Source organism: Arachis ipaensis, chromosome B9 (assembly GCF_059453495.1).
Source record: "Arachis ipaensis isolate K30076 ecotype BB chromosome B9, ASM5945349v1, whole genome shotgun sequence".
In the NCBI taxonomy this organism is placed as follows: domain Eukaryota; kingdom Viridiplantae; phylum Streptophyta; class Magnoliopsida; order Fabales; family Fabaceae; genus Arachis; species Arachis ipaensis.
Window position 1 is genome coordinate 38197860 of NC_142444.1, and position 72089 is coordinate 38269948.

General features: G+C 38.1%; 3 protein-coding genes, 1 long non-coding RNA gene and 1 other non-coding gene across 5 annotated transcripts; 3 read left to right on the forward strand and 2 right to left on the reverse strand.

Moving 5' to 3' along the window:
- The first annotated feature begins 3851 nt into the window (after positions 1-3851).
- On the forward strand, positions 3852-4307 carry LOC148544349 (protein MAINTENANCE OF MERISTEMS-like). Its single transcript, XM_088498370.1, has 3 exons — positions 3852-4039; positions 4122-4213; positions 4288-4307. Exons 1-3 carry the CDS (start codon positions 3855-3857, stop codon positions 4305-4307), a joined length of 297 nt encoding a protein of 98 aa, XP_088354496.1. The 5' UTR covers positions 3852-3854.
- Positions 4308-15861: 11554 nt separating this feature from the next.
- Positions 15862-15969, reverse strand: LOC148544350 (small nucleolar RNA R71). Its single transcript, XR_015901873.1, has one exon. It is a non-coding gene; the product is annotated as a small nucleolar RNA R71 (small nucleolar RNA).
- Positions 15970-30949: 14980 nt separating this feature from the next.
- On the reverse strand, positions 30950-33034 carry LOC107615389 (uncharacterized). Its single transcript, XM_021111849.2, has 3 exons — positions 32306-33034; positions 31840-32232; positions 30950-31693 (listed from the first exon to the last, which is right to left on the reverse strand). The coding sequence occupies exons 1-3, from the start codon at positions 33032-33034 to the stop codon at positions 30950-30952; spliced, it is 1866 nt and encodes a 621-aa protein (XP_020967508.2).
- A 671-nt stretch (positions 33035-33705) lies between these two features.
- Positions 33706-34818, forward strand: LOC148544351 (uncharacterized). The gene is made up of 2 exons (XR_015900081.1): positions 33706-34168; positions 34455-34818. It is a non-coding gene; the product is annotated as an uncharacterized LOC148544351 (long non-coding RNA).
- Positions 34819-66449: 31631 nt separating this feature from the next.
- Positions 66450-66911, forward strand: LOC148544352 (uncharacterized). The gene has a single exon (XM_088498919.1). The coding sequence runs from the start codon at positions 66450-66452 to the stop codon at positions 66909-66911; it is 462 nt and encodes a 153-aa protein (XP_088355045.1).
- Positions 66912-72089: the final 5178 nt, after the last annotated feature.

Genomic DNA, 72089 nt, shown 5'->3' on the forward strand with positions numbered 1-72089 from the left:
TTTTTTTTGTTCATTTAGGTCCTTGGTAATAATTTGATATAAATTATTCATTTTTCACAATTAATATCTCTTAATACATTAACATTAATTTTTCCTTTTATGAAATTAAGATGTTACAAATAAAAATGGACAAACATTTAATTTTTTATATGTTTTATTGTCTATGTTTTCAGTTTTATTCCCTTTTCAACTTTTTATGAACAGTGAAAAAATACAAATTAATTTACTATTTGGCTAAATGAATTTTTGTTAAAGAGGAACAACTCGCAAGAGTTTGAGTGTTCTCCTTTTTGTTGAGGCAGACAATTCAATAACATTCACCACAAATATTATTTTTAAAAAGTTAATAATGTTTATATAACTTCAATTAGTTAAAAATTTATGTATTTTTAAATTTAAAAATTAGAGATTTATTTGTTTTTTTTTAATTATTTCAGTTTATTATATTTTCGTGTCGTGCCTCTGAGCTGGTACAACATTATCCATCCATCTATCATACAAAGTCAAAAAGAGAGAAAGGGTAACAGGTTAAAAAGTAAATAACGAACGTTTCCCATCAATAATAATTCATAAGCTACATTAAGAACATGATTAGGGAATGCCAGAAAATTGGTGTCGCTTTCTTCATTAATTATATTTATTTGCCGTTTTTGTTTTTCTGAGATCTGTCTGCTTTCCCTTTCTCTTGTTTCCTTCTTGATCGCGCGTGTCTTTTTTTCTTCCATTATTGCTCTTTGAGAAATTGACGTTGGACTCATCGGACACAAGAGAGTGACATTCAAGAATCAATCACTACCTTAAGAGGGTAATAGGAATTGACAACCTCCTTCCATTTACTTTTCAACGCACGACTCCCATCATTTGTTAAAACTTAGCTTCTAAAGTAATCAATTAATTATCAAGAAAAGAAAAATAAAGAAATTTATGTCTAAGGGACGGGATTTTTATTTTTTGAAAAAAAAATTATAAATGTTTCACAAGACTTTTTATAAGTTAACTTTTAAATTTAGTTAGAAATAATATACCAATTTTGTAGGATAATAATAAGAAGACAGAGGAAAGTTTTACCATTAATAATAATGATTTATTTGGTAGTTTTGTAGGACTAATTTAATTTTTAATAAATATCAAATTAGTTTATATCTTTTATCGTAAATTTTTTTTATATTTTTTAGTTATAAATAGTATTAAATAAATAAACAAATTAAAACTCTCCTTTTATAACTTAGATTTCGTAATTGAGATAAACACTGCTGGATTGTTCTAAGATTATTGCATAGGACTAAATTAATATTTCAACGTTATATTATCGCTATAAATTATTTTCAATAATATATTTTGAATCCACATTTGATCCGATGTCCACGTGAATCTAATTAACAACATACAGATAGATAATCAAACTGCTGGCTAGATTCTAGCTGATACGGGAACACAAAGATAAAAGCTATAACAACGTCTCATCACATATTCTCATTCATGAAACTCACAAGAACATCACCGCATCCACGAATATAGGATTCTACAGATTAGGACCATAACTTCACCAAACATTTCAATCTCATCACGACTCATCACCATATGTAACCTCGTAAACATTCTTTATATATGCAGTTGTTGGAATATCTATCTGATATCTAGTCATCATATAGTACAATACAAGCTAGTAATTTCTGATAAATATTTCAACTATCATTATTAACGAAATATTTGATAATTAAAGAAAATTAACTAAAAATAGATATAATTTATTTTATTTAATATTTATTAATTGTTGAGATAATTAATAAATATTGAATAAGACAAATTTTAATTTTTTTTATCTCTCTATTATTATCGTATTATTAATTAGTTAGTTATATATAGACCAGTAAATTAATGTGATGATAAGTTGATTATGGTAAAACATCAATTATCAAATGATGAATAGCGCCCACCTTGGCCTTACAAAAATAATTTCTGTTTTCCACATCCAACTAGACAAAAGGTATACATCTTTAGGATAAACATGAACTCATCACCTTTGACATTTTTTTTCTTTAAAATTAGTATTATCCATACAAAAAGAAATAAAAAAAAAACTCTTGTCGTTAATGATGTAAGATTCAAGTATAATATAAATATAAAAGATTAATTAACAGTCATATTTATACAGAAATATAAAATGATCTTATATTGTAAGTAAGAAAATCAAGTTATATTCACATCTAATTTAAAATCAAAATATGAATAAAAGTACATAATTATAATAATGACTGACATTTTGATATCCATAAAAATGTGATTATATTTTGCTGAAGTTAATTGTTCTTTTATAAAACATATGATTATCTGGTTAAACCAAGTACATTTGAAAATGTTTTGATTGTTCCAAACAGAAATTTGTAACGTTAAAGTCCCAATGTTAATATCTATATAAATCGAATTCACTCAATTTGATTTATCCAAACACGAAGTAAATCAAATTTAAACGATTCGAATTACGTTAGAGAACAATTTGAATACAAATCGAATCAAATCAATTCGATTTAAGAAACCTTATAAATCGAAGTTACTGAATTCGATTTCAGAAACCGCATAAATCGAATTAACTGAATTCGATTTACCCAACAAAATCAAAACCAACGTAAATCGAAACCACTTGTTTCGATTTAGGACTTTTGTAAATCGAACTCACTTGCTTCGATTTACATGCAATTCGAACGAGTATAGTTCGAATCAAGTTGATTCGAATTACATGCTTCTTTGCTATATAAACAAATCGAAGTCACTTGATTCGAACTTAGAAACTCATACCCCACTCCCAACCCCACCGTGCAGTTCCTAGATTCTCTGGAAAACAACCCGATTTGGACCGACTCTGCATGGATGGAGGACGACCTGAATCGTCTGTATCGACTTGATGGAGTCGCGCATATCGCTGGAGTCGTCCACCTCAAGGTTAGTGTTTTTTTAATATTTAATTTTTTTGAATAAATTAGTCGTCAGTTAGAACTGTTAGTGTGGCATTTTTAAAATAAATCCGAAAACAGATATTTGAATTCAGTTCATGTCAGTATTAATGAGTTATTAACTATAGAATAGGGTTAGGTGTAGAGTAATGAACAGGGTTAACTGCTGCTTTTGATGATTGTTGATAAAAAGAACATGTTCTTATCTCATATTTGTAACTGTACGAAAAATTGGATCGTGAATAATGTAGTGGTTAGCGTGTCTATCTATAAAGGATTGGTTGGGATTCATTGAGAGCTTTTTGCTTTGACGAATGTGAGAAGTTATGTTCTATTGTTATGCAGCCCCATCGATGCATCAGCAGCATGAAACGGCAGCATGGTATGAGGTTGGATGATAGGATCGTTCTTTACTTGCAGATGGCTGGTCTGTACCATCTTGCAAGATTGAACGAGAGTTGGTTTAGGTTGGACAAACCGTTGGTCAGCGCCTTCATAGAGAGATGGCGCCCTGAGACACATACATTTCACATGCCGTTTGGGGAGTGCACCATAACCCTACAGGATGTAGCGTACCACCTTGGTCTCCCGATCGACGGTCAGTATGTTAGCGGCTGCCTGACAGACTTTTCGCGGTTTATAGAGGGCAGCCGACCACCATGGGTGTGGTTTGAGGAGCTGCTCGGGGTGTTGCCTCCTGCGAACTGCATCGACAAGTTCATAGTGAAGTGCACATGGTTTGAGGAGACGTTTAGTGATCTTTCACAAGGGGCAGATGACGAGACGGTTAGGAGGTATGCCCGTGCATACATCATGATGCTCCTATCGACACAGCTGTTTGGGGACAAGTCAGGTACCTGCCTTCACATCCGATGGCTGCCGTATGTGGCTAGGTTGGAGGACATGGGTCAGTACAGTTGGGGTTCCGCTGCGTTGTCATGGCTATATAGGTGCATGTGCCGTGTGGCGAACAGAAATGTCGTCAAGTTGGCTGGTCCATTGCAGCTCCTCCAGTCGTGGATCTTTTGGAGGTTCCCTGGATTTCGGCCGGACGGATATGATGTTTTCCATTGGCCGTTGGCCTGGAGGTAGTCTCCATTTAGTCATGCGAACTATTTTCCATTTATTTAGCATCTATAATTATGGTTAACTAAATGTTGTGATTTTCAGATGGGGAGGTTATCAGCCGAGCTTGAGCAACAAAGGGCCTCGTGTCGCGAATTGGAGGCTGAGGATTGATTTGCTCCAGCTGGGGGATGTGAGTATTTTCATGTTTATGTTGTATTTTAATCCTTTTTATTTTATGTGGACTAACAATTTGGAATTGAATGCGCAGTTTCTTTGGATGCTATATAGCTTGGCGGAGGTGGTGCAGGTGGTACATCCCGAGATCTTGGATCCACGCCATATGACTTTGTGGAGGGCCACGACAGCGTTGATCTATTTCGCTGTTATTGAGTGGCATCCGGTAGACCGCGTTCTTCCTCAGTTTGGTGGGGTACAGGGTCGGCCACGTGCTACCCTGAACATAGATTTTCTAATGTCCAAGGATGGGAGGGGCAGAGATCGTTGGTTTCCTTTGAGTTTGCAGAGTTGGCACATGCATTGGTCAGATAGGGCGCAGCACGTGCTACAGTTTGATATCGTACCTGATCCAGGACCTTCTCATGAGTACCTTGATTGGTGGTATCAGCATGGCAGGAGGTTTTTATCGCCAGAGCTCCTCCTAGGTGACCCTAGGAGAGCTGCGATACCGGCTCAGGTGATTGAGCGAGTCCCCGGACGACGCCCGGAGATGGACCAGCTACCTGATGTTCTAGAAAATCGTAGGGTCGCTAGGAGGCAGTGTGTTGGTACTCGATCTAGCCAGCGTGAGTGGATATGGCTGGAGGAGGCCATAGATGTCATGGAGAGGAGGGGAGGGGACGTGGGAGGTGAGCTGGGAGGGCTCGTGGACGAGGTGGAGTCAGAGGTCGTGCCCGAGGTGGTGGTGGGGGGGACGCGGGTCCAGGAGGAGGTGGTGACGGGGATGACGGGGGACCCGATGATGGTCATAGCGGTGGAGATGGGATCGGGGACGCTGGGGGCTCAGGTGGTCATAGTGGAGGAGGTGGCGGTGGGGGAGTAGGGGGATCAGGGGGTGCTGACATTCCTGGTTGCGATTTCGGAGACTACTTCACTGGGGTACCTGCGTGTGACGATAGTTTGCAGGAGCATCAGCCGTATATTAGCCATGGTCAGATGTTGTCAGACTTGCTCGGTAGTGAGAGCCTTGACGTGGCGAAAATTGGTGAGTTAAAAAATTGTTATAAGAGATACGTTGCAAGTACAGTTCTTAACCAACCGAAAATCCGCTTATCAATTTAGAAGTGTTTTTCACAAAATTAAAATTAAAATACTGGGAGTATGAATCCCAGGTCGTCTCCCAACGAGTTGCAGGAAGATGTGCTATTTTATTAATCAGATGTTTTCTAAAAATGGTTTGAGTTGATAAACAGGAAATTAAATTAGAGAATTTATGTAATTTAAATAAAGACCTTGACCGGGAGTAGATTAGTTGGAAGCCATATCCTTGATGGAGTTCTCTCAAGATAAAAGTGATAATTAAAGGTTGCCTGCTCAGTTATCCTTTACCAGGTAAAGGAAAGTTAAGCAAGTTGGAAGTCAATTTCTATTCACAAGTTCTAATCCTCTCCCTTGGGAAGGACTAGTGTCAGTGATTAGAGGGCGACCCAACGCGAAACCCAACTATAATTTTACTCTTGAGCATCCAACTTAAGATCCTCCTGTCAATCAACTCCCAATCAAGTTGTAGAACTACTCGCTCATTATGATTGTAAAATCCACGAAATAAGAAAGGGAAATATTGAAAGACATGATAAATAATAATCAAAAGGATCAATTAAAAATAAAAATAGTTCTTGTATTATTAAATTCTAAAAATAATCCAATAATAATTCTGACTAAATAAAGGACATGGAAGAGTAAGTGACAAGTAAGGAAACAAACTAGAATGACGAAGTCTTGATGGAAGTAATAACTCTTCTCAATATTCCAGTCCAAAAAGCAATAAAATCAACATCCTAAGAACTATGAATGTGTAGAGAGAAAACCTAGAGGAGGAGTAAAATCATATCTAAAACTAAAATTATGCGGAATGAATGTTGTCTCTGGTCTCTGCATGTTTCCTGGCTCTAATCTGCTTTTCTGGGCCAAAAATTGGGTCAAAACAGGGCCCAAAATCGCCCCCAGCAAATTCTGCAAATCGCGCATGTCACGCGATCGCATCATTCACGTGTTCGCGTCATCCGGCGTTTTGCCTTGCCACGCGTGCGCGTCGTCTACGCCTTCGCATCATTTGTGCAGTTTCCAATCCGCGCGGTCGTGTGGGCCATGCGTCCGTGTCACTGCAACTTCCTCTATGTCGCGTGAGCCATACGTCCGCGTCACTTCTCACCGGTCATCTCCTCAATTTCTTGTATTCTTTCCATTTTTGCAAGCCTCCTTTCCAATCTCCAATTCATTCATGCCCTATAAAGCCTGAAACACTTAACACACAGATCACGGTATCGAATGGAATAAAGGAGAATTAAAATACATAATTAAAAGTCTCTAGGAAGCAAGTTTTCAACCATGAAGTATTTTTAGGAAGGAATTATAAATGCATGCTTATCATATGAATAAGTGGGTAAAGATTTGATAAAACCGTACAATTAAACACAATATAAACCATAAAATAGTGGTTTATCAACCTCCCCACACTTAGTCATTAGCATGTCCTCATGCTTAGTTGAAGGAGATAAAATAAATGGGTAGGAACATGTAGAACTCATGCAATGCAATGCAACCTATATATGTGAATGCAACTATATGATTCTTGTCCACTTGGTCAAAGGTAAATAAGCTCTTCAAGACAATCACAGATCAAATTCTACTAATTCAATTCTTATACAGTAAGAACAGATAAAAATGCAAGAAGGTAGCTCATGAAAGCAGGGAACATAGAACTTAAGCATTGAACCCTTACTGATGATGTATGTATGCTCTAATCTCTCTAGTGTATAGGGTAATCACTCTATCCTTCTCTAATCATGCTTTCTAATTTCTGTTCTTCACCTAACTAATCAACAACATTTAATATACCAATGCAAACATCATGAGGTCTTTTCAAGGTTGTAATGGGGCCAAGGTATGGGTAAGGGTACATATATGGCTAAGTAAGCTTATAAATTGAATCTTTAATTAACCCAAGCTTTCACCTAACACATATATATATTCTTTATAGCTTAAATTTCACACTTAGCTACCCAAAATTTTCTTTTCACATTCTTTACTCATGTATCAACTTTTATTTTAATTTTAACATACATGCATTGATCTTTGAATTCTTAACTTAACATTGGGGTAATTTTGTCCCCTTATTTGATTATTGAATATTTTTTTTATTTTTTTTTGAACATAAATATAAACGTAGCTTATCAATGCGCATAGATTTTTAATTTTTATAATTTTACATGAGTAGGCACCCAAATTCCCATTATATTGTCATGACACATTCCCTTATTATCTCTTGTTCCCACAATTTTTCCATACTTAATTAACACATAATTCTATCTTAAGCTAACCAAAGATTCAATTGGGATACATAATTGTTTTTCCGCTTAAGGCTAGTAATGTGGTAAAATAAAGAACAAATGGGATTTAAAAGCTCAAAGTGGCTAACAAAGGCAACTTAAGGGGTAGGCTTAATTTGGATAAGTGAGCTAAACAAATAATGGCCTCAATCATATGCAAGCATATAGATATATTAAACATTGGACATATAGGATGAAACAAAGTATAGATTACAATCATAGAGAAGTAAACACACAAGAATAAAATAATTATGGTTAAATAATGTAACCATGTATAAAGGCTCAAATCTCACAGGTTGTGTGTTCTTTAGCTCAAAAACCATGTTCCAAATACAACTTCAAGCAGATTTAACATAAAAGCTTAGATTAAAATCAGTGAAATTTTGTTCTAAAAATAGGGTCTTAGAAGAAACTTATTGTCTTTTCAATCAAGTAGAACATGCATGCAACTAACCTATTACTATGCAATTTATCCTATTCTACAAAAGAAAAACTAACTAAATATCCTATTTTATTGGTGTTAGGGAAGAGAATTTACCTTCGGAAGTCAGGTACTGACCGACCTCCCCACACTTAAGGCTTTGCACTGTCCTCGGTGCCATCTGTCAGGAACAAAGGTGGGCTGGTAGCAGTATCTCCACAGTCGGGACCGTCATGGCTCCCTGTGCTGGTAAAGGAAGTGGAGTCCAGGGTGTATGAGTCTCTGTATTTTCCCTTAAGTAGCTCCTTGAGGTATGTGAATCGGCGCTTGTTACGGCGCTCTCTTAGCTTTGCTTTGTGTTCCTACCGATCCAACCTTTCAAGTATCTGATGGAGCAGTTGATTGGTTGTAGATGCTTGTGGTGTTGAAGGAGGAATGTCTTCAGCCAGTTCAGTAGGCTGGCTTGTGGTGGCTGCTGGAGGTCTGATATATTTCCTGTTAGGGACATACTGATCATCCCGTGGAAGCATGGCTTTGGTGTCCCCAGCTCTGTAGGAGACTCCGGCTGCTGAGACAAGATCTGAGACCAAGGCGGAAAAAGGTAAGTTGCCCGCGATTTGTACGTGTCCCATAGCATTCCGGATGTGTCTTGGTAAGTTCATAGGTTGATCTGTAAGGATACACCAAAGTAGAACGGCCATGTCTGTAGTGAAGGAGGACTCATGAGTGCTCGGAAATACGTAATGGGACATAATCTGTGCCCATACGCGAGCCTCCAAGGTAAGGGCGGAAGCCGATTAACCTGCCATGGCTGTCTCTGTAGGAAACCCCACTGTCTTCGTTCAATTTGCGGTTCAACAAATTCAGCAATACGGGTCGGGAGGATAAGAAGGTATTCGTTGTTGTAACTCCTTTCTGCCAGGATGGGGAACATCTGCTCACAGTAGCGATTGGTAAATCGCGCAGCGTCCTTTGCTGGGAAAGCTTTCTCTTTTTCATCAACCTTTATAATCCTCTTGATTCTTTTTGTTGAGGGCGTTACTGCAGTTGAAGATGGCTCTGCCACTAATACTCTCTTTGTTCCTCTTCTTGCTGGTGGTTTGGGAGTAGCTTTCTCCGTGCCTTTCTTGGTGGCCATCCTAAAAGAAAGAAAAGAGAAAGTTTGTCAAAATATCATGGGATAGAGCAAGGAAGAGGGTGGGTAAGGTGGTAATCAATGCACATTAAAAGATGAATGGAGTTAACACATGGTCATGACTACATGTGAAAAATCATAAATGGAAAATATATCAGGTGCATATGATGACAAATAAATGCAAGGTGTTTATTGGCATGCAGACAAAGGCATGAGTAGTATAGATCAAGCATTTAATGTCCCAGTGAGATTACCAAGCCTTTCAAACTAATAACCTGTTTGTAACAACAATTATATTAAATTAATAAAATATAAAAAGGGGTTTTGTGAAAAGCAAGCATTTAGAGTAGTAGAATAAAAGAAATCTAAAAAGAGTGCACAATGCCATACGGGCATTTTCACAAACACATAGCATGCATGGTAAATAAGGTATTGAAAGTATTAAATTGAACATGCAAGCAACCCTTTTAAAAAGTAATATATAATTGTCAAACAATTCTTGAATAATTCACAAGAAAATCATAGGAAAGAATAGTGACCCAAATAAATTTCCAACACCAATTAAAAGAAAAATAAAGAAAAAAGAAAACATGGATAATGCAAGGAAAAAGAAAAGAAAAAGATAACATAAAAAGAAGAAGAATAGAAAAGTAAGGAGGGATGAAGAAAAGAAAAACCTTGTTAATGGTGGTGAGAGAGAGAAAAAGTAGAGAGTGAGAAAGAAGGAAGAAGGAAGAAATAAGAAATAAGGAGGGAAAAGAAAAAAAAATAGGATTTGGGGAAGAGAAAGATAAGATATTTTGGCAGATTAGGTTAAGCTATGCGGCGCAAGCGACGCAGACGCGTGGGGTACGCGTTCGCGCGGATGGCGCTTAGATGGGTCGACGCGGTCGCGTCGGTCACGCGGACGCGTGACTCGTTTTGTGCTACTGGCGCGAGGGCAGCCTCGCGCTCGCACAACTTTCTGTTCAAAACTCATTATTGCCAAATTCCAGGGTGACGCGGTCGCGTGGTTAACGCGATCGCGTGGGTGGCCAATATTGGGAGATGACTGATGAGCGGATAATTTATACGCTTTTTGGCATTGTTTTTAGTATGTTTTTAGTAGAATCTAGTTACTTTTAGGGATGTTTTCACTAGTTTTTATATTAAATTTATATTTCTGGACTTTACTATGAGTTTGTGTATTTTTCTGTGATTTCAGGTATTTTCTGGCGAAAATTGAGGGACTTGAGCAAAAATCAGATTCAGAGGTTGAAGAAGGACTGCTGATGCTGTTGAATTCTGACCTCCCTGCACTCAAAGTGGATTTTCTGGAGCTACAGAACTCAAAATGGCGCGCTTCCAATTGCGTTGAAAAGTAGACATTTAGGGCTTTCCGGCAATGTATAATAGTCCATATTTTGGCCGAGTTTAGACGATGTAAAAGGGTGTTGAACGCCAGTTCTATGTTGCTGTTTGGAGTTAAACGCCAGAAACAAGTCACAAACCAGAGTTGAACGCCAGAAATACGTTACAACCTGGCGTTCAACTCCAGAAAGAGCCTCTACACGTGTAACATTCAAGCTCAGCCCAAGCACACACCAAGTGGGCCCCGGAAGTGGATTTATGCATCAATTACTTACTTCTGTAAAGCCTAGTAACTAGTTTAGTATAAATAGGACTGTTTACTATTGTATTAGACATCCGGGATTGTATCTTTTGATCATTTTTAGATCTCTAGACCTCCATGGGAGGCTGGCCACTCGGCCATGCCTACCCTCTATTCACTTATGTATTTTCATACGGTAGAGTTTCTGCACTCCATAGATTAAGGTGTGGAGCTCTGCTGTTCCTCAAAAATTAATGCAAAGTACTACTGTTTTTCTATTCAATTCAACTTATTCCGCTTCTAAGATATTCATTCGCACTTCAACCTAAATGTGATGAACGTGACAATCATCATCATTCCCTCACGAACGAGTGCTTGACAACCACTTCCGTTCCACCTTAGATTGAATGAGTATCTCTTGGATCTCTTAATCAGAATCTTCGTGGTATAAGCTAGATTGATGGCGGCATTCATGAGAGTCCGGAAAGTCTAAACCTTGTCTGTGGTATTCCGAGTAGGACTCTGGGATTGAATGACTGTGACGAACTTCAAACTCGCGAGTGCTGGGCGTAGTGACAGACGCAAAAGGAGGGTGAATCCTATTCCATTATGATCGAGAACCTCAGATGATTAGCCGTGCAGTGACAGCGCATCGGACCATTTTCCAGAGAGGATAAAAAGTAGCCATTGACAACGGTGATGTCCTTACATAAAGCCAGCCATGGAAAGGAGTAAGATTGATTGGATGAAGACAGCAAGAAAGCAGAGGTTCAGAGGAACGAAAGCATCTCTATACACTTATCTGAAATTCTCACCAATGATATACATAAGTGTTTCTATCCTTATTTTTTATCTATTTATTATTTATGTTCGAAAACTCCATAACTATTTTATATCCTCCTGACTGAGATTTACAAGGTGACCATAGCTTGCTTCATACCAACAATCTCCATGGGATCGACCCTTACTCACGTAAGGTTTATTACTTGGACGACCCAGTGCACTTGCTGGTTAGTTGTATCGAAGTTGTGAATGAAAAACGATTTATCAAGACGTGCGTACAAAGTTTCTGGCGCCGTTGCCTGATATCACAATTTCGTGCACCAAGTTTTTGGCGCCGTTGCCGGGGATTGTTCGAGTTTGGACAACTGACGGTTCATCTTGTTGCTCAGATTAGGTAATTTTCTTTTTGTTTTATCTTCAAAAATTTTTTAAAAATCTTTCAAAAATATATTTTTCTTCAGAATTTTTAAGAATGAATTCTAGTGTTTCATGAAGCATGTTGAAGCCTGGCTGGCTGTAAAGCCATGTCTAATTCTTCTGGGTAGAGAATGTCAGGCATGTCATGTCTGAGTTACATACTAAAGCTTGTTGGCTATTAAGCCATGCCTGGCCCTTTGATTGGAGCTTTAGACTAATGAGCATAAGATTCCTGGAATTCATATTAAAAATTTTGGAATCCTTATTTTTCTTTTTCAAAATGATTTTCGAAAAAATTAAAAGAAAATACAAAAAAATCATAAAATCATAAAAATAAAAAAAATATATTTTGTATTTCTTGTTTGAGTCTTGAGTCAGATTTAAAGTTTGGTGTCAATTGCATGTTCATCTTGCATTTTTCGAAAAATTCATGCATTCATGGTATTCTTCATGATCTTCAAGTTGTTCTTGGTAAGTCTTCTTGTTTGATCTTGATGTTTTCTTATTTTGCATCTTTTCTTGTTTTTCATGTGCATTTTTGCATTCATAGTGTCTAAACATGAAAGATTTCTAAGTTTGGTGTCTTGCATGTTTTCTTTGCATACAAAAATTTTCAAAAATAAGTCTTGATGTTCATCATGACATTCAAAGTGTTCTTGGTGTTCATCTTGACATTCATAGTGTTCTTGCATTCATCACATACTTTGATCCATAACTTTCATGCATTGCATCATTTTTCATGTTTTTCTCTCTCATCATAAAAATTCAAAAATAAAAAAAAATATCTTCTCCTTTTTCTTCTCTTAAAATTTCAAAAATTAGATTTGGCTTTTTCAAAAATTTTAAAAATCTAGTTGTTTTCATGATTCAAATCAAATTTTCAATTTGAAAATCTTATCTTTTTCAAAATCTTTTTCAAAAATCAAATCTTTTTCATTTTTCTTAGTTATTTTCGAAAATAAAAAAAATATTTTTCAAAAATCTTTTTCTTATCTTTACCTCCTAATTTTCGAAAATAACATCATCAATTAATGTTTTGATTCAAAAAATTTCAAGTTTGTTACTTACTTGTTAAGAAAGATTCAAACTTTAAGTTCTAGAATCATATCTTGTGATTTCTTGTGAATCAAGTCATTAATTGTGATTTTAAAAAAATCAAATCATTTTCAAAAATTTGGTTTTTAAAATATCTTATCTAACTTTTTATCTTCTTATCTTTTTAAAAAAAAATTGATTTTCAAATTTGTTTCAACTAACTAACTAACTTTTTGTTTGTTTCTTATCTTTTTCAAAACTACCTAACTAACTCTCTCTCTCTCTCTAATTTTCGAAAATATCTTCCCTCTTTTTCAAAATTTCTTTTTAATTAACTAATTATTTTAATTTTTTGATTTTAAAATTTCAAAAATTACTAACTTTTTTCAAAAAACTATTTTCGAAAACCACTAACTCTTTTTCAAAAATTATTTTCGAAAATTCACTTCCCCCTCTCATCTTCTTCTATTTGTTTATTTATTTACTAACATCTCTTCCTCATTCACCAAAAATCCGAACCCCCTCTCTCTCTGAGTTCAGATTTTCTCTTCTTCTTTTCTTCTATTCACACAGGGACCTCTATACTGTGGTAAAAAGGATCCCTATTATTATTATTATTTTTCTGTCCCTCTTTTTCATATGAGAAGGAGTAAAGACAAGAATATTCTTGTTGAAGTAGATCCAGAACCTGAAAGGACTCTGAAAAGGAAACTAAGAGAAGCTAAAATACAACAGTCCAGAGACAACCTTTCAGAAATTTTCGAATAAGAAGAGGAGATGGCAGCTGGTGCACGAAATTGTGATCTCCAGGCTCCAAAGCTTGGTGCTCTGATCTTAATTCATAATTGTCACAACTTCGATACAACTAACCAGCAAGTGCACTGGGTCGTCCAAGTAATACCTTACGTGAGTAAGGGTCGAATCCCACGGAGATTGTTGGTATGAAGCAAGCTATGGTCACCTTGTAAATCTCAGTCAGGCAGATATAAAGTGATAATGGTGTTTTCGAATATTATATAATAAAATAGGGATAGAGATACTTATGTAAATCATTGGTAGGAATTTCAGATAAGCGAATAGAGATGCTTTTCGTTCCTCTGAACCTCTGCTTTCCTGCTATCTTCATCCAATCATTCTCACTCCTTTCCATGGCTGGCTTTATGTGATACATCACCACTGTCAATGGCTACTTTCGGTCATCTCACGGGAAAATGATCCAATGCCCTGTCACGGCACGGCTAATCGTCTGGAGGCATCACCCTTGTCAATGGCTTCATCTTATCCTCTCAGTGAATAATATGCTCACGCACCCTGTCACGGCACGGCTATTCATCTGTCGGTTCTCGATCATGCCGGAATAGGATTTACTATCCTTTTGCGTCTGTCACTAACGCCCTGCAATCGCGAGTTAGGAGCTCGTCACAGTCATTCAATCATAGAATCCTACTCGGAATACCACAGACAAGGTTTAGACCTTCCGGATTCTCTTGAATGCCGCCATCATTCTAGCTTACGCCACGAAGATTCTGGTTAGGAGATCTAAGAGATACTCATTCTAGCTTATTTCATGTAGAACAGAAGTGTTTGTCAGGCACGCGTTCATAAAGGAGAAGGATGATGAGCGTCACACATAATCATCACCTTCATCACGTTCTTGGGTGCGAATGGATATCTTAGAAGAGAAATAAGAAGAATTGAATAGAAAACAGTAGTACTTGCATTAATCTTTGAGGAACAGCAGAGCTCCACACCTTAATCTATGGAGTGTAGAAACTCTACCGTATGAAAATACATAAGTGAAGGTCCAGGCATGGCCGAGATGGCCAGCCCCCTAAACGAGATCATAGGATCAAAATACAATCCAGGATGCCTAATACAATAGTAAGAGGTCCTATTTATAATAAACTAGTCACTAGGGTTTACATGAGTAAGTAATTGATGCATAAATCCACTTCCGGGGCCCACTTGGTGTGTGCTTGGGCTTGGGCTTGAGTGTTACACGTGCAGAGGCCATTTGTGGAGTTGAACGCCAGTTTCTGTGCCAGTTTGGGCGTTCAACTCTGGTTCTGGATCCTTTTCTGGCGCTGGACGCCAGATTTGGGCAGAAGGCTGGCGTTGAACGCCAGTTTACGTCGTCAATTCTTGGCCAAAGTATGGACTATTATATATTTCTGGAAAGCCCTGGATGTCTACTTTCCAACGCAATTGGAAGCGCGCCATTTCGAGTTCTGTAGCTCCAGAAAATCCACTTTGAGTGCAGGGAGGTCAGAATCCAACAGCATCAGCAGTCCTTTTTCAACCTCTGAATCTGATTTTTGCTCAAGTCCCTCAATTTCAGCCAGAAAATACCTGAAATCACAGAAAAACACACAAACTCATAGTAAAGTCCAGAAATGTGAATTTAACATAAAAACTAAGGAAAACATCCCTAAAAGTAACTAGATCCTACTAAAAACATACTAAAAACAATGCCAAAAAGCGTATAAATTATCCGCTCATCAGCAGCCGAAAATAATAACAATGCAAGGAGAATGCTTGGTGACTTTACTGCACCTAATTCCAATTTATATGGAAGAAGCATCTCCATTCCTGCCATTGGAGCAAACAATTTTGAGCTGAAACCTCAACTAGTTTCTCTGATGCAGCAGAACTGCAAGTTTTATGGACTTCCATCTGAAGATCCTTTTCAGTTCTTAACTGAATTCTTGCAGATATGTGATACTGTTAAGACTAATGGAGTAGATCCTGAAGTCTACAGGCTCATCCGTTTTCCTTTTGCTGTAAGAGACAGAGCTAGAGTATGGTTGGACTCTCAACCTAAGGATAGCCTGAACTCTTGGGATAAGCTGGTCAAGGCTTTCTTAGCCAAGTTCTTTCCTCCTCAAAAGCTGAGTAAGCTTAGAGTGGATGTTCAGACCTTCAGACAAAAAGAAGGTGAATCCCTCTATGAAGCTTGGGAGAGATACAAAGGATTGACCAAAAAGTGTCCTTCTGACATGCTTTCAGAATGGACCATCCTGGATATATTCTATGATGGTCTGTCTGAATTAGCTAAGATGTCATTGGATACCTCTGCAGGTGGATCCATTCACCTAAAGAAAATGCCTGCAGAAGCTCAAGAATTCATTGACATGGTTGCTAATAACCAGTTCATGTACACTTCTGAGAGGAACCCTGTGAGTAATGGGACGCCTCAGAAGAAGGGAGTTCTTGAAATTGATACTCTGAATGCCATATTGGCTCAGAACAAAATATTGACTCAGCAAGTCAATATGATTTCTCAGAGTCTGAATGGAATGCAAGCTGCATCCAACAGTACTCAAGAGGCATCTTCTGAAGAAGAAGCTTATGATCCTGAGAACCCTGCAATAGCAGAGGTAAATTATATGGGTGAACCATATGGAAACACCTATAATCCCTCATGGAGAAATCACCCAAATCTCTCATGGAAGGATCAAAAGCCTCAACAAGGCTTTAATAATGGTGGAAGAAACAGGTTTAGCAATAGCAAGCCTTTTCCATCATCCACTCAGCAACAGACAGAGAACTCTGAACAAAATACTTCTAATTTAGCAAACTTAGTCTCTGATCTATCAAAAGCCACTGTGAGTTTCATGAATAAAACAAGGTCCTCCATTAGAAATTTGGAAGCACAAGTGGGCCAGCTGAGTAAAAGGATCACTGAAATCCCTCCTAGCACTCTCCCAAGCAATACAGAAGAAAATCCAAAAGGAGAGTGCAAGGCCATTGAATTAATTACCATGGCCGAACCTGTAAGGGAGGGAGAGGACGTGAATCCCAAGGAGGAAGACCTCCTGGGACGTCCAGTGATCAATAAGGAGTTTCCCTCTGAGGAACCAAAGGAATCTGAGACTCATCTAGAGACCATAGAGATTCCATTGAACCTCCTTATGCCATTCATGAGCTCTGATGAGTATTCCTCTTCTGAAGAAAATGAGGATGTTACTGAAGAGCAAGCTGCCAAGTTTCTTGGTGCAATCATGAAGCTGAATGCCAAATTATTTGGTATTGAGACTTGGGAAGATGAACCTCCCTTGTTCACCAATGAACTAAGTGATCTGGATCAACTGACATTGTCTCAGAAGAAACAGGATCCTGGAAAGTTCGTAATACCTTGTACCATAGGCAACATGATCTTTGAAAAGGCTCTGTGTGACCTTGGTTCAGGGATAAACCTCATGCCTCTCTCCGTAATAGAGAAACTGGGAATCTTTGGGGTGCAAACTACTAAAATCTCATTAGAGATGGCAGACAATTCAAGAAAACAGGCTTATGGACAAGTAGAGGACGTGTTAGTAAAGGTTGAAGGCCTTTACATCCCTGCTGATTTCATAGTCCTGGATATTGGGAAGAATGATGATGAATCCATCATCCTTGGAAGACCCTTCCTAGCCACAACAAGAGCTGTGATTGATGTTAACAGAGGTGAACTAGTCCTTCAATTGAATGAGGACTCCCTTGAGTTTAAAACTCAAGGACATCCTTCTGTAAACATGGAGAGGAAGCATAAAAAGCTTCTCTCAAAACAGAGTCAACCAGAGCCCCCACAGTCAAACTCTAAGTTTGGTGTTAGGAGGCCACAACCAAACTCTAAGTTTGGTGTTGAACTCCCATATCCAAACTCTAAGTTTGGTGTTGGGGAGTCTCAACAATGCTCTGAACATTTGTGAGGCTCCATGAGAGCCCACTGTCAAGCTATTGACATTAAAGAAGCGCTTGTTGGGAGGCAACCCAATTTTTATTTATCTAATTTTTATTTTCATGGTTTTTCATATTTTATTAGGTTCATGATCATGTGGAGTCACAAAATAAATATACAAATTGAAAATGGAATCAAAAATAGCAGAAGAAAAATCACACCCTGGAGGAAGACCTTACTGGCGTTTAAAAGCCAGTAAGAAGCATCTGGCTGGCGTTCAACGCCAGAACAGAGCATGGTTCTGGCGCTGAACGCCCAAAATGGGCAGCATCTGGGCGTTTGAATGCCAGAATTGCACCCTGGAGAAGAGCTGGCGCTGAACGCCCAGAACAAGCATGGTTCTGGCGTTCAACGCCAGAAATGGGCAACAAATGGGCGTTCAACGCCCAGAATAAGCACCAATCTGGCGCTGAACGCCCAGAGTTGTGTGCAAGGGCATTTTGCATGCCTAATTTGGTGCAAGGTTGTAAATCCTTGAACACCTCAGGATCTGTGGATCCCACAGGATCACCTCAGGATCTGTGGACCCCACAGGATCCCCACCTACCTCCACTCATTTCTTCTCACCCCTCTTTCACACAATCCCACAAATACTCTTCCCCAAAACTCTTCACCAATCACCTCAATCTCTCTTCCCTATCACCACTTCACCACTCACATCCATCCACTCTTCCCCATAAACCTACCTCATAAACACCACCTACCTTCAAAATTCAAAATCAATTTCCCACCCAAACCCACCCTATATGGCCGAAACCTTACCCACCTCCCTTCCCTATATATAGCCCTCCATTCCTCCTCATTTTCACACAACACCACCCTCATTCCCCTTCTTGGCCGAAACATATCTCTCTCTCCCTCTCCTCCATTTCTTCTTCTTCTTCTTCATCTCTTCTTTCTTCTCTTACTCGAGGGCGAGCAATATTCTAAGTTTGGTGTGGTAAAAGCATAAGCTTTTTTGTTTTTCCATTACCATTGATGGCACCCAAGACCGGAGAATCCTCTAGAAAAGGGAAAGGAAAGACAAAAGCTTCCACCTCCGAGTCATGGGAGATGAAAAGATTCATCTCCAAAGCTCATCAAGACCACTTCTATGATGTTGTGGCCAAGAAGAAGGTGATCCCCGAGGTCCCTTTCAAGCTCAAGAGAAATGAGTATCCGGAGATCCGACATGAAATACAAAGAAGAGGTTGGGAAGTTCTAACAAACCCCATCCAACAAGTCGGCATCCTAATGGTTCAAGAGTTCTATGCCAATGCATGGATCACTAGGAACCATGATCAAAGTAAGAACCCAAACCCAAAGAATTATATTACAATGGTTCGGGGGAAATACTTAGATTTTAGTCCGGAAAATGTGAGGTTGGCGTTTAACTTGCCTATGATGCAAGGAGATGCACGCCCCTACACTAGAAGGGTCAACTTTAATCAAAGGTTGGACCAAGTCCTCATGGACATATGTGTGGAAGGAGCTCAATAGAAAATTGACTCCAAAGGCAAGCCGGTTCAACTAAGAAGACTGGACCTCAAGCCTGTAGCTAGAGGATGGTTGGAGTTCATCCAACGCTCCATCATCCCCACTAGCAACCGATCAGAAGTTACTGTGGATCGGGCCATCATGATTCATAGCATCATGATTGGAGAGGAAGTAAAAGTTCATGAAGTTATCTCCCTTGAACTCTACAAAATAGCCGAAAAGCCCTCCCCTGGGGCAAGGCTAGCTTTTCCTCATCTTATTTGCCATCTATGTTACTCAGCTGGAGCTTTCATAGAAGGAGACATTCCCATTGAGGAAGAGAAGCCCATCACTAAGAAAAGGATGGAGCAAGCAAGAGAGCCCATTCATGGATCTCAAGAGACGCATGAAGCTCATCACCATGAGATCCCGGAGATGCCTCAAATGCATTTTCCTCCACAAAACTATTGGGAGCAAATCAACACCTCCCTAGGAGAATTAAGTTCCAACATGGGACAATTAAGGGTTGAACATCAAGAGCACTCCATCATCCTTCATGAAATAAGAGAAGATCAAAAAGCAATGAGGGAGGAGCAACAAAGACAAGGAAGAGACATAGAAGAGCTCAAGGACATCATTGGTTCCTCAAGAAGGAAACGCCACCATCACTAAGGTGGACTCATTCCTTGTTCTTACATTTTCTGTTTTTCGTTTTCTATGTTAAGTGCTTATCCATGTTTGTGTCTTATTACATGATCATTAGTATTTAGTAACTTTGTCTTAAAGTTATGAATGTCCTATGAATCCATCACCTCTCTTAAATGAAAAATGTTTTAATTCAAAAGAACAAGAAGTACATGAGTTTCGAATTTATCCTTGAACTTAGTTTAATTATATTGATGTGGTGACAATACTTTTTATTTTCTGAATGAATGCTTGAACAGTGCATATGTCTTTTGAAGTTGTTGTTTAAGAATGTTAAATATGTTGGCTCTTGAAAGAATGATGATAAGGAGACATATTATTTGATAATCTGAAAAATCATAAAAATGATTCTTGAAGCAAGAAAAAGCAGCAAAGAACAAAGCTTGCAGAAAAAAAAGAAAAAAAATATAGGCGAAAAAAATAAAAATAAAAAGCAAGCAGAAAAAGCCAAAAGCTCTTAAAACCAAGAGGCAAGAGCAAAAAGCCAATAACCCTTAAAACCAAAAGGCAAGGGTAAATAAAAAGGATCCTAAGGCTTTGAGCATCAGTGGATAGGAGGGCCTAAAGGAATAAAATCCTGGCCTAAGCGGCTAAACCAAGCTGTCCCTAACCATGTGCTTGTGGCGTGAAGGTGTCAAGTGAAAACTTGAGACTGAGCGGTTAAAGTCAAGGTCCAAAGCAAAAGAAGAGTGTGCTTAAGAACCCTGGACACCTCTAATTGGGGACTCTAGCAAAGATGAGTCACAATCTGAAAAGGTTCACCCAGTTATGTGTCTGTGGCATTCATGTATCCGGTGGTAATACTGGAAAACAAAGTGCTTAGGGCCACGGCCAAGACTAATAAAGTAGCTGTGTTCAAGAATCAACATACCGAACTAGGAGAATCAATAACACTATCTGAACTCTGAAGTTCCTATAGATGCCAATCATTCTGAACCTCAATGGATAAAGTGAGATGCCAAAACTATTCAAGAGGCAAAAAGCTACAAGTCCCGCTCATCTGATTGGAGCTATGTTTCATTGATAGTTTGAAATTTATAGTATATTCTCTTCTTTTTATCCTATTTGATTTTCAGTTACTTGGGGACAAGCAACAATTTAAGTTTGGTGTTGTGATGAGCGGATAATTTATACGCTTTTTGGCATTGTTTTTAGTATGTTTTTAGTAGAATCTAGTTACTTTTAGGGATGTTTTCACTAGTTTTTATGTTAAATTCACATTTCTGGACTTTACTATGAGTTTGTGTGTTTTTCTGTGATTTCAGGTATTTTCTGGCTGAAATTGAGGGACTTGAGCAAAAATCAGATTCAGAGGTTGAAGAAGGACTGCTGATGCTGTTGGATTCTGACCTCCCTGCACTCAAAGTGGATTTTCTGGAACTACAGAACTCAAAATGACGCGCTTTCAATTGCGTTGGAAAGTAGACATTCAGGGATTTTCAGCAATATATAATAGTCCATACTTTGACTGAGTTTAGACGACGTAAAAGGGCATTGAACGCCAGTTCTACGCTGCTGTCTGGAGTTAAACGCCAGAAACAAGTCACAAACTAGAGTTGAACGCCAGAAATACGTTACAACCTAGCGTTCAACTCCAGAAAGAGCCTCTGCACGTGTAACATTCAAGCTCAGTCCAAGCACACACCAAGTGGGCCCCGGAAGTGGACTTATGCATCAATTACTTACTTCTGTAAACCCTAGTAACTAGTTTAGTATAAATAGGACTGTTTACTATTGTATTAGACATCCGGGATTGTATCTTTTGATCATTTTTAGATCTCTAGACCTCCATGGGAGGCTGGCCACTCGGCCATGCCTACCCTCTATTCACTTATGTATTTTCATACGGTAGAGTTTCTGCACTCCATAGATTAAGGTGTGGAGCTCTGCTGTTCCTCAAAGATTAATGCAAAATACTACTGTTTTTCTATTCAATTCAACTTATTCCGCTTCTAAGATATTCATTCGCACTTCAACCTGAATGTGATGAACGTGACAATCATCATCATTCCCCCACGAACGAGTGCCTGACAACCACTTCCGTTCCACCTTAGATTGAATGAGTATCTCTTGGATCTCTTAATCAGAATCTTGGTGGTATAAGCTAGATTGATGGCGGCATTCATGAGAGTCCGAAAAGTCTAAACCTTGTCTATGGTATTCTGAGTAGGACTCTGGGATTGAATGACTGTGATGAACTTCAAACTCGCGAGTGCTGGGCATAGTGACAGATGCAAAAGGAGGGTGAATCCTATTCCAGTATGATCGAGAACCTCAGATGATTAGCCGTGCTGTGACAGAGCATTTGGACCATTTTCACAAGAGGATAGGACGCAGCCATTGGCAAGGGTGATGCCTTCATACGATTAGCCATGCAGTGACAGCGCATCGGACCATTTTCCAGAGAGGATAAAAAGTAGCCATTGACAACGGTGATGTCTTTACATAAAGCCAGCCATGGAAAGGAGTAAGATTGATTGGATGAAGACAGCAGGAAAGCAGAGGTTCAGAGAAACGAAAGCATCTCTATACACTTATCTAAAATTCTCACCAATGATATACATAAGTGTTTCTATCCTTATTTTCTATCTATTTATTATTTATGTTCGAAAACTCCATAACTATTTTATATCCGCCTGACTGAGATTTACAAGGTGACCATAGCTTGCTTCATACCAACAATCTCCGTGGGATCGACCCTTACTCACGTAAGGTTTATTACTTGGACGACCCAGTGCACTTGCTGGTTAGTTGTATCGAAGTTGTGAATGAAAAACGATTTATCAAGACGTGCGTACAGAGTTTCTAGCGCCGTTGCCTGAGATCACAATTTCGTGCACCAATGACGCAGACGTGTGGGGCACGCATTCGCGTGGTAGGAACTGTGCGTCCAACGCCAGTCCAGCACCACTCTAGCACAACTTTCTGCCATGCACCCTCTTTTACGTCGATTTTCAGGTCACGCGTCCGTGTGGGTGATGCGGACGCGTGGAAGGCAATTCTCCCACATGACGTAGACGCGTCAGCGACGCGGTCACGTGGGGTGATTTGTGCCATAGGCACACCTCCAGCCACACTCTCGCGTGACTTTCTGTTTGATTTCTTATTCTTTCTGAGCCACCTGCAACGCAGACGCGTCGCGTGATCTCCCTCTCTTTTTTTTAAATAAAAATATGCAAATGCATATGCAAGCTAAATGTGCTAATAAAGATAAGAGTTATTGAAAAAGAAAACTAAGAATAAAGAAAGGAACGATCATACTATGGTGGGTTGTCTCCCACCCAGCACTTTGCTTTAACGTCCTTAAGTTGGACGCTCTACTAGCTCAGTGTTCTGCTGTGGGTGGATCCTCCAAGAGGAAGATCTCTAGCTCCCTGGGTTTCACCTTCGCCCCATGATATAGCTTCAGGCGATGTCCATTAACTTTGATGAATTCAGAGCTTGAAGGATGGCTCAGGTGGAAAATTTCGTATGGATCAACCTTCTCCACTCTATATGGACCTTCCCATCTTGATCTTAACTTGCCTGGCATGAGTCTCAGTCTAGAGTTGTAAAGGAGGACAAAGTCCCCAGGTTGGAACTCTCTCCTCTTGATGTGCTTATCATGCACAGCCTTCATCTTTTCCTTGTACAGTCTTGAGTTCTCATAAGCTTCTAGGCGTAGGCTTTCTAATTCCTGCAGTTGCAACTTTCTCTTAGTTCCGGCCTTCTCAAATTCCATATTACACTCATTCACTGCCCAAAAGGCTTTGTGCTCTACCTCTACTGGGAGGTGACAGGCCTTCCCATAAACTAAGCGGAAGGGACTCATCCCAATGGGTGTCTTGTATGCAGTTATGTATGCCCATAGTGCATCTTGTAGCCTGATGCTCCAGTCTCTTCTATTAGGTATGAATATCTTCTGCAATATACTCTTTATCTCTCTGTTAGACACCTCAGCTTGCCCATTAGTCTGGGGATGGTAGGCTGTTGCCACTTTATGAACTATCCCATGCTTCTTTAGTAATCCTATTAGTCTCCTGTTACAGAAATGGTGCCTTGATCGCTCACGATTGCTCGTGGTGATCCAAAGCAACAAATAATGTGGTTTCTCACAAAGGAAACAATAGTGTTAGCATCATCAGTGCGGGTAGGAATTGCTTCCACCCATTTAGAAACGTAATCTACAGCTAACAATATATAAAAATAACCATTAGAATTTAGAAATGGACCTATGAAGTCAATGCCCCAAACATAAAAAATTTCACAGAAAAGCATAGTCTGTTGAGGCATCTCATCCCTCTTGTATATATTACCAAACCTTTGGCATGGGGAACAAGATTTACAAAATTCAGCAGCATCTTTAAAAAGGGTAGGCCACCAGAATCCACAGTCTAAAATTTTTCTAGCTGGTCTTTGAGGGCCAAAATGTCCTCCACTCTCAGATGAGTGACAGGCCACTAAAATGGACTGGAATTCTGATTGAGGCACACACCGTCTAATTACCTAGTCAGCGCCACATCTCCATAAATATGGGTCATCCCATATATAATATTTGGACTCGCTTTTCAGCTTGTCTCTTTGATGCTTAGTAAAGTTTGGAGGAAAGGTGCGGCTAACTAGATAATTAGCTACAGGTGCATACCAAGGGATTACTTCAGATACTGCTTGTAAGTCATCAAATGGGAAATTATCATTTATAGGAGTGGCGGTATCCTTAATGTGCTCAAGGCGACTCAAGTGGTCTGCCACTAGATTCTGGTTACCACTCCTATCCTTAATTTCTAAATAAAATTCTTGTAGTAGCAGTATCCAACGTATAAGCCTTGGTTTGGACTCCTTTTTAGCTAATAAATACTTTAGAGCTGCATGGTCTGAGTACACTACTACTTTAGTACCAAGTAAATAGGCTCAGAATTTATCCATAGCAAAAACAATAGCAAGAAGCTCTTTCTCAGTAGTAGTGTAGTTAGACTGAGCAGTGTCTAAAGTCTTAGACGCATAAGCAATTACAAAAGGATCCTTACCTTCACGCTGAGCCAGCGCTGCTCCTACTGCATGGTTGGAAGCATCGCACATGATTTCAAGTGGCTGGCTCTAGTCAGGTCTTCTCACAATTGGAGCTTGAGTCAGGGCAGTCTTCAACTTATCAAACGCTTGTTTGCAATCCTCACTGAACTCGAACTCAATATCTTTCTGCAGTAGTCTGGATAAAGGTAGTGCTACCTTACTGAAGTCCTTAATGAATCTCCGGTAAAAACCTGCATGGCCAAGGAACGAACGGACTTCCCTCACAGAGGAGGGGTAAGGTAAACTAGAAATAACATTCACCTTTGTTGGATCTACAGAAATGCCAGTATTAGACACAACATGTCCTAGTACAATCCATTGTTTAACCATAAAGTGACATTTTTCAAAATTCAATACAAGGTTTGTACGGGCACATCTATCTAATACTCTAGATAAACTATCCAAGCAAAGGCTAAATGAATCACCATAAATGCTAAAATCATCCATAAAAACCTCCATACAGTCCTCAATAAGGTCATAGAAAAGACTTATCATACACCTTTGGAAGGTAGCTGGTGCATTGCACAAGCCAAAGGGCATTCTCTTATAAGCATAAGTGCCAAAAGGACAGGTGAAAGTAGTCTTTTCCTGATCTTCAGGAGCTATATGGATTTGAAAATAACCTGTATAACCATCTAAAAAGCAATAATGGGATTTACCTAACAGGCGATCAAGCATCTGATCAATGAATGGCAAGGGGTAATGATCCTTGTGAGTGGCTTAGTTAAGACGCCTATAGTCAATGCAAACTCTCCATGAATTCTGCACTCTAGTTGTCAGAAGCTCTCCATGCTCATTTCTTACTGTTGTGATTCCAGACATCTTGGGCACCACTTGTACTGGACTGACCCATTCGCTATCTGAGATGGGGTAAATAATATCTGCTTCAAGTAGCCTGGTCACTTCTTTCTTGATAACTTCTAAGATGGTGGGATTCAGTCTTCTCTGAGGTTGACGGACAGGCTTTTCTCCCTCTTCTAAGAATATTCTGTGCTCACAAACTTGAGGGCTGATGCCTACTATATCCGCTAGGCTCCATCCAATTACTTTCTTGTGTTTCCTCAGCACATTGAGTAGCTGTTCTTCTTGTTGGGAAGTGAGTTCCCTTGCAATGATAACTGGAAATCTCTGCTTGTCCTCAAGGTAAGTATACTTGAGGTGTGGAAGGAGGGGCTTTAATTCCAATTTCTGCTCATGGTCAGGCTCTGGATTATCTGGGGCTGGTGATAATGGCAAAGTGCCCTCAGTGTCCTCCAAGAGTGTCCCCACACTTGGACCTTGTCCTGTGTACTTCTCTTCGAACTCCTCCTGGTGAACTTCAGCCACGGTTTCATCTATGATGTCACAATGGGAGATAGAAAGGTCATCCGGAGGGTGCTTCATAGCTCCATTTAAACTGAATTTCCTATTCTGCCATCTATTTCAAAAGAATAAGTTCCAGAAAATACGTCCAGCTTGAATTTTGAAGTCTTCAGGAATGGTCTTCCAAGCAAGATTGATGATGGCCTTCCTGAGTCATTAGGGGGCATTTCCAGAATATAGAAGTCAATGGAAAATGTGAGTCCCTTAATGCTCATTAATACATCTTCAGCAACTCCAACCACTGTAATAATGTTTTTATCTGCTAACACGAAACGAGCTACCGACCTTTTTAAGGGAGGGAGCCTCAAAGTATCATATATAGATAAAGGCATTATACTAACGCATGCTCCTAAATCACACATGCAGTCAGAAAATATCACGCCACCAATAGTACAATTAACCATACATAGATCTGGATCACTACACTTTTCAGGTATACCTCCCATTAAAGCAGATATAGAACTACCTAAAGGAATAGTTTCTAATTTATTAATTTTGGGACTGCCTCAGGTGAGGTGCTCTGTAAGGCTGGTTCTGGTTCTGCTGCCTGTTGTTATTATTATTCCACTTCTGATATCCTTGATTGTCTCTGCCTCCTTTGTTATTGTTGTCCCTCCAATTCTGGTTAGAATTATCTCTCCAACCTTGGTTAGAACTGTCCTGCCATCCATGGTTGTAACTGCCACCTTGATTGTACCCTTGGTCGGGGCAGTCATAGAAGTTATGAGTGGCTGCCACAGTGTTGTCTTCCTGCTGGAGTTGCGGACATTCATCAATATAATGGATGTAATCAGCACAGATCCCACACACTCTCTGTGGGACTAACTGTTGGCTTTGCTGTGCTTGTTGTTGACTCAACTGCATCTGCTTTAGTAAGTTGGTCATTTCACATATACTCTGAGTCAGAGCAGTAGTTTCTTTTCTAGAAGATACCTCTGTAACAGCCTTTGACCGGCCTTGTTTCTGCCTGTGATTCCTTGTAGACTCAGCCAAGTCACTGGTCAATTGCCATGCCTCATCAGTAGTCTTGTACTTTTTCATAGACCTATTGCTAGCACTTTCCAATGTGGTCTTATCTTGGGGCCTCATGCCCTGTGTGACGTAGCCGAGCAATACTATCTTGTCAATCATATGGTGGGGACATGCTTCCAGAAGGTTGTTGAAGCGCTCCCAGTATTCATAGAGAGTCTCGAATTCGTCCTGAACAATCATGGAAATGTCCTTCCTCAGTTTATCAGTAACTTCAGATGGGAAGAATTTTTCCAAAAATTCTCTTCTAAGCGTATCCCAGTCAGAAACAGTTGCTGCGGGTTGAGTGTAGTACCACTCTCTCGCCTTTCCCTCAAGAGAGAATGGGAAAGCTTTTAACAAAATAGAAGTTTCATCTACACCGTCACGCCTGACAGTAGAACAGGCTGTTTGAAAATCCCTCAGGTGCTTGATAGGCTCTTGAGCAGGTAAGCCATGAAACTTAGGCATCAAGTTGAGTAGTGTAGGCCACTGCTGGGTGATGCACTTGAAACGGTTGCATTGTGAAATCAAGGGCTCCAGCCTCCTGGATAGTAATTCTTCTAGGTGCTGCCATGTCACCTGCACGTAAATCAACCAAATCAGTAGAACGGGAGCTTGTTTCTTCCTCAAGTGACATTTCAGATTCGCCCTCGGAGAGGACTAACCGATGCCGAGCTTGCCTTATACGTGAAATAATTCTTTCAATCTCAGGATCAAATACTGGCAAGCTTGGATCAGGAAGTGAACGCGTTATTTAATGAAAGAAACATGCAGCTCATAGTAACAAAAAATAAAATAAAATGCAAATAAATAAATTCCAATCAATAACTTAGCACTCTATTGTAACTCCCCAGTAACGGCGCCAAAAATTGACGTGGCGGAAATTGGCGAGTTAAGAAATTGTTATAAGTGATACGTTGCAAGTACAGTTCTTAACCAACTGAAAATCTGCTTATCAATTTAGAAGTGTTTGTCACAAAATTAAAATTAAAATACTGGGAGTATGAATCCCAGGTCGTCTCCCAACGAGTTGCAGGAAGATGTGCTATTTTATTAATCAGATGTTTTCTAAAAATGGTTTGAGTTGATAAACAGGAAATTAAATTAGAGAATTTATGTAATTTAAATAAAGACCTTGACTGGGAGTAGATTAGTTGGAACCCTTATCCTTGATGGAGTTTTCTCAAGATAAAAGTGATAATTAAAGGTTGCCTGCTCAGTTATCCTTTACCAGGTAAAGGAAAGTTAAGCAAGTTGGAAATCAATTTCTATTCACAAGTTGTAATCCTCTCCCTTGGGAAGGACTAGTGTCAGTGATTAGAGGGTGACCCAACGCGAAACCCAACTATAATTTTACTCTTGAGCATCCAACTCAAGATCCTCTTGTCAATTAACTCCCAATCAAGTTGTAGAACTACTCGCTCATTATGATTGTAAAATCCACGAAATAAGAAAGGGAAATATTGAAAGACATGATAAATAATAATCAAAAGGATCAATTAAAAATAAAAATAGTTCTTGTATTAATAAATTCTAAAAATAATCCAATAATAATTTTGACGAAGTCTTGACGGAAGTAATAACTCTTCTCAATATCCCAGTCTAAAAAGCAATAAAATCAACATCCTAAAAACTATGAATGTGTAGAGAAAAAACCTAGAGGAGGAGTAAAATCAGATCTAAAACTAAAATTATGCGGAATGAATGTTGTCTCTGGTCTCTGCATGTTCCCTGGCTCTAATCTGCTTTTTTGGACCGAAAACTGGGTCAAAACAGGGCCCAAAATCGCCCCCAGTGAATTCTGCAGATTCTGCAGATCGCGCATGTCACGCGATCGCGTCATTCACGCGTTCGCGTCATCTGGTGTTTTTCCTTGCCACGCGTGCGCGTCGTCCACGCCTTCGCGTCACTTGTGCAGTTTCCAATCCGCGTGGTCGCGTAGGCCATGCGTCCGCGTCACTGCAACTTCCTCTATGTCGCGCGGTCGCGTGAGCCATGCGTCTGTGTCACTTCTCGCTGGTCATCTCCTCAATTTCTTGTGTTCCTTCCATTTTTGCAAGCTTCCTTTCCAATCTCCAAGTCATTCATGCCCTATAAAGCCTGAAACACTTAACACACAGATCACGGCATCGAATGGAATAAAGGAGTATTAAAATACATAATTAAAAGTCTCTAGGAAGTAAGTTTTCAACCATGAAGTATTTTTAGGAAGGAATTATAAATGCATGCTAATCATATGAATAAGTGGGTAAAGATTTGATAAAACTGCACAATTAAACACAATATAAACCTTAAAATAGTGGTTTATCAAGCCTCGATGCAGAGTTTGGAGGGTCACATTTTCTTGATGAGATCAGCATGATCATGCAGGAGGATGAGCTGGCCAGGCGCAGGTCTCCGCTTGCTGGACCCCAAGCATGGGTAGATGTCAACCTGAATGAGCCTCCCTCTGGACCGATGGACGACACGTTCACACTTGGTGGGACACCCGCGTCTTCTTTCGTGGGGCGCACTTCATCACAGGCCGCTCCGTCTACATCGCATGCTGTCATGCCAGATGCAGCTCCGCAGGGAGGGGACGATGACTCAGACGGTGACGATGACGGGGGTGGTGATGAGGTCCCCTTTTCACATAGAGACCGGCGGGTCAGACGATCTCGGCGCTGCTTCACCGATTCGCATCTCATATGACGAGTTCTAGTGTCCGTGACAGGTTTTATGTGTCTCTGTATTAGTTATGTCTCTCCACTTATTTATGTATTTCTGTATTAGTTATGTATTCCCACTTATTTATGTATTTCCGTATTAGTTATGTACGACCACTTATTTATGGAAAGTTATGGAAACTTACATGTATTTCTATATTTCTATTTTAGTTATGTATCTCCGTTCTATTGTATTACGAAAAAGAAATCGCTGATAACCTTTATTCAAATAAGGAATCACTAGAAAGCACGCATAAACTCCGTAATAAAAGCATAATGCATGATAAATTTAAGTTAACATGAATAGTAGGTAGCTACTGCTTACAATAAACCATACAACGGAAATAAAATGCCTAACTGAAATATAACATGACATTACAATAATGAAAGACATCACACGTCACTGGCAGTTGCAGATCCAACTGTCACTCCTCTTTGGGGACAACTCCTACGTGTGTGACCAGGTTGATGGCATAGTCCACACCTCTTGAGCCGGTTCGGGTCTGCCTTGTCCATCGAAGTCTGAATCCTAGTAGTCCTGGGGCGTCCCTCCGTCGCCCGTCTCTTGGCGAGGTCAGGAATGACGGTCGGACCATCGTATGGCGGCCAGAATCCCTCCGGAATAGGAGGAGTGAATCCCATTCAATAAACATCGAGCACGGATCTAAGTCGATACACCTCGTGGACATAGGTGGACCAAGTTAGGCGTGCATATCCACAGCATGACAACGCATGTCGACATGGATAATGTAGTTCCTGGAAATAGCCACAATCACATGTCTGATCCTTGTGGGATACTCTGTATGACCAAAGTGAAAAACCCCCTGTCGGAGTGGTCTTAGCCACCGTAAACTCTGAGTTGTCCCTGTCGTACTGCATCACGGTGAAACACCTTGAGGCCTTCAGGTTGGCCTCGATCGCCCTAAGCAGATGCTGACTAAACTGCTGCCCAGTGCCTAACTGTGCCTCGGCCTCTTATCCTTTGCGAACGAATAACTCGGCCAACCGGATTTCACTAATGCACACTGGGAGGTTCCTAACACTCTTTAGGATCGATTTCATACACTCAGATATGTTCGTAGTCATGTGCCCAAATCTGCGGCCTTCATCCTGATGCTGAGTCCAAAGTGCATACTCAATTCGATTAGCCCAATCGCACATTGCTGGATCGAACATTCTCAGGATGTCAAACCAGTATTGAAACTCGACCTCCGTCTTTGCATATGCAGCATTCACTAACAGCCTCCTTGCATCCTTCCCTTTGAAAGTCAGGGCAAAATTAGCCGTCACGTGACGGATGCAGAACGCCCTATATGCAGTAGGGGGAAGCCATCCCCCATCAGGAGCCTCCAACGCAGCCTTTATCCCATTGTACCTATCTGATATGACAAGTATACCCAGTTGAGGCGTCACATGAGCCCGAAGGTGGGATAGAAAGAATGACCATGACTCCGCATTCTCACCTTCTATAAGTGCAAAGACAATAGGGATGATGTTAGAGTTGCCGTCCTGTGCAATTGCAATAAGCAGTGTACCACCGTATTTGCCGTAGTGATGGGTCCCATCCACACTAACCAATGGATTGCAATGTCGAAATGCCTCAACACATGGTGGGAATGTCCAAAACAAGCGATGGAAAATAGTTGTAGAATCATCTAACTGCCCACCCACTCGAACAGGACTCGTCCTCAGCACAGCTACACTGCCCGGCAAAGTGATCTGCAAGCCCAAACCCATCGTGGCAACTCATTATACGAATCATCCCAGTCTCTGTAAATTTGTTCCACAGCCTTCTGTGTGGCCATCCAAACCCTCCTATACGTCGGTCTGAACCCGAAGTGTGCCTCTGTGGCATTCTGCAGTACCTTAATCGATGTTGCAGCATCAGCTCTAATCAGGGGCATAAAGAAAGCCGACATGACATGATAATAGGGATTTCTGTGGTCACTAGAGATCGATGTGGCTAGACAAGTATGAGGACCATTGTACCGTTTTACCTCCCAAATTTCCTTGCGCTGCCGGAGGCTGACCCGGATTAGCCATACACACCCGCTCCCGAACTCCTTGCACTTGCCATAGTACTTGCGGTGATCCGACTCCAAGACCTTGAATTCAACCCCGCGGCAAATGCTATAGGTCTTCACGCTAAGCACAACTTCCTCCTTATCCTGAAACTGCTGGCCGACCTGAAACTCAGACATGCCTCTTGCATTTTGCGAGTCTCTCGCCCCGAAGCCAACAGGTACAGAAGGATCTTCCTGAGGCGCCATGGCATCCAAGTCCAGAGCAGAGAAGTGGTGGGGGGTACTGATTAGTACCTGAACTAGATACTCCCCCGCCGACAGGTGGAGTCGTCCGTGGAGTCTCCTCATTGCTATCATCCACAGCAATCGTTGCGGACTCCACATCATCATCATCATCATCATCCTGCAATGCATCCTCAACCCTTTCGGGTGCTGCAACCTCTCCGATTACCGGAACACACGGAGGAGAGCTACGCGCCGTGAAATCACCATCTTCCAACGGTCTAGCCTCACCAACTAATGCATCACAACTTTGATTCAGATTGACGGCAAACGATGGTGAAGCCACTAAGTCTAACTCGGGTGCAAGCACCGGCACTGCTGACGATGATCTAACAGGCAATGCACTAGAGCTGGCTACATGTCCTGTGGAGTGCATATTCCTGTTCGAGCTTCCAGAACTAGATGCCACATCCACAAGTTTCGCCAACAACTCCGGAGTCCTCACCTCAGGAAACTGACGGTGACAATGAAACAGCACCTGCATATCTTCGTCACTGCTAATAATGAATGAATCATACTTCACATAATTGCGTAACACGGAGATCGGAATACGATAGAACAACTTCTCCACCCGTTTCACGCCAAGCAGTCCTAGTCTCTGGAGTATAGTACTCTTAAACTCCGCGAAACTTGTCGAAGGTTTGAGAAAAACACTCAGCGGATCCTTGTCAGTGAACTTAATCCCTGATTGTGTTTTCTTCTTAATGGAACCTCTATAATGCACAAGAGCTACAAAATTCTCATCACTAGCCATTCTGAATCTCACTCTTCTACAAAATTTCGTATGGTATCTAGTTTTTATTTACCTCCCTCCGTTGTAAATCGAAACAATTACATTCGATTTACACCCACGCTAGTTGCATGTATAAATCGAATTTACTTGATTCGATTTTCATTGAATTTCGTTAATTGGCTAATTCGAATCAATTAGATTCGATTTACTACCTGTTTTAATAAATCGAATTTATTCGATTCGATTTATATAAAAATGTGGTTTAGGCCTTTGACGTTGCAAATTTCTATTTAGGACATTCAGGACATTTTCAAATGAACTTGGTTTAACCAAGTCATTTGCCCTAAAAATAAATATATAAATATTCACAATACTTAGTGTTTAATTTTTCTTTTTTCATAAAAGATATTTGTAAAACAAAATAGTGTATCACCATATGAAAAGAAGTTGTACTTGTCTCAAAGATTATATACCAAGATGAAGTCAAAATGATAGCTAATGTTGTAATACGGTGATAACTAGAATAATTAAAAAAATTCATATAAAATAATTTATGATGGATATTATCCATCAAAATTTATAAGGTGAGAGATTGATTTATAAAAAATTCTACCTATACTTTTCCTATCAATATATATTTGAGAGATTGATTTTGGCAAACAAAAATACACTCTCAATTTTATAAGGTGATGTTTGTGGTGACCTTAATGAAGGTGGTCACATATGAATATCTAATTGGATGGTCACACGTGGCAGGTTTGGAAAGAAAACAGAGAGTAGTTGAGAAGGTCAATCATAGTGAAATTCTTAATGAAGGTGCGATAAATACTTTGGATCTCTAAACAAATATAACTAAGAACTTGATTACTTGAGAATGTTGATAATTGATATTAGAAAAAGTAGAGAAAGTGGTGAGACAGAATTATTGAGTGTCGTTTTGGAGTTCATTGTCTAGGAACCAGGGTTCCGACAGAGATGGTGCGGGGAGCATCAGAAACCAAGTTTGTGTAGCAGCAAGCGGGCACGTGGTGACAAAAAACGTCCGGCAGAGGAGCAGAGGATGTGGTTGGCAGCATTGAGAGTAGAGGCAGCTGAGCCGCCCATCCTAAGCGTGGCGACAACTTTTCGAATAGTGGATAAGAGTTGTCATGATAGGTTGAATTTTTTTTTTCAATTTCCTATGTTAATCGTCCCGTAGATGAGTGCAATCGAACTGAAAACTAATTGTTGCAAAAGACTGATATGTATGGAACAAGAGTGTCTCGAGTTTTCGAAAGTGGTATATGCTTTGATTAAAAATGGATAGGATAAATGTAGATGGGTGGTCTATAACTTTGGTTTAAATTTTTAAATTTTTTTCTCTGTGATTAATTCATGAGGGGGAAAGGAATTTCATTAGGGACATTTTCTGCAGTAATTTTTTGGAGCATTTTGTCTGCAGTAGTTATTGGGTCAAAGGAAAAGAGTTGCCAATTACATGCTTGAAGAATTTGAATTCAATGCTACCAGCATTCCAACAATGCCACAGCTCCAACAAATACTTACCGTCTATGGTCCTACTGTTTTCTTTCATCCCGAGGAAGTTTACTTACCGTCTACAAAGCTTGGAATTGGGATTCTGAATGATGCTACTAGTCTACTAGAAGCAATTTGTATGTAGATTTTAGTACTCCGTACGAAGTTGTTGCAGCTAAATGTAATGAATTATATATTTTATTTATAAAAAATCAATCAATATAATCTAAATATAGTGGAAATTAATTGATTATGGATATAGAAATTTGAATATATAAAATATTTAATTATATATTCTGTTGATTTTTTAGTTTTATTAAATTTGTAATTAGATTTTTATATTATTTTTTTAATTAATTTTTTATATTATTTTTAATTTTGTAATTAGATCATTTTTGTATTAAAAACGTTAAAATTAATGGAATATTTTTTCGGAAAAAATATGGTCAAAGATATACTGTGGGTAGCTTAATTTGCGAAAAAAAATACTCTACTGTTAACTCTAATATTTTTTATACTGACAAAGACTTAATTATAAAATTAAAAACAATGTAAAGACCTAATTAAAAAAATATATATAAAGATCTAATTATAAATTTGATAAAACTATAAAGATTAATAAAGTAATTAAACCTATATAAAATTGATGAAAAGATTGATAATGCCCACATTTTTGTGCAAGTATTTAGATCACTTTTCTTATATGCATCTATTTAAAAAATAATCAATCAAAAAATTAAATTAAAAAATAAAAATATACTCAATTAGAAATTTTAATTATAAAAAATCAATTAAAAGATATAACTAATATATAATAGAAACCAAATTATTAACATAAATATTTGAATAGAAAGAAATAGATTTAAAATTTCGTAATATGACACATTTTGATTTTAAATTTTCAACTTAATTCTTTCTTATATTATCCATTTAAAGAAAGAATTAATAATTATTAATAAATATATAATAAAAAATTAAAATATATTGTAATTAAATTAGGTTTTACTCAATTTTTTAGTTTGGGACTCAATTACAGAAATCTAAATATAATAAAAATAATAAAAAAATTTTCATAAACTTTAAATTAATGTCATGGTTTCTTATGTTTTATTTATTTTTATTTGGTTTCTCATTCTTATTAACTTCACATCTTCTTCATTTTCTTTTTGGTAGTTACTTCACAGCTTCTTTTCCACCGCTTTTTTTTTTCTTCGGTGTATTTATATGTTTTTTCTTTGTTTTGCCCTATATAACTTAGCTTATCTAATTTTTTGTCCACGTTGTCGAAGGCCCACAAAAGAGAAACATTTTTGGGCATTAAAATTTCGTTATTGCCATGGTGGTTAAAATAATTATTAAAATAATTCTCATTATAATCAATTATTTTACATGTCAATTTTTTATTTATGGATCAATTTTTGACCATCATTGATCATTGTTGTCTAGGTTACAAGAGCCCATTTTATAAGGTAAAAATTCAAGTGTAATCAACTTTACGTAAAGTTGATAGTTGAGAATCATTAAATAATTTGATTAATTTAACTAAATTTTTATCTAATAGCTTTTAGTTATCAACTTCACATAAAATTGACTACACTTGAATTTTTACGATTTTATAAACCCATCACTGACATAGCATTTTTGTCAATATATAAAAAATAATTTTAAATTTTAGATATATTTTAATATTTACTATATTTTCTGTATATTTTATTTTATATATTCCAAATTCTTTTATATATATTTTTGTCGATTTACTCTAATAACTAAATGTAACAAAATGTTGAATTCAAACTTTTAGGTTCATCGATCTATCATCATTATTCACTTAGTATCCCTTATCTAATATGCAACCAAAATCTACTAATCCAGCAAGACACAATCCCAAATCCCAATCAACCATGCTTGTCTTCTGGGATTTTTTATTTTTATAAATAAAATAAATATAAAATCGAAATAAATAATTTTAAAAATATTTATCGAAATCTTTTACACTATAAATGAGATAATTTTGTATGTATCTTGTTTACCATGTAAACGAGATATGTGTGTTTTTTTAATTTTTGTATATCTCGTTTACAGTGTAAACGAGATATATGTATTTATAAATAATTAAATATAATTTTTAAAAATAATAAAAAATATTAATAATATAGTTTGAATCAAACTTTTAGAAATAGAATATTTCATATAATAGAAAAGATGGATAATTTTAAATAAGAGGAAAAGATAAACCGTCCATTTTAAATAATCGGCGGTTATCTTTTTTCTAAATGCCCACTATTAATACTATTGTTTCTAACTGATAAAATTTTAAAATTTTTTATGTACTCTCTTTATTAATTTTTAACTGTCCACTATCAATACTATTGTTTATAACCGTTTGCCGATTGTTAGGAGAGGTTGACGGAGATAGTGGAAAGAGAATTGAAACGGCTATCTTATAGTGGGAGATAACGTGAGAGATAAAAAAACGGTTATCTCTCACGTTATCTCCCACTATCTACGTGGAGATAACCGTTTCAATTCTCTTTCTACCAAGGTTCTGAGAACCGGACTGGTTATCGAACCGCTCTATTTATTGGTTCACTGGTTCATTGGTCTAACCGGTCCAACTATGGTCCAACCGAAAAAATCGTTTTAAAATAAAATAATAAATATTATAAAACAACTCTTATCAATACAATAAAAAACAATCAATAAATCATCAACACAATAAAAATTATAGAACATGTTTATTGCTATAATATAAAATTACAGAACATGTTTGTTTAATAGTTAATACATTGATAGTATTAATTGTTTTCCAAGCTTCCAATCAAATGGATGGTGAAAATTCATAAATTGAGTCTGTGTAAACCATCTTTAGAAAGATACCTAAAATAGGATCAATCATTTGGCTTCTAAAACATAAAATCCAGGATACTTGTTAAAAAACCTTTGTTTTATCACCATACTTCCTAAAGCACTCAGTGTTGTCCAGTTCATTGTGCTGATGGTTTTCACTGCTGCAAGCCACTCCACTCCCAACTTTGAGCTGCTCTCTAATAAAGTTTCAAGTAGATAATTCAAAACATATTAATACCATTGCTCGGAACATATCAAAGCTTGAGGTGTATGCAAGTATTCAGTGAAATCAAAGCAAAACTAACTGAGAAAAGAACAATTTATTATTTGAATTTAAAAGAGAGTCTCCACTACAAACATAACATTTGTTTGTCTAGGATGTGAAGAAATCAAAAATCAATTTTGATTTGTCTACACATTGAAAAGATGACAATGCAAGTTGATAAATATAAACTAGAAGGTGTATTAGTTACAAAATTGATAAAACATGGCATGTCTAGGCTAATAGGATACAAAATCAAGAGTCGGGGGTCAAGCATTCATTCCTCCTGCACGTCAAGAATCTTCGGTCTCAAAAGATGAGACTTTTCTCTGAGATGAGTATTTTTTAACTGCTCAATTATGCTTGGTTTGGTCATAACTACTCACAAAAACTCTAATTAGCAACACAAATCAAATAATTTCACATTTAGAAATCAAGAACAATTAGCAACAAAAATAAAAAAATAGCAACAACAGCATAACAACACAAAATCAAAGGCTCAGTGCACACCAGATTAGTTCTTAAACAAGCAATGAAGCACCACAAACTCCTCCTTCAGTCTAGCAAGATGGAAAGCACAACTTGATGAACTTAATGCTATTATTAAAGTTCTTGAATGTGATAACAGTAAAACAAGTTAATGGTCTTATTAAAGTTTTTGACAAAAATTTCAGACTAAATCCAGCAATTACAAAACAGGAAACACTAAATCAGACTAACAGAGCCAGCCACCTGTAATTTCAGAACTTCAAACGAAGAAGAAGACCGAACATTCAGAAATTAAAAGGAAGAAGCGGAGGCCACTAACCTTCGACAGACGGCAACCGGCGAGATGAGCCGATAGGCGAGACAATGGCAACCGGCGACCCGACGGGGAGCTACTCCATGCCACTAATCTGGGTCCGTGCCGAGAAGCCAGCGAAGATGAAGAGCCGAAGAGGACCTGCCGAGTTACTAGGTTCCGGATACGGGGAAGAGGAAGAAGCGGCGGTGCTGAGGACTTGGGACGGCGGCGGTGCTGATGACCTGGGTTAGGCGGCGACGATGGAGGGCTAGGCGGCTAGGGTTTCTTCGATTCAGAGTTCTCTCATTTCTGTTCTCTGAGGACCTGGGTTAGGAATGAATGAATGATTGGGGGAAGGGGGGGTTAGGTCATGAGTGGATTACTGGATCCGTTTCCCTTTTTTTTTTTCAAATTAAAAAACGACGTCGTTTTATCCGAACCGGCCGATTACCGGTCCGGCCCAACCGGACGGTTCTCAGGCGATTCGATGGTTTTTTGGTGGTTTTCTTGCGAGTGGTTATAAGGGAAGACCAGACCGCCTGCATCGCCGGTTTTCGGTTAAACCGGTTTGACCGGTCGGTACGATCCGGTTTTTAGAACCTTGCTTTCCACTATTCCCATTAACCTCTCCTAACAATTGGTAAACAATATTTTTTTTTATTTTTCAAATTTAAATCAATTCAATTGGATCATAGTTTAATCTAAAATCTTTTATGTACTCTCTTTTAGTACTAATTGATAAAACATATTCATTTTAATCTTTTTTTACCAATCTTTTTATGTACTATTTGCATGCTAAAAGTTTGGATTATTGGTATTATTAATATTTTTTATTATTTTCAATTTTTTTTTAAAAAATACATGTATCTCGTTTACACTGTAAACGAAATATACACGTATCGCATCCACCGCTTTTATCTCGTTTACACTGTGTAAACGAGATATACATGTATCGCGTCCACTTCTCTTATCTCATTTACATGTAAACAAGATAAGAGAAAAATATTTATTTTGATAAATATTTTTAAAATTATTTATTTTAATAATTATTATATTTATTTAATTTATAAAAATAAAAAATCCTGATCTTCTGTAATATGTATGCATAATCATTTCTTTCTGCACTCGGCCATTTTACCTATTATTTGTGGCGGCAGAAAGTGCCAACAAAAGTTAACTACACAAGAAACCAAACGATCAAATCCACCGACTGATATATATAGGGTGATATACAATATAGATATTCACTGGCCCATGCATGACAAACATATATATATATAACCAATTTGGATATTGTTTATTAGTTAGCTAATAACTTATTAATTATAACTTATTAGTTTGCTTAAATAAGTAATGTTAGAGTTTTAAATTATATTTTGTGCATTTAATAATTTATTGATCAACAACAAACTTTTAAATAAAACTGTGAACTATAATTAATTAATTCTTGTCTTACTGAATTGGAGGATACTATAAAAAAAATCATAATATAATATTATTTAATTAATTAAACTTTTTTTTAGAAAAAATATTTTTGTTATTTATATAGATAGCCAACAATAGTTACAAACATATTGTTATCTAATATTTAAAAAAAAATTGACTATTTTACTTATATACAAATATATTTTTAGATTATTTTTTTAAATATACAATATAAGTAAACGATGCATTGTCTCGTTGTCATCCTGAAGTACTGGAGATCCACCCCTGTGGTATCAGAGCCTCAGGTTGATACGAGGAAGAAGAAGGTATTACTAGTAAAAGCAAGTAAGAGAGAATTACTAAACCTAATCATGAATCTCACAAACTCATCAAGTTCTTCTCAACCTATACATCATTCTACCCCTCTGAGCATAGACCGATTACCCTCTAGTTTAAAGAAAACTCTTGGAAATAAAATTGATCAGTTGGTAGAATTCACTCATGTTCCAGAAGACTCCCGTACCCCAGCCACTGAATACCCTCTCATAAGTCCTTACTCTTTCTACCACAGACAAAAGAAATCAACCCTCACTTCTATTCGCCATCTCATCCATCGAAACCCTTCTCCTCCTCCCAAAGAAGTCATCCAGTCCTCTAATCTCCAACAGTGTGGTTTAAAAGCCACTACTGCTGAACAATACATAACCTTAGAAATCCCACAAGAACTCATCCAAAACTACCAAAACCAAGGCTACACTCATATGCATCTAGGGGCTGTCAGGCTCATTCTTACCCTTCATGGAAGGAGATCTCTTCCGGTAACAGCCAAAGTTGCTCTTTTAGATACTACTTTCAAAGAATACCAACATGCCTTGATCGGAGCATTAGTAACAACACTCTCAAATGGAAGTGTCATTCTTACTATAGCTCCTAATTTCACCATGAGATTATCAGATCCTACGATAAGTCAAAGGTTGAAAATCCAAATACAATCGGTAGGAGTAGTTCAAGACTCTAATGCTGAACAGGCCACCTTACATCACCAAGTTCTCTACAGAATCCAAGATCATGCTCTTGATCTTAATCTCCCAAACACCACTGGAGAGGCATTATTCATGTTTACAGACAGTGCTGGAGGACCAGCAATCGTAAACATTCCAAGGATGATCACTACTGAAGAACTTTCTTCTATCATTCCGTTGGAATGGATTACTGACTATGAGAAAGCTTTTCCAAAAGAACAGGTTGATGTTCATACTACAGCACCTCCAACTATTACTCATAATAGTGATGGTACGGTGACGACTGTCTTCCAGAACCCTGGAATAACCAAGCAAATCTCACTGCGAAGATCATCTTTCAGAAGGATCAATATGATCTCTCCTGTTCAAGTGCAAACAACTCATGACCAAAATGATCCACCAGTGCATTTCTATGAGAATGGAAAACCTGTTTACGTCTCTCACGTAAATGGCCACTTCATTTGGGATGTTGATCCCTCTATGTGCGATTCTGACTGTGACTGTGCTGATCAATGGAGTGACACTGATGATGAAGATTATGCTAGAAGACGAAGGAACAAGAAAAAGAAGAAGAAGTTGTTACAAGCCCCATGCTCTTTTAAAAGACCTGGGCCTCCTGATGATGCTGAATCAGCTCCAATGCTCAGAAAGAAGCCAATGCTCAAGAAAACGAAATTGTCTCGGAAAAGCTTTGCAGATTATCCTTTTCAGCCAGTTGATGCAATCTCATGTATTGCCACCCTCAGATCTTATGAGGAAGAATTCCCACCTTTAGTGACTCAAACTGATGAAAAGAAAATCACAAGGAGACCTTATGTGATACCTCAAGGAATCACTCCACATGGACATCAAGCAACAACTCCTCAAGAAGAGGTGCTCAATTGGCATACAGATAATGTAGTCAGCCAAAATAAAGTACTGCTCCGAATAGATCACACTCTTGATACTCTTGTAGAGAAAACTGAGGGTCTCTCAGTACAATTAAGTTCTATGGCAGAACAAGTAGCTGAACTCAAAGATCGACTTTCGGCACAAGCTTTTCAACTTGATCAAGAACTCAAGGCCTACATTGACAATCGCTACTTTGGCCCAGAATTCCAAAAGAAGAACAGAGAATTGGATCAAGTCAAGGCTCAACTTCGACAAATTGAGATGGACAAAAGACAAACGACTGTACCTCAGACGCTGTCCATAGACCCATTATCCATGTATGCCAAACCATACCCCTCATACTCACCTGCCTTATTCCCTTCCACATATTCACCACCAGAAACCCCAGATTATGACTCCATCTTCAAATCCACCTACCATTTGGCCAGGCAAGCAAACACTAAAAGATCTATTTCTCCTCAAGGACGGCATCATTCGTCCTTGCCTAGGCCACAACAACCTCAGCCATCCCTCCAATCTAGACCTCATCCTCCTTGGAAGCCAGGAAACTTTTTTAGAGATGAGACATCTTCCAATGTCCCTATGAAAGATAAGGGCATCAAAGAAGGGTCGCCTGCTCCAGGACGATCAATTTATACCCTTACTCTGGATACTCAATCACCCAGTGAAGAGATTACTGGAGAATCAGAAGATGAGACTACTGAGACCAGTGAACAAGAAGATGAGGAGTCTGAAGGAGACTATGAAGCAGATCTTTCAGCAATAGCCATGGTCAACCCTGTAGAAGAAGAGGAGGAAGAGATAACTTCTGAAAGGGATGAACCAGAAACTTCAGCAAATCACGATTATATAAGCCCAATTGAAGTAAAAACTCCCAACAAATGGTTCACTTTTGATGATGTCCCACCAGCAAGGTACAGAGAAAGGTTGAATGAATTTAGTGCGTGGATTCAGACCAATATGGCCAACCCAAATCTCACAAGCAGACAAGTCCTTGTAGATTTCATAAATCGGATGACTGGCAATCTCCGAGAATGGGCAACTAACCTTTCTGAGTATGAAAGACTCCAGCTCATCAATGGTACCTCTTCACAGTTTCTGGGGATAATACATCAAGAATTTCTAGGAGACATTGCAATTATCCAAAAAAGAAATTCTCAAGAGTACTTTGAAATGAAGTGCTGTTCACTCAACAGAAAAGACTTGGAAAAACACTACAAGAAGATGGCTGCTAAATATTATCCTCTTGGAGGAAATAATAATCCGCCGCTTAAGCAAGTCTTTATAGCATCCTTGCCAGACGAGCTTCAGCCTGAAATACAGCGAATGATGATGACTCTTCGCAAAGAAGTGGCTACCACAACTATTGGGGAAATATACCAGTTAGCCCTAGCTGCCTTGGACAAGCTGTGTGAACAAAAACAAATGTTCAAACAGCTTAACAAAAATTCAGGCAAACTCAAAGGAGCATGCAGCAAATCCCATCTGAAAATTAAGTGCAAAGAGTCAAGTGTGTGTGAATGCAAGCCAAAGAAAAAGACGCATTGGCGATCATCAACCAATACATTTCATCAGAAAGCATTCAGAAGGAGAAGAAGTAAGCAAAAGTATCGTTACTTCAAAAGGAGGAAACCCCATACCAAGTCAAACAAATGCTTCATTTGTGGAAAACAAGGACACTTTGCTAAGTCATGTCCTCACAAAACAAAAAAGGAAATAAAAATGCTCCAGTCTTTAATGGATGCTGCTTCCATTGGTGAAGAGGAAGATCTAGAGTCAGTACTTGAGGAACAGAGAAGCAAAGATGATGAGACTGAATATGTTTTCCAGGACTCTGACTCAGAAGAGAATAGTTCAGAAGAAGACCTCCCACCAAAAAGGTCTATCTTTACTATATCATCCATTGCTTCCATCACCACAAGAATTCCTAAAGGATCTAGTATACCTGAAGAAGAACTTGGATACCTTGGATCTTTAGGAGTAAAACAGATTGATGGTACTCCTCGACCCCATTTCGATTTAAAGGTCAAGACATCCGTCTATGATAAGCCAATAAAGGTCGTTGCACTAATGGACACCGGATCTTGTGCTACTGTCCTGAAACCACATGTCTTACCAAAAGAAATGTGGGCACCTTTTTCCAAGAAATTTGCAGCAGCTAACAGTGAAGTCTTCACCATCAATCTCATCTCCAAGAAACCAGTTGGATTGGAGATATTTGCAGGCCAGACTACTTGGCTTAGAGTGCTGGGAAGTTATCTCCCAGATAAAGATGTTTTGTTCGGGTTTGATGCTTTCTTCCGAACTCATGGGCTACATATCAAACCCACTGGTCTGAGTTACAAAGGGCAATTTTTGCCTTTTACAGGGATACAAAGTATCCTCGAAATTCAAGAAGCTCCAGAGGAATATAAGGAGATCCAACAGTTACTCCTCAGTGCTTGCTGTGATAGTCATGATCAATTTAACCACCCTGCTCCTTTATGGAAAAATCCAGAATTTTATGTTCGACTCCCCTTCAAAAAGAATGAAGACATCAACCCTACAAAGGCCACTCATTCAGGGATGAACCCTGAAGATCTTAAGTTGGCAAGAGCTGAATGTGCAGCCCTTCTTGTTCAAGGACTCATTGAACCAACCAACTCCAACTGGGCATGTCAAGCATTCTATGTTGAAAAAAGAGCCGAGCAAAATAGAGGAAAAAAGAGGCTTGTCATTGATTATAAGCCACTTAATGTCTTCTTACAAGACGACAAGTTTCCTCTACCAAGAATCTCAGTTATTACACAAAGATTAAGTGGAGCAAAAATATTCAGCAAGTTTGACTTGAAAGCTGGATTTTGGCAAATTGGGCTCCATCCTGAAGATAGGTATAAAACAGCGTTCTGTATACCTGAAGCCCAATACCAATGGACAGTAATGCCATTTGGACTCAAAGTAGCCCCCTCTCTCTTCCAAAAAGCAATGACCAAAATCTTTGAGCCCATACTACACTCCACACTCATCTACATTGATGACATCCTACTGTTCTCAAAAGACAGCGAAGCCCACAAGGCACTCCTGGCCCAATTCACTCAAATCATCAAAGACCAGGGAATCATGCTATCAGCAAAAAAGAGCTCTATTGCCAAGACAAAAATTGAATTCCTTGGGATGATTTTCGAAAATGGATTTTTCCAACCAGGGGATCACCTTGCCAAAGAATTAATCCATTTTCCTGATGAAAACTTGACAGTCAAACAAATCCAACAATTCTTGGAAATCGTCAACTACATCAGAGACTTTATCCCAGATGTGACCAGACACACCAGCCAGCTGTCAAAACTCCTAAAGAAGAAGCCCCCACCATGGGGACCTGAGCAAACCACAGCTGTCAAAACCCTGAAGAAGATAGCACAAGACCCCCCACCTTTAAAGATTCCCAGCACAAGAAAAAGAATATTGCAGACAGATGCTAGTGATGAATTCTGGGGAGCTGTGCTACTTGAAGAGATTGATGGGACAAGACACTATTGCGCGCATGCTAGTGGACAGTTCAAAGAATCTGAAAAACATTACCATGCCACTTACAAAGAGATTCTTGCTGTCAAAAGAGGGATAGAAAAATTTAATTTCCACCTCAGTTCTTATCATTTCACTGTGGAAATGGATAACACCTCTTTCCCATCAATGCTAGAAATCAAGAAAAAAATCCTGCCAGACTCTCAATTGCTAAGATGGAAGGACTGGTTCTCTCGCTATAAATTCGAGGTAAGGCACATCAAAGGACATCAAAACACACTTGCAGATTTCTTATCCAGGCCAACCAAAGAACCACCCCCCAAACCAGTAGAATCACTCCCTAAACCAATCCATTACATTTGTACCATGAGCACCTACAACCCTTCATACACCATCCCATTTCCTGATTGTCCACTCCGCAATAACCCATACAGAAGAAAAATTGGTCCTTTTCCTTTCAAAGCAAGACCCACCACACTGTTTCAAATAGTCTGTTTAGCCAGGCAAACTTTGTTCTACTGGCTACACCAGCTCCTTACCATAACCCAAATACATCCAAACCCAAAGTACTTTGACATGGATACCCCTTTTTGCACTATACCAATAATTCAAGGACCTATACCAGAAGAAATGATGTGGTATATCTGGGCTCTGTCTTCCCTATATCCATGTGCTATCATAATACCACTCTTCCCAGTATATCACATTCTGTGTAACAGTACTCAAGCCCAGTCTCATCTAGTCAGGTTATTTGCTATGTATGCACCACTTGGAGCATGGAGAGGAATGTTATATAACATGATCGAGCAACACCAATTATGGGATAAATCCTCCAAGACAAAGCGGAAATTCTGTTGTTTTGTCACTTTACAGAGAGATTATTTTTCTGGATGTAAAGCACATAATGAGAAGACACATACCAAGAACAGGGTCGAAATTGTTGGATATTCTACCATATGGCCCACAGATGAAAAGACAGTCCTAAATGCCTTGGCCAAATACCTTTGTCAACTTTGGCAACCTGGACTATACGGAGAAAAAGATGTAGTTGAAGGACTCCCATTTCAATCGGATGTCCCACCGATAACTCTCCAAGAGTTTCAGTCCAGATTTATAACTTCAGGGATAATCAACCAGTTTGGACAATACTCCTTTTATGCTCCAACAGACCAGCCCAGTACGTCCACACAAGTTCCAGGCAGATATTCTGGAGAAGATCTGAATTCTGAAGATCCAGGTGGAAGGGTGTATGCTTTACCACCAAGCCCAACTAGAATTGATGCAGGAATACCCGATGATGCTGAAGGCCCAAAATCAGACCCATATGACCCATATCTGCAAGATGCCCAAGATCCAAATGAAGAAAACACTGAAGATCCGTTTCTCTACCTCCAAGACCCAGATACGGATTTCAGAGCTGTCAATCTAGCTTCTGACTCATCCTTCTCAGACGGTGATGGGACCCTACCAGAAGACTATTTCAAACCGTCTCTTTATTAGAACACTGTTGTTCCCACTATGTATAATTATGAGTGTGCTAGAATAAAGTGACCCCAGTCACATGCTTAGAAAACGCCAAAAAAGATAAGGCTTATCCTTATCCTCCAGTTGGCATTGTATGATAGGTTTGTTTAGATTTCGTTTCTATCTAGAGGCCTCTATATAAGGAGGTGCTCACCCCAGTTGTAACCAGATCTGAAGAAACATTGTAATATATCCACTTTTCCTATCTCTCAAAATGTTCTGAATTCTCTTTCTCTCTCCGAAAGCTTAGCTAGTGTTATTTCCTTCTTCCTCAATCCAGTGCCATAACAGTATGCTCTGAGCTTGCCTCTTTAAGAGGATCCTGCTCATCAGAAAATGGCATGGATCAGATCCGCGGGAATTTCTCATAGTGGAAAAGGGACTCAATGTTATAATGCTAAGTTTTGCTCGGACCCTTTGATCTCACTCGTTATGATGATTAGAAAGAGTGTTTGGGATAAGCAAACGATGCATTGTCTCGTTGTCATCCTGAAGTACTGGAGATCCACCCCTGTGGTATCAGAGCCTCAGGTTGATACGAGGAAGAAGAAGGTATTACTAGTAAAAGCAAGTAAGAGAGAATTACTAAACCTTATTGATACACATTCATCGATAACATATAAGTTTATTCTTGCAAGTCACTAATTTACAATTCATAACTTTTGACTTAATTTAATCCATCCTTTTTGGTTACACTTTTATATGAATGTATAAAAGCTTGGTTATTATTTTTTACCTTTTTTTTTTATCTATATGCCACCATTATTATTTCTAAAACATATTACTAAAATGTTATCCTTTTTAAATTATTTATCTAGGTGTTATCGCTTCAATAGGGTATGTTTTATCTTTTTTTTTTTTTTTTTTATGTTAACTTGAGGCACTAAATCATGAAGCACTTTCAGTAAAAAAGTGCCAATAGCACATGTTGAGTTAAGAAATTAAATAATTTTTTTTGTGATGACAAATATTTATTGATTAAGTTAAAAGTCCAAAATGTATTTGATGTGTGTTTTATTATACAGGTCCAAATTGATATTTTTAGTGACAAAAAAGAAAACAAATCGGCTAGTTACTTAAACATTGTTTGTGTTGCTACTACTTGGACAAATATGATAAAAAAATATTGCTCTATGAACAACCATTAGTTTCGGATAAGTCATATCAAAGGGAAAGAAATCTAGCGGATCAACCCGTTTTAACATCCCTGATAGGTGTGCATCGAACGTAGAAAAGTATGTTGATCCTAGTAGCCATGTGATATCATATCAGGTGCTAAACGTATGTAAACAATTATTATGTTATTAAGCTAGTATCTGACTAGATTTCTCTTAACCTTACACACCTGCCCCCAAGGCTAATTCTTGACCTCCATGAGAGGAGGCTTCGTGAGAGGAGGAGCCTCGAGAGCTCACACACCAAGAGACAGACAGAACGTAGAGGGGGACCCATGGAAAGATAAAAAAAAGTAAAGAAATCAGCTGAGGAAGGAGGAAGGGAGTTCACAGGAGATACTGCCCTTGTACCAAGAATGGAAGATTGGATGGTTGAGGAAGAGATGGGGAAAATGGCAACAAAAAAGGTATAAAACAGCCCCAGCTGGAGGTTGAGAGGGTAGTCAAGGTTGGAGCCTCAAAGTCCAACTCTTTTGCAGATACTGTCCGAATGGGAAAGAGCACTGGAGGAGCGCACACACAAAAGGAGCAAGAACCAAAGACAAATGGTGCTGAAGACACAGACATGGAAGAGAGTGATGATGAAGACACAGAAATAATAGTCAAAAAGCTGCCAAATGGAATATACAATTTAGTCATAGGGAAAGGAGTGAAAAGGGAGCTCAGAAAGGAGTGGTGGGACACCCTCATTGTCAAGCTGCTGGGGCGAAAGATCTCTTTGTTAGCCCTTAAACGGCGTCTGGAAGTATTGTGGGGAAAAAAGGGGAGCATTAATGTGATAGACCTGGGGAACGATTTTTTCTTGGTCAAGTTTTTCAGTTCAGAAGACCTGGATTTTGTACTCACAGAGGGGCCTTGGAAAATACTTGATCACTTCTTGACTATTAGGTTTTGGAAACCAGAATTAAACCCTTCTGAAGCCTCCATTGACACTATTGCTGCCTGGATTTGACTACCGGGGTTAGCAATAGAATACTATCACAGAGCCATTCTTGAAAAGATTGGAAATATTGTGGGGAAGACCTTAAAAGTAGACGGCAATACTGCAGAAGTCTCAAGAGGAAAGTTTGCTAGGATCTGTGTAGAGGTGGATCTGACAAAGCCGTTGGTTGCTCAATATCAAATAAAAAAAAAGAAAAAATAAGAGAAAGAGAGTGTTTCTGCTCCTGCAAAGGGGGAAGGGAAGGGAAGAAGAAGCTGTCCACGATCCACCTCTGTTTCCGCTTCCGCTGCCACCTCCATACGATTTTGGTCCTATGGTAACGACGATTTTAAAACCAAGTTAAACTTTAGGGACGATTTTGTATGCAAAAAAAGATTGGGGACGAAAAAAATTTTTAGCCTAAACTTTAGGGACCAAAATCGTACTTAACCATTATTTCTATTTTAGAGTTTTCTTTTTTGTTTGATCTTCGTATAGCTTTGATCGTGGGTTGTTCGTGCTGATAAATACATGAGTTGTTCGTGTAGTACCGAGGTTTATATCTTATCTTTAAACATGTTAAATTATTTAAGTATTATGCTGGACATACTTTTTCTAGGATATAGTTTTAGGACGAAAGTGGGAGACGGTTGCCTAGTGGCGCCTTATTTAAACCCTTTTTTACTGAAAAATTACGGAGTAATAAAGAGATACACACTAGAACGGCTAGGATTTGATCTTTCCTTGAATATTTGTTTGTTTTAATTTATGGTTGCAACTATTTCTTCTGCAAAAATTGATAAATTCTTTTGGTAAAGGTCTTTGAATTAAGGAGAAGCTCTGCCAAATTTTTCTTATTTATATGATTGCATCTTAATACATAACTGATCATTTCCTCCTTAGTTCAGGTGAATCTAATTGACACAATGAGAACTAGTTGCACTTAGTTTGAGCCTAACGAATAAGGGTACAAGCTTTCCAATCTACAACATTGATGGATATACATTTCATTTTTTACAATAGTCAGTGAAGAAAAACACATAACACTGGAGTTTGGATCCATGAGGATACAAGAATGGTCATACTGATTGGTATATGGTGTGTTGTATAATATAATATAATTAGTGTATTTTCATTATACTACGTACAAGATGTGTATTTAAATGTGAATGGTTTGATCCAAGTTCGTGACTAGAAATACAAAAGCATAAGGACTACAATATCACTGAAGTAAACGTGACTAGAAAATATAGGAATTGTGATCCTTTTATTCTATCTCAAAATACATTCCAAGTATACTATTTGCCATGTCCGGGGTCATGCAAGTCTAATTGGGTGGTTTTGGTTAAGACTAAGCCAAGAGGACACATTGAGTTTAATGGTACAGAAGGCCAAGAACCTTACCAAGTTGATGACCCAGCTCTTTTAAAGATGGTGGTTGATACTAGTGATCCGATCAACCTTAGGTCAACTTTTATGGATGATGATATCATTGATCTTAGGGTAGAAGATGACATACTACCACTAGAGGAGGAGGACGATCAAGAGGAAGACAGGGTGGATGAGGACGAAGAAGAAGAAGAAGACGAGTTCGATGATCATGAAGTTACCTTGGAAAAGGAAGACAAACCATAAGAAGAAGATGATGAATCTGAATAAGAGTAACCTTTGTATAGTTTTATTGTGCATCATTTTACCTGTTATCCTTAGTTCTATTTTATGTGTTTCTTTATTAAACATCAATTATATTGTTATATAATTACAATGCACTTAACTGTTTTCATTTTTGTTGCAGGTAGACATGGCAGAGGTGCCGGGAGGATGGCGACAATGATGATTTTCAGGACCATAGTGATTAGGATTTTGTTTTGTTTTGTTTGACAATAGTGATAGTTTATGACTTTGATTTTTTTTTTCTGTGCACTTGATATTTCAGGTTATAGTTGACTATTTCTATACTGAATGCAATCTATGTGGTCATCCGACATCCTAATAAAGTCCTTATGTATAACAAGCTATAGGTCTTTGGTTAGCTACTCTACGAAGTGAAACTAATTAGGCTAGTGTGACCTTTCAAGAATAGGCAGAACAAAACTAAATTGGCACATAACACAATTAGATTAGTGGTATTCAAAAGGAATATAATTATGGGGTCTAATGCTCATCATAATTTCTCACTTACAATGCAAAAAATTGACATGATTGTATTTATATATTATTTCAAAACAAGCTAATTTTGAAAACCTAAGAAACTTATTAATTCATAGTGCAAACACTTTCCAATAATTATAAGTACATATACAAATAAGAAAGAAGATATAACATTTATCTCTCCAAATTTCAAAGTAGCGAAGAAGTTTGGATAATAAAGAAAAGCATGTTATCGGGTATCAGAAAGAGCTGTGTGGCTATGCCACCTGTATTTATGAAATCATGAAAAAATTAATTAATAAAAAAGTTAGAGTAGAGTATGAGAATAAAATTCAATAAATTAATCTAAAAAGTTAGTATAAATTATAAATGAATTACATAATTAAAAAATAATATGTTAAATATTCAACAATTAAATTTGATGACAACGATCTTTGACATTCACCAAAATTTCAATAAATGAAGCGGTCAACCTCAGACTCTTTGTTTCCTACACATTTTTTTGGCTCTCCGGCAGGTGTTATTTAGGTGGTATCCCGAGATTGAAAAGATCAAATCCTTCCTGGGAACACACGAAACAAAGATATGAAGTACATGAATAAAAATGAAAAAGAGATATTTTCAGTTCATCCAAATCATAATCTTTTTCTATATCCATATGATCTACTAAAGTACAGTCTTGAGAGTAAGCATGTACTAAGTTTCTATTAATCTCTTCCACTAACCTAGATACAATAACCAATAAAAACTGGTATAACATCCAAAAATGAAATAGGATGAAAACCCCACTAATTTCGCTTGCATTGTAAGACGTCACATTGCACAACTCTTTGTAAAATTAAGATAATTAATGCTATCGATCCCTAACTATATGAACTGACAATCATAAGTTTTTCTAATAAAATAAGAAGTACATCACATGGAGAAGACTTTGAGAAAGATAGAATTTTTTTTTTTACATAAATAAGATTATTATTATTGAGATAAACTAAAAGAAAGTAAAGATCATAGTTAGATTTTAATATAATAGAAAAATTAGAAATTTATTGACAAATTTCTATTAAGATTTTTGGTTATAAATGTTATTCCTATTAAATAATGATTTCACAATTATGATATTAGATCTTTTTTTCCTTTTGAAAAATAATAAATATATAAAAATTTTATTTTTGTTTAATAAAAATATGCATACCTTTTTTTGTTATTAATTTTTTTATTTAATAATTTTTATATTTTACTAACTTTATTTCTATTTTAGGATTTTCTTTTTTGTTTGAACTTTGTATGGCTTTAATCGTAGGTTGTTCGTGCTGATATATACATGGGTTGTTTGTGCAATACCGAGGTTGATATTTTTTTTTTTATCTCTAAACGTGTTAAATTTTTTAAGTATTATATCGGCCTTACTTTTTCTAGGATAGAATTTTAGGACAAAACTGAGAGAAGGATGCAGAGTGGTGCCTTCTTGAAACCTTTTTTGCTGGAAATTTGCAGAGTAATAAAGGGATGCGCACAACGGGTAAGACATGATGTTTTCTTGAATGTGTATTTATTTTAATTTATGCTTGCAACTGGTTTTTCTGTGAAAATTTATATTTTTTTTGGTGGAGGTCTATGAATTAAGCAGAAACTCTGCCAAATTTTCCTTATTTAAATCATTGCATCCTAGGTTATTCTAAGAAACAAATCTTGATACATCACTCAATCATTTTCTACTCGGTTTAGATAATACATTCGAGTAAATCTAATTGACACAATAGAATGGAAACTTGTTGCACTTAGCAGGGCCCAATGAATGAGGACACAAGCTTCCCAATCTACAGTGTTAATGGATATATGTTTCATTTTTTACAATGGTCAGTGAAAAATAACATATAGCTCTGGAGTCTGGGTCCATGGGATACAAGAATGGTCATTTTGATTGGTATGATGTGTTTTACAACATAATTTAATTAGAGTATTTTTGTTTTACTATGTACAAAGTCTGCGTGTTTAAATGTGGTTTAATTATTCTGTTGATCTCTATAGTTTCGCGAAAATTTTAATTAGGTCCCTACACTTTTTTTTTCCTTTTATTTGGGTCCCTGCACCAATTTTTTTTAGTTGGGTCCCTATAAAATTAAGTCAATTATTACCAAGAGGGACCTAATTGAAAAACAATTGGTGTAGAGACCTAATTAAAAGGAAAAAAAAAAGTATAGGAACCTAATTGAAAATTTTGTCAAACTATAGGGACCAACAGAATAATTAAACCTTTAAATGTGAATGGTTTTATCCATGTTCGTGACTTGAAACACGAAAGCATAAGGAGTACAATATCACTTAAGTACATTTGACTAGGAAATAGAGGCATTATGATCATTTTATTCTATCTTAAAATGCATGCCAAGTATATTATTTGCCATACCCGGGGTCATGCAAGTCTAGTTGGGTGGTTGTGGGTAAAACTAAGTCAAGAGGTCGTATCAAGTTTAATGGTACAGAGGGCCAAGAATCTTACCAAATTGATGAACCAACTCCTTCGAAGATGGTGGTTGATACCGGTGATCCGATCACCCTTAGGTAAACTCTTATGGATGATAATATCATTAATCTTAGGGTAGAAGATGACATACTACTACCAGAAGAGGAGGATGATCAAGAAGAGGATGGGGTGGATGGGGACCAAGAAGAAAATCAGTTTAATGATTAGGAAGTTACCTCGAAAAAGGAGGACAAACTAGAGGAATAAGATGACGAATCCGAATAAAGGTAACCTTAGTGTAGTTTGTATTGTGCATTATTTTACACGCTAGCCTTAGTTCTATTTTATGTGTTTTTTTTTATTAAACTTCAATTATATTGTTATATAATTACAATACACTTAACTGTTTTCATTTTTGTTTCAAGCAGACATGGCGACAGGCAGAAGTGTTAGGAGGATGACGACAACGATGATTATCAGGATCCATAGTGATTACAATTTTGTTTTGTTTTTTTTGACAACAGTGGTAATTTATCCCTATGACTTTTTCTTCTATACACTTGATATTTCAGATTATAGTTGACTACTTTTATTGAAAATACTATTTGATCTTCATTAATTGGGATTTGACTATTAATTCTTGCCATATTGATAATGGTATATCAGGTTCTAACAAGTATTCTATATAGCAATTCAAAAAAAAAAATTAACTTTACCGTCATATTTACCATCGATTGAATTTGTCGGTATTTATTAATTTAATTTATTTTCATAAAATAATATATTACTGCCAGATTTACCAAAGATAAATCCGATGGTAATAATGCGCAAACTTTAATTCATGGTTCCAAAGTTGCTGGCGAAATTTTTTTGACAGTAATCACCTCCATAAATTTGCCAAATATATTTTTAAATCCTTCGGTAACGAGTTATTGCCGAGGATTTTATAGTCCGAATATGTCCACCACTAAATCCGACGATAATAAATTTATTGGCATATTTTTTAGATAATTCTGCCAATAAATCCGATGGTATTCGACAAATTTCTTGTAGTGGGTGTTTTATATTGAATGCAATCTATGTGGCCATCCTACATCCTGATAAATTCCTTATTATGTATATCAAGCTAAAGGTCTTTGGTTCGTCTAGATACTTTATGGAGTGGAACTGATTAGGCTAGCGTGCCCTTTCAAGAATATGTAGAACAAAACTAAATTGACGCATAACACAATTGGATTAGTGGTATTCAAAAGGAGTATAACTCTGGGGTCTAATGCTTATGATAATTTTCTACTTATAGTGAAAAAATTTGACATGGTTGTATTTATATATTATTTTCAAACAAGCTAATCTTGTAAAACATAAGAAACTTATTAGTTAATAGTGTAAGCACTTTTCAATATTTATAAGTACATATATAAATAAGAAAGAAGATATGATATTTATCTCTCGAGATTTTAAAGTAGCGAAGAAGTTTGAATAATATATAAAGAGTAAAGTATCATTTTTGTCCCCAACATTTGGGGTAAGTCTCAAAGTTGTCCCTAACGTTTGAATCGTCCTATTTAAGTCCCTAATGTTTCAAAACTGACTCAAAGTTGTCATACCGTTAGGAATCTATTAACGGAATTGATGATGGGACAAAATTGAGATGATTTTGAAACGTTAGGGACTTGAATAGGACGAAGACGTTGGGGACAAAAACGATACATAGAAATAAATTTTAATTTTATCTTTCAATAATATCAGTTTTTTACGGTACAGAGTTATTCAATTATTTTTTAATCACATCTAAGTAAATTACACTTAGTTACATTAGTTTTATTCTAAATAAATTTATTTTTTATAATTTTACTCTTAAAAATTTTTACTCATCATAAAATGTTTGTAGAATGACTAGTACATAAACTTGTTGGGAAAAAATGATACATATACAATAAAGTAATGTGATTCTAGTCATTTTACAAACATTTCATGATGAGTAAAAATCTTTAAGAGTAAAATTATAAAAAAAATAAATTTATTTAGAATCAAAGTAATGTGATTAAGTGTAATATACTTAAATGTGATTAAAAAATAATTGAATAACTATGTACCGTAAAAGATTGATATTAGTGAAAGATAATATTAAAATTTATTTCTATGTATCATTTTTGTCCCCAAAGTTTTCGTCCTATTTAAGTCTCTAACGTTTCAAAATCGTTTTAATTTTGTCCCGTCGTCAATTCCGTTAACAGATTTTTAATGGCAGGACAACATTGAGTCAATTTTGAAACGTTAGGTCCTTAAATAGGACGATTCAAACGTTAGGGACAACTTTGAGACTTACCCCAAACGTTGGGGACAAACACGATACTTTACTCATATATAAAAGCAAGTTATTGGCAATTAGAAAGAGTTGTGTGCCTATGGCACCTGCATTTATGAAATCATGAAAAAACTAATTAATATAAAAGTCAGAGTAGAGTATGAGAATAAAATTCAATAAATTAATCTAAAAAGTTAGTATAAGTCATAAATGAATTACATAATTAAAACATAATATGGCTAAATATTCAACAAATAAATTTGATGATAACGATCTTTGGCACTCACCGAAATCCCAATAAATGAAACGGTAACCAACTTCTGACTCTTTCTTTCTTACCCATTTCTTTTACTCTCTGTCAGCTGTTATTTAGGGGGTATCCCAAAATTGAAGAAATCAAATCTCTTCTGGAAACACACTAAACAAAGATATGAACTACGTGAATAAAAATGAAAAAGAGATGTTTCCAATTCATCCAAATAAGAAGCTTTTTCTATATCCATATGATCTACTAAAGTATAGTTTTTAGAGTAAGCGTGTACTAAGGTCCTATTATTAGTGTCCACCAACCTGGATATAATATCCCATAAAAATTAGCGTCACATCCAAAAATGAAATAGGATGCAAATTCCACCAATCTCGCTTGCATTGTAAGGCATCACCTTGCACAACTCTTTTTATTCTACTTCAAAATGTATGCCAAGTATACTATTTGCCATACATGAGATCATGCAAGTCTATTTGAGTGGTTGTGGTTAAGACTAAGATAAGAGGTTGCATCGAGTTTAATGGTACAGAAGGCCAAGAACCTTACCAAGTTGATGACCCAACTCCTTCGAAAATGGTGGTTGATATTTGTGATCTGATCACACTTTAGTCAACCCTTATAAAGGATGATATCATTGACCTTAGGATAGAGGACGACTTACTACCACTAAAGGAGGAGGATGATTAAGAAGAAAATGGAGTGGATGGAGAGGAAGAAGAAGAAGACGAGTTCGATGGTAAGAAAGTTACCTCGGAAAAGAAGGACAAACCAGAGAAAGAAGAAGATGGATCTAGAAAAGGGTAACCTTAGTATAGTTTGTATTGTGCATTATTTTACACACCACCCTTAGTTCTATTTTATTTTTTTCTTTATTAAACTTCAATTATATTATTATATATTTACAATGCACTTAACTGTTTTCATTTTTGTTTTAGGTAGACATGGCTACAATAAGTGGTGTGGGAGGACGACGACAACGATGGTTATCAAGATCTGTAGTAATTTGGGTTTCGTTTTGTTTTGTTTGACGGTGTAACACCCTAATTAGCCTAAGCCTTACCTCGCGCCGTAAAGTAAAGGTTAATCAAAGGTTACGATAGTTCTAAAGCTTGTACATATGATAGATAGAATAAATAATATATTCTAGAAGCCCGATGAAGGATACAGATCAAAAATAGAATTTGAAAAGCGCAAAATGTACTCACGAAGCCACTAACTTAACGCACAAGAAACAGATATAATATAACAAAAGATAAGAGTATAATAGCATAAGAATCTAGCCACGGCTCACGGAGTTTAAGTCGGCTAGCTAAATACAGACCAAACAGAAATTTGAATGTTAAAACAGCTTATACAAGTTCTTCTCTCTCAAAATAAGCCTATAGGAAAAAGTAAGATACAAAAGATGAGAGAACTAAGCAAAATAAACAAAAAGACTCCAAAATGTATCCAGGATTCTCCGCTCTGTCACTATCGAAACTACTCACTGAGGTGGGTTGCGACCTGCATCTGAAAAATAACAAAAGAATATGGTATGAGAATCGGAGGTTCTCAGTATGGTAACAGTGCCCAGTGATGTAAGATATAAGACCCCGAGATGCCAGAGGCAATCCTAGAACTTCATATCCATCACAAGATTCATCTTAAAGCATACTAAAACATTAAAAGCATAAGTTAAACCTTAACATAATAAAGGGCATTCTAACTTAGGGGATTTTCTAATCTAACAGTTCTCTGCTGTCCCACACCCTTCACCAACCTACCCTCCGTGCGATCCCATCGCCACCGCCTTCCGAACCTCCTCAATCCCAGTAAAAAACATAGATAATATCAATGCAAGTAAAACACAAGTATAGGCATATATGTCAAGTAATTCAAGTAGGCAATTATGCATGTTATTCAGTTAGGCAAGCAATTACAAGTCGGCAAAGCAAACAAACAGATATAAGATGCACATGATGAATACCTGTCCTATTGGCTGTGATATCACATTGTCGGTTCAACTGCCAACCCGATACATCTCCATGGAGATGTTGCCCTTCAAAATCATAATTGGGAACCCCCGAGATATGGTGCTCGGAACACCATCCAGGATTTTGTGCCTGCACACTCTAGTGATCCGAAGGGATGCGAGCAGGATACTCTTGCCACGGACCTCACATCTCAACGCAAGTGGGACGAACCACCGCCCTTACCCTGCCGCCGCTACCTCGACAGGTGGAATAGTTGAAAATAAAAACTTAGTTTGAAAAACAGGGCATGTGCGTACGCACAGGGGTGTGCATGCGCATGCCTAGGGAGATTTTTAAAAAGTGTGTGTACGCATAGAGGTGTGCGTACGCACAAGTGCAAAATTTTATAATTCTGTTCGCTCGCACAAGGTGTGCTAGCGCCCCAATAGAACGCACCTTCCCTGGATATGTGCGCACAGGTTGTAAAACTTCATTGGATATGTGCGCGCACAGGTCGTGCTAGCGCTCTCAACAGCAAGCCTTTCCCTGTGTGTGCGTACGCACAAGGCTGTGCGTGTGCACATACCAGAAATCACAAAATTCTGCAACTTTGCAGAATTTCAGATTTTGACACCAAACTTTAAATGATCATAACTTCCTATACAAAAATCCAAATTTTACAAACTTTATATTAACTTGAATATTTTTCAATGAACTTTAATTCTAAATAAATTTCAACAAATTTTGAAAACTGAGGCACAAGTTATGACCCGTCAATGTTCACTAAAAACTAGTCTTTACCAAAATCCACAAATTTCTCAATTCCTTGCAATACATGACGAAAACCAAATCAAACCAAACCATTCCAAACTCCAATTTACATCATAACTTCACCCTTTATGTCACATTCCAACATTCATACCAAATTTTCCTTCACACTTCATTATTCTCAACCTCAATTATCAAATGTATAACATTATAATCAATCCTCTACCAACACATTCATCAACCATAAATCTATCCATACCAAGCATCATAGTCAATCTCATTTTATCTCAGCCTATATCTTTCACACCATCTTTATCAATTTCAACATCATAATTCATCAATCATAGTCAAAAATCATCAATTCATCATAAATCATCATTCACAATGCAACAACCATTTCCAGTCAAACCTATCCTATGGGTCACTGACGATTAGATTCTTGCTAGTAAAGAATTTTATAAAAATAATCACGTTGTAAGTATAGTTTCTAAACCAACAGAGAATCCTTTCGTACAAAAATTTGGTTGTCACAAGTAACAAAACCCAATAAAATTTATAACCGAAGTATTTAAACCTCGGGTCATCTCTCAAGGAATTGCAGGGAAGTATGATTTATTATTGGTTATGAATTTTTTGAGAATTTTTGGAATAAGGCATGGGAAAATAAATAATTATAAATTAAAGCAATGAAAATTAACAAGAGATTTTATGTAATTAAAATAAAAAGCCTTGAATGAAAGAATGATTAATTGGAAGTTCTATCCTTGTTGAAATTCTCTCAAGTGTAGTATAAACAGGTTGTTGTTTTCACTTAGTTAACCCTTACTAAATAAAGAAAAGTCAAGTGATTGAGCTAACTCTTATTCGCAAATCCTAGTCCTCTCCCTTGGGAAGGTCTAGCGTTAGTAAATACAGAATTAGCCAACAACTTCCAATTTAACTATCCACTTGAGCATTCCAACTCAAGTGTCTCCTCTTAATCAATTCATCAATTAAAGATAAGAATGTAAAAAGCTAAATTAAAATAATAAATCTGGAATACCTCAAATTGTATTAAATATAAAATCAAATCTAACATGGAGAGTTCATAAGCCAATTTGGCTAAACAAGTAATTACCAAGAGAAATAGATAAACCAAAGTACTAGAATAAATAAAAGTAGATAAGAGAAATTAAATTAAAAGAACATAGAACCTGGAATGCAGAAATAATCATAAACTAAGAGAAATCCTAATCCTAAAAACCTACGAGAGAGGAGAGAGCATCTCTCTCTAGAAAACTACATCTAAAAACCTAAAATTATGAATATGAAAGTTGTATTTATGAATGAATAGATTCCCCCACTTTATAGCCTCTAATCTGTGTTATCTGAGCCAAGAACTGGGCCAGAAACAGCCCAAAAATCGTTGGGGGCAAATTTTGCCACGTGCAGGTCACTGGTTTTCTACAGAACCATGCGTGCGCGTGGATTCACGCGTGCGCGTCACATATCATCTGGAATCGGCTTTCTAATGTATTTCGAAGCCCCGGACGTTAGCTTTCTAACGCAACTAGAATCGGCTCATTTTGACCTCTGTAGCTCAAGTTATGACCGTTTGAGTGCGAAGAGGTCAGGCTGGACATCTTAGCAATTTCTTCAACTTCTTGTATTCCTTCCACTTTTGCATGCTTTCTTTCCATCCTCTGAGCCATTCCTGCCTTGTAATATCTGAAATCACTTAACACACATATCAAGGCATCGAATGGTAATAAGAGAGAATTAATATTTGGTAATTTAAAGGCTTGGGAAGCAAGTTTTCAATTATAGAATAAAATTAAGAAGGAAAATGTAAAACCATGCAATTTTATATGAATAAGTGAGTAAATAATTGATATAAACCACTCAATTGAGCATAAGATAAACCATAAAATAGTGGTTCATCAGTCACTAGCCTAAGTGTCCAGAAATATTATATATTACACAGAGAAAACTAAAACCATACCTTGGCCGATTCCCAATAGGTACCAAAACCCCAATTGAGCACAAGCTAAGCTTCCAACCACAATCCAAGTCACCAATCACTCCAACAAGCATCAACAATAATCACCAACAAGCTCCAATATTCAAGCTAATATCACACATTTCATATAAATCAAAACCTAATACTCACTATAAATCAATTCACAAGGGTTCAAAAACAACTCACCTTACCCAATAGTTTTGGAAGCCAAATCCAATGCCAATCAAGGGCTAGAGTGTACCTCAACACTCAAAATCACAAAATTTCACTTAATCGAAAATCCTAGAAATTCAAAAATTTTGGAAGGAAAAATTGAGAGGGATCTCGTGACTTCCTTACCAGTTTCTTGGATGGATTTTGTAGAGCTGTTCGCAAGGATCGCGTGGCTGCAAACGGTGCGGATCGGAGCTCCGTAGCTCAAGTTATGAGCTTGAGAAGTTAAAGATGAATAGTGCTTCTTCTTCCTCTTCCCTCTTTTCTTTTTAGCTGAGTGGGTGTGTTTGTGAGAGTGTTATGGCTGATGGGTTCACTTAATGAACTTATTTATATGTTGGGCTTGGGCCCAACTTCGGCTCGGTCCAACCCGTTAGCATTGTTAGCCTGTTTGGCCCAACTTTGGGCCAAACCTTTAAAATTAACTCCCGGTTTTTCATTTCTAATATTTTTCTAAGGTTTTTGACTGTTTTTAATCTTTCTCGCACAGTATCGTACAGACTTAAACCGGTTCGATCGGTTCGGCTGCGGTTCGTAGTTTTTCTCGATTCTTCGCAGAAAATACATTTTTCGATTCAAAAAAATCAACTAAGTCCAAAAATCATATTTAAATCCTCCAATTCTCATTCTAAATTGTCGGATCCTATTTTGGGCAATTTAATTATATAATTAGGCAGTTAATTAGTCGCGGTTCTTACAGACGGTAGTGGTAGTTTATCTCTTTGAATTTTTCTTCTGTACACTTGATATTTGAGATTATAGTTGACTATTTTTATTGAAAATACTATTTGATTTTTATTAATTAGGATTTGACTATTAATTCTTGCCATATTCATGATGGTATATCAGGTTCTAACAAGTATTATGTATAGCCTGATGACTTGCATCATCTACCTCTTTCTCCTATCTAAAAGGACTATAAAAGGAGTATAATCTCATTCAATCAATGCAATTTCATGAGTTAAATGATGAATATTATGGTACATTGCTTTGAAATGAGCTTTTGTTGAATTTCAGGTGAAAAGAGCCATAAAAAGATGAAGGAAACAAGAAAGGAAAGCTGGGAGTGTGAGCTGGGTGTGCCACTTGGTGCAAACGCTAACAAAATATATGGGCGTGGCACGCCAGTTGACAACTCCAGAGAAGCAAAGTGAAAGAATTACAATGGGCGTGGCACTTGACATCGAAGGCGTGGCACGCCAGTATCATTTTCCAGAGAAGAAGTCCATGAAGCTCACTATGGGCATGGCACACCAAGGCCAGGTGTGGCACGCCAGCTATAAACTCCAGAGAAGGGACAATGAGCCTCACTATGGGCGTGGCACGCCAGGGCCAGGCGTGGCACGCCAACTATACTTTCCAGAGAGCACTAATTGAAGACACACAAAGGGACGTGGGACGCCAGGCTGGGCGTGGCACGCCAACCCTATGAGATCACACTGGGCGTGCCACTTGAACTCGAAGGCGTGGCACGCCAATGCATTTGAGCAGAGGAGCATAGAGGAAGCACCAACAAGGGCGTGCCACTTGTGTTCTAGGTGTGGCACGCCAACTCTAACATCCAAGGAAGAAGAACAAAGGGGCGTGCGACTTGGGACTTGAGGCGTGGCATGCCAAGACGAGATAACCAAGGGTGTGCCACTTGAATGCTAGGCGTGGCACGCCAGAGGGAATTAGTCATGCATCATCAAGGGCGTGGCACGCCATCGACTGGGCGTGGTACGCCAGTATTGTTTTCCAGAGACAAAGGATGAAGACCCCAGCAAGGGCGTGACACGCCGCCTACTGGGCGTGGCACGCCAGTATCATAATCCAGAGAGGAAGAAGGAAGTGCTTACTATGGGCGTGGCACGCTGAACCTGGGCGTGCCACGCCAATTCAAGATTTCAGAGAGCAAGAGAGGAGGAAAGACCCTAGGCGTGCCACTTGAGTTCGAAGGCGTGGCATGCCAGGTTGGCTAGACAATTGAGGCGTGCCACTTGCAAGCCACGCGTGGCGCGCTAGCCAAGCTGAGAAGCTAGGCCTAGCACGCTACTCAAACGCCAGTCACACGCCAGGCACATGGTTCATTTTATGAGTTTTTCCTTTTCCTTTTTAGTTATAATTTTCTTTTCTCTTTTTGTATTCTTTTATTCTAGTAATAGGAGTAGTATATATACCCCCCTGAGGGTACTAAAAAATGGGTTTAGCTAGCTAGTTTTAGTTTTACTTTTACACTTCACTTTATCTCTTCCATCTTTTGTACTTTTCTCAAAGCTATGAGTAGCTAAACTCCCTCTCATTGGGAGAGGGAGCTCTGTTTTACTTGATGGGTTAATGATAGTGATTTTCTTCTTCTCTTCATCTCTCTTTGATTTGCTAGAAGGAATTTCGTTCTTCATGTTAGTGTTCAATCATCTTGGGAAAGAGGTTGAATGCAAAATGGGTTTCATGGGAACCTTGGAAAAGAAAACATGAAACCATGCTTGAAATCCCTTCTCATACTTGAGTAGATCTGAGTTTTGGGATTGGGTATGGTGACATGAATCTACCCACTATTTGGATCTATGAGGATGTGTGGTATAATCAGGGACCAAGCATATCTCTCTTCATGAGCAATTAGACCAAGGATTTTGCTGATAATCAAGATTTGAGAGATTGAATCACCAAGGGATTGGGGTTCAACCAATCATATTTGCCAAGAGGTCAATAAGTTGCATGATTGAAGATGAGATGATCTAGATTTAATCCAAAGAGAGCAACATCTCCCAATCCCAATGAATCTTCCCTATTCTTATCTTTCCTATTCTTTATAGCTTTCTTTTAATTTCTGCTATTCCCTATTCCCATTTACAATTCAGTCATTTATGTTTCAGCACTTTACATTCTTGCTATTTACTTTTCTACACTTTATTACTTTCATTTACTTTTAAGTCATTTACAATTCTGCTATTTAAATTTCTGCACTTAGCACTCTTCATTGATTAGCCTAACTAAACTCACTCATTAACTAAAGTTGCTCAAATAATCAATCTCTGTGGGATTTGACCCCACTCCATTGTGGGTTATTGCTTGACGATAATTTGGTGCGCTTGCCAAAGAATGGATTCATTTTATATGGGGAGTGAATTCCGATCATCAAGTTTTATGGTGCCGTTGCTGGGGATTGATTTTGAATTGACAATGATTAAGTTGATGAGCATTTAGATTAAGTATTTTCTTTATTTTGTTGGTTTCTTTAATTTCAGTCTTTACTTTATTTTATTTCTTTTAGTATTTGAATTCCTAACTATTCATTGTATATATATTAACTCTTACAAGATGCACACTAACTGTTTGTTGCTTTGCATCAATTAATTCTGACTTACCCACCCTTCTTCCATAAAGGTGATAACTCTTGTTTTAGATTGCGTTTTGTGTTGTGTATGACATGGAGAAGAGGAGTTGTAACCTCCTACGACTCTAAACCGGAGAGAACATTTTTGAGACTGAAAAGAGAAGCAGTGGCAAGATGGAAAATAGTAGTTGGTGAAGAAGAAGAAGAAGAAGAAGAAGAAGAAGAAGAAGAAGAAGAAGAAGAAGAAGAAGAAGAAGAAGAAGAAGAAGAAGAAGAAGAAGAAGAAGAAGAAGAGAATCCATCCCAAACCATGGAAGGTGAAGCACATAATCACCATGAAGAAATTGTTGGTAACCATGCTCCACCACAAGAGAGAAGAATGCTAGGCTCTTACATCAATCCCAATCCTAGGAATTGTGGGAGTAGCATGTTGAGACCCAACATACATTCCAACAATTTTGAGCTCAAACCACAGCAAATCACTCTTGTTCAGAACAACTGTTCATTTGGAGGAAATTCTCAAGAAGATCCAAACCAACATCTAACCACATTCTTGAGAATTTGTGACACTGTAAAGTCAAATGATGTTCATCCTGACACCTACAAACTGCTGTTGTTTCCCTTTTCTCTCAGGGATAAGGCATCAAAATGGTTAGAATCATTTTCTAAGGAGAGTTTGACAACTTGGGAAGAAGTAACGAACAAGTTCTTAGCAAGATTCTACCCCCTTCAAAGAGTTAACAGATTGAGAGCTTATGTGCAAACCCTTAGACAATAAGATGGTGAAACTCTCTGTGAGGCATGGGAGAGATACAAGGAGTTGACAAGGAAATACCCTCCTGACATGTTCAACGAATGGGTACAGCTGCATATTTTCTATGAAGGATTGACACAAGAATCAAAGAAGGCTTTAGATCACTCTTCAGGAGGATCTCTCAAAAAGAAGAAGACAATTGAAGAGGCTATAGACATCATAGAAATAGTGGCCAACAATGAGTATTTCTATGCCTCCGATAGAAACCCAAAAGGGGAGTAATAGAGCTCAACTCTATGGATGCTCTGCTGGCTCAAAACAAGGTGATCACAGCTCAACTAGCAGCTCTTACCAAGCAGATGGAGAAGAATAAAGTCTCAGCTATCCAAGCCCAAGCACCTATGCAAGAGGAAGACACCCCAGAAGTTGAATGTGAATGGGAGCAAGCCAACTATGTGAACAATTCATCTAGACCACCATATGATCCCAATGCCAAAACATACAACCCAGGTTGGAAGAACCACCCAAATTTTGGGTGGAAAAACCAACAAAACCACAACCAAGACCACAAGCCATACCACTCTAACCAATACAACCACAATTCCAGCCACCAATCAAGCAACACTAGACCCTACCACAACTCACAAAATGCACCCTACCACTCCACCCAACAACCATACAACAACCATTCTCAAAATGTGTCATATTCAGCCCCACAACCATGTGATAATAGCAACAACTTTGCAAGATTGGAGGCTGCTATGTCACAATTGGCAGGGAGCCTTGCCACTATTGCAGAGAGACAATTGCAAGTTGATAAGAAGATAGATTCAATCCAAGAGGAGGCCAGGTCCAACATGAGGAATCAGGGGGCATCAATCTCAAAATTAGAAGCACAATTAGGAAGCCTGTTCAAACAGATACCAATGCCTACACATACATTTCTGAGTGATACCATGGCCAACCCAAGAGGAAAATGCAAGGCCATCACACTAAGAAGTGGGAAGGTGGTGAATGAGGCAGCCTCAAGCCATAACTTACGAGAAGAAGAGGATGCAAATGACTCAGAGACCAAGAAGGAAGAAGAGACACCTACCCCAACTCCACCCAAACAAACCTTGAAGCCTTATGTACCAAAAGCACTCTACCCATAAAGGCTGAGAAAGGATGGAAAGACAGCCAGTTTTCTAGATTCCTAGAGATCTTTAAGAAGCTTCAAATTAACATACCCTTTACTGAGGCATTAGAGCAAATGTCACTCTATGCCAAGTTCCTAAAAGAGCTCATGACAAGAAAGAGAAATTAGGGAGAAAAGGAAACTGTGGTGCTCACAGAGGAATGTAGTGCCATAATACAAAAGAAGCTTCTACAAAAGATGAAGGATCTTGGGAGCTTTCAAATTCCCTGCATCATAAGGGATATAAGCATTGAAAAAGCATTATGTGATCTGGGAGCTAGCATCAACCTCATGTCCTTGGCCATGATGAAAAGGATGAGAATTGAAGAAGCCAAACCAACAAGAATGGCACTTCAATTAGCTGATAGAACATTCAAGTTTCCTCATGGAGTGGTGGAGGACTTGCTGGTTAAGGTGGGAGAGTTCATCTTCCCAGCTGATTTTGTTGTACTTGATATGGAAGAAGAGGCTAACACATCAATTATACTAGGAAGACCATTCCTAACTACAGCTAGAGCTATAATTGATGTACAAAAGGGAGAGTTAGTCTTGAGACTGCATGAAGAGAAGATGGTGTTTAATATTTTCAAAGCTATGAGCTACCCAAAGGAATCCATTAGTGAATGCATGATAGTGGACACCATGGAGAAGTTAGTTTAAGGAGTCCTGGAAGAAGAACAATGTGAAGAAGCTATAGAGCTAGATCAACAAGCATCAGGTGGTGAACTACCACAAGAAATCATAGAAGACTCAATCATGTTGGACAAGACAAGCAAAAAGAAAGTGGAGGCACCAAAGTTGGAGTTAAAGACTCTGCCTCCAAGCTTGAAGTATGCTTACTTGGGTGACAACAACACATACCCAGTCATCATTAATTCAAGCTTGAGTGAGGAACAAGAAGAGGCGCTTATCAGTGTGCTAAGGTAACACAAGAAGGCCGTAGGATGGACACTTTTAGATCTAAAGGGGATTAGTCCTTCAATGTGTATGCATAAAATCCTCCTTGAGGAAGGTGCCAAGCCCTCAAGACAGCAACAAAGAAGATTAAACTTAACAATGAATGAAGTGGTCCAAAAAGAAGTGCTGAAGTTGTGGCAAGCAGGGGTGATCTACCCAATCTCAAACAGTCCTTGGGTGAGCCCAGTGCAAGTAGTCCCTAAGAAGGGAGGAGTCACTGAGTCACTGTTGTACCTAATAAAAGAAATGAATTGATACGAACAAGAACAGTGATTGGATGGCGTATGTGCATCGATTATAGGAAGCTCAATGAGGCTACAAGGAAGGACCACTTTCCTCTGCCCTTCATGGATCAAATGTTGGAGAGGCTAGCTGGACATGAATACTATTGCTTCTTGGATGGATACTCAGGCTACAATCAGATTGTAGTGGACCCCAAAGACCAAGAGAAGACTTCCTTTACTTGCCCTTATGGTATTTTTGCATATAGGAAAATGCCCTTTGGATTGTGTAATGCACTTGCCATATTCCAAAGGTGCATGCTCTCCATTTTTTCTGACATGATTGAAAGGTTTATTGAAGTTTTCATGGATAATTTTTTTGTGTTTGGTGATTCATTTTCTAAGTGCTTGCACTGCCTTGCCTTGGTGCTAAAGAGATGCCAAGAGACCAACTTAGTTTTGAACTGGAAAAAGTGTCATTTTATGGTCACCGAAGGGGTGGTCGTTGGCCACAAAATCTCAAAAAAGGGCATAGAGGTGGACAAGGCTAAGGTGGAAGTGATTGAGAAATTGCCCCCACCTTGCAATGTCAAAGCAACTAGAAGTTTCTTAGGGCATGCTGGGTTTTATAGAAGGTTCATTAAAGACTTTTCAAAGATTGCCAAACCTTTAAGTAACTTGATTGTCTCTAATGTACCATTTGTTTTTGACAGAGAATGCATGCAAGCCTTTGATGAGCTTAAAAGCAAACTTTCCTCTGCACCTATTATAGCACCCCCTAACTGGGATTTACCTTTTGAATTGATGTGTGATGCATAAGACTTTGCTATTGGTACTGTTTTAGGACAGAGGAGAGATAAGCTAGTGCATGTCATTTACTATGCTAGCAAACTTCTAAATGAGAATCAAAAGAACTACACAACCATAGAAAAAGAACTTCTTGCCATAGTTTTTGCTTTTGATAAGTTTAGGTCATATCTTATAGGTTTTAAAGTTATTGTTTTTACTGACCATGCAACTCTCAAATATTTGCTGACCAAGCAAGAATCCAAGCCTAGATTGATAAGATGGATCTTGCTACTCCAAGAGTTTAATATTGAGATTAAGGATAGAAGTGGAGCAAAGAACAAGGTGGCTGATCACCTATCAAAAATCCCAAAAGAAGAAGATGAAGCACACAACCTTGTAGTGAATGAGAGTTTTCCTGATGAGCAGTTGATGATGATCCAAGAAACACCCTGGATTGCGGATATAGCCAATTTCAAGGTTATTGGAGAGCTACCTACGAACATCAACAAGCATATGAGGAGAAAGCTAATCAATGATGCTAAACACTATATTTGGGATGAGCCCTATTTGTTTAAGAGGTGTGCTGATGGGATCTTAAGAAGGTGTATTTCTTATAAGGAAGGACAAGAAGTCTTCTGGCAGTGCCACGGATCCACATATGAAGGACATTTTAGTGGGAAAGGACTGCAGCCAAGGTGCTGCAGTGTGGGTTCTTTTGGCCGACAATATTCAAGGATGCAAAGTAATTGGTGACAAGGTGCAATGAATGTCAAAGAGCTGGCAACCTACCCAAGAAAAATGAGATGCCACAGAGGTTCATCATGGAGTTAGAGTTGTTTGATGTTTGGGGGATTGATTTCATGGGACCATTCTCACCCTCATATTCAAACAACTACATATTGGTGGCTGTGGATTATGTGTCAAAATGGGTAGAAGCTATAGCTACTTCAATAAATGACAATAAAGTAGTGATCAATTTCTTGAGAAAGAACATATTTAGCCGATTTGGGGTTCTAAGAGCTCTTTTAAGTGATGGAAGAACTCATTTTTGCAACAAACAACTTGAGGCACTCCTCCTAAAATATGGTGTCAAGCACAAGGTAGCAACCCCATACCACCCACAAACCAGTGGCCAAGCTGAAATTTCAAATAGAGAACTCAAGAGAATCCTTGAAAAGACTTTTGGAAACTCAAGAAAAGATTGGTCCAAGAAGCTAGATGATGCATTATGGGCTTATAGAACAGTCTTCAAGACACCTATTGGCATGTTTCCATACCAATTGGTGTTTGGAAAGGCTTGTCATCTACTAGCGGAGCTTGAACATAGAGCATTTTGGGCTCTAAAGATGTTGAATTTTGATAATCAAGCTGCTGGAGAAAAAAGATTGCTACAGCTCAATGAGCTAGAAGAATTCAGATCTCAAGCTTATGCAAATGTCAAAATTTACAAGGAAAATGCAGAGAAATGGCATGATTAAAAGCTAGAAAGAAGAGAGTTTGTAGAAGGTCAAAAAGTGTTGCTGTACAACTCAAGGCTCAAGTTCTTCCCAAGAAAGCTAAAGTCAAGATGGTTTGGATCCTTCACAGTCCTTAAGGTGTCTCCCTATGGTCATGTAGAGCTCATGGAGGATAAGACACAGAGAACTTTCACTGTCAATGGCCACAGACTTAAGCATTATTTGGGAAACTCATTGGATGAGCAGAGAGTGAGCTATAACCTCAGCTAGGAGGAAGAATCGTCAAGCTAGTGACATTAAAGAAGCGCTAGTTGGGAGGCACCCCAACACTCGTATCCTTTCAATTTCATGCTTTTTATTGTGGTTTATGTTTGTCATTTAGATTGTTTAATTTTCAGTTTCAATTGTTAGTTAGTTGGTTAGTTTCCTTGATTTACATTTTAAAAGTTTTTTTTTTCTAAATTTCTGGAAGTGCAATCTTGCTTGCCTATATGAGATTGATTAATTGGGCTGAGAAACTAGCTAAAGAGCTAAGTTTGGTGTGGCCACTAACCCATTTAATTTGAGCTTACATCAAACCATTTGAATTAATCCTGGGAGTAAGCCCAAAAATTAAGTTTGGTGTGGCCACCACCATTAGAGATTTATACATACAGCCCAATTGAGTCATGTTTGAAAGCAATTAGTAAATTGGTGGGTGCATAAATGGCCACTTTATTGTGTACGTATGTATTGGAAGTGGAAGAGTGTGAAAGAATTAAATTTATTCTACCCATTATGTACACATTAAATTCTAATCATGAAACCAATTCCTATATGTAGTGAATCAAAGTTTGGTGTCCCAAAAGACACCCATTAATTGCCTTTTAATTAGAGGAATATGAAACAATTTTTTTTGTGATTACTGATGGGGTTTCAAATTGTATTTTCAGGAAAGAGGTGGGGCCCACATGATATTGATAGCTCATTAAGTCAAGGAGTCAAAGTGTACTTACACTTTGGAACTCAAACACCTGAAGAAAGCTAAAGGGATAGGGGTTGGCGCCTCTTCCCACGCTAGGCGCCACTCCCAAGTGGGAAAACATTCAATTCTTTTCACTTTCCACCTTCCAGATCCCTCTTTTCACTACTATAAAACCCACTCACCTTTCCATCTTTTCCTACACTACAAACTTCATCCCTCACAACCAAAACACCCCTTTGCACTTCTTGTTTTCTTCCTTTCTTTCCCGCTTCATTCTTACATTCTTGATTGGGACAATCAAGTCCTAAGCTTGGTGTTGGAGCAAACTTTTGCTTTGCTCTCTTCCCTTGCTTCCTTCCTTAACTCTTCATTACCCTTTCGAATCATCTCTTCTCACCTCAATGGCACCACCAAAAACCTCCTCATCAAAGAAAAGAAAGACCAAGAAAACTGGATCTGGATCATCAGGCTTCAATAAGTACAAGTTCCTCTCACTCTTTCACCAAAATCAATTTTATGGATGGGTGAGTGAGAGGCAAATCATTCCCGAAGTTGGTTTCTAATTAGGGAGGAATGAGCACATAGAGATCAACATTGAGATCAACAACAGAGGATGGGCATTCTTGTGCAACCCACCAAAGAAGGTGGTGGAAAGCTTGGTTAGAGAATTCTATGCCAATGCTATGCCACACCTGGGCAACCCTATGATTATCAAAGCTATGTGAGAGGGAAGAATATTGATTATAACCCTGCCAACATAGAGAGAATGCTGATGGTAAAACGCACAAATTCCACCCGGAGCTATGAAGAAAGGGTGAAGCAACAAGATCCTGGATTTGACAATGGATCAACGACAAGGATGGAAGGCCAAACCAATTGAGGAGAAGAGATTTAAGCCCCCAAGCTAGAGGGTGGCTGGACTTTGTGAGGAGATTCCTCAACCCCACCTCTAACACTTCGGAGGTCACTTTGGAGAGAGTTGTGCTCATATACAGCATCATGAGAGGGGAGATTGTTAATGTGGGGGAGATGATTGCTAACAACATTCATAGGGTGCTGAAAAGCCCCAAGAATAGCACCAGACTTGCATTTCCTAGCATCATTCAAAGGCTTTGTGATGAGGCTGGGGTGGAGAAAGTGATTGATGAAGTTTTGGTGGATCAAGACAAGCCAATAACTGCTAAGAAGATGGCTAAAGTGGTGGCCATCAACCCACTACAACAAAGAGCCAGGGAACATAGGGCTCATGTGCAAGAACCACAAGGGCCACCACAACATGAAGAGGCTTTTGTTCAACCACCATATCTGCCACTTCCAGCACCAATGCAACAATTTCCTGAAGGTTTCAATTGGGAGCAAATGCAAGGAGATATTCATCAAATACAAGGAGACATAAACCACTTGAGAAAAGATGTAAGCCAATTGAGGGAACAAAAAAAATAATGGGACC

Coding starts and splice junctions, on each gene's coding strand:
- LOC148544349 (XM_088498370.1), top strand. CDS start 3,855: ATGGGTCAGTACAGTTGGGGTTCCGCTGCGTTGTCATGGCTATATAGG. Junction 4,040..4,121: donor CATTGGCCGTTGGCCTGGAG/GTAGTCTCCATT, acceptor TGTGATTTTCAG/ATGGGGAGGTTATCAGCCGA. Junction 4,214..4,287: donor GCTCCAGCTGGGGGATGTGA/GTATTTTCATGT, acceptor TTGAATGCGCAG/TTTCTTTGGATGCTATATAG.
- LOC107615389 (XM_021111849.2), bottom strand. CDS start 33,034: ATGGCTAGTGATGAGAATTTTGTAGCTCTTGTGCATTATAGAGGTTCC. Junction 32,233..32,305: donor CTCCACCTGTCGGCGGGGGA/GTATCTAGTTCA, acceptor ATGGCGCCTCAG/GAAGATCCTTCTGTACCTGT. Junction 31,694..31,839: donor ATGCTGCAACATCGATTAAG/GTACTGCAGAAT, acceptor TTGGGCTTGCAG/ATCACTTTGCCGGGCAGTGT.
- LOC148544352 (XM_088498919.1), top strand. CDS start 66,450: ATGAAGGATCTTGGGAGCTTTCAAATTCCCTGCATCATAAGGGATATA.